Genomic DNA, 72089 nt, shown 5'->3' with positions numbered 1-72089 from the left:
ACCTTTTTAACTATTTCACATCCTGTCATTTTTTCTAAGTCTTCCCTTTGATTAATGTTCATATTTTTAACTAGCAACTTTGTTTTTTCTAGGTTTATTTTAAACCCAGATACTTGGCCATATTGATTAATCATATTCATTAAGACCTTTATAGATTTCTCTGGTTGGATTAATGTTATAACCAAGTCATCGCAAATGCACGTAGTCTATATTTTTGATGCCTAATCTTGAATCCCTGTAAATCATCTGACCCCCGTATTTTATTCAACAATAATTCCAGGTTTATAATAAACAATAATGGCGATAGGGGGCAACCCTGTCTTATACCTTTCTCGATTTTAAATGGTTCTGTTAAGCTTCCATTGACTATAATTTGTGCTGTTTGTTCTTGATATATTGCTTTGATTGATTGTAAAAAATACTCTCCTATTTGCATCTTTTGCATTGTTTTCATTAAAAATTGCCAATTCACTCGATCAAAGGCTTTCTCGGCATCTAAAAATATAAGCGCTGCGGGGACTTGGTTATTCTTTCCCAAATATTCCAGTATATTAACAATTTGTCTTACATTACTTCTCATTTGTCTCCCTTGTATAAAACCGGTTTGATCATTATGAATCAGTTGGTGAATAACCAACATTAACCTATTCGCTAATATTTTTGTGAAAATTTTATAATCTATATTAAGTAATGATATAGGTCTATCATTTTTTGGTTGACTAAGATCCTGATCTTCTTTAGGTATCAGGGATATGAAAGCTGTCTTCCAAGATGGAGGTGCCTTCCCTTCCACTTGGATTTTATTGAATAATTCCTTAAGGGGTTCTACTGATATATATTCTTGATTACTTCTCACAGAGCCATCACATTGTAATGTCTGCATAAAGATTGGAATTAAATATGAAACTGGACATGTGACAACTTTTTGTAAAAATATTTTATAAAGATGGAATAAAACTATTTTTCTCTTGATTTTTCATTTTTCATTTTCATTTTTTCATTTATTTGACATTTATAGGCCGCCCTTTTCCCTGAGGGGACTCAGGGCAGCTTACAATTTGTAGGAAGGGAGTGCAAGACAAAACACAAAAAGAAAATGTGAAATATAATAAAATAAAACAATAAAACACAACATTCATTCAGCATTCGGGTGGGGCGAGATTAGGGTCTTATCCCCAGGCCTGACGGGATAGCCAGATCTTAAGGGCTGTGCGGAAGGTCTGGACGGTGGTGAGGGTGCGAATCTCCACGGGGAGATCGTTCCAAAGCGTCGGAGCTGCTACTGAGAAGGCTCTCCTCCGCGTAGTCGCCAGTCGGCACTGACTGGCGGATGGAATTTGGAGGAGGCCTACTCTATGCGATCTGATGGGACGAAGGGAGGTAATCGGCAGAAGGCGGTCTCTCAAATAATCAGATCCACTACCATGGAGGGCTTTATGAATGGTGAGTAGCACCTTGAAGCGCACCCGGAGATCAACAGGTAGCCAGCGCAGCTCACGGAGGATCGGTGTTATGTGGGCGAACCGTGGTGCGCCCACGATCACTCACGCGGCCGCATTCTGGACTAGCTGAAGTCGCCGGATGCTCTTCAAGGGCAGCCCCATGTAGAGCACATTGCAGTATTTTAGCGTACAATAAATGATTTTCAATAACTTTTTGGTTGACAGTAAAGAAGAATAATTGTGGCATCTGTGAAATTTTCTTTCAAATGTTTCATTTTCAATATACAATAAAGCTGTAGTTTGTAGAATGTGAATCCATCAGAATAACTCATTTCATTAATATTACTAACTTCAAGAGGTACTGTGCTATATAGTTAAGACGTTTGGTTAGGAAAATTCAGATTCTAATTCACCCTTACCAATGGTAGCTCTCTGCATGATTTCTCTTCATTCTTTCTCTCTTTGCTTTATTTATTTTGCAGGATTATTGTAGGCAACAATAGGAGGATGGAGAATCACTTGTGCCCCTTGAGTTCTTCAATGAACCCAACAATTGACAATTACCTACAGTTGCTTTTCAGTCATTCTATGGACATAAATGCACCATATTTTGCATCTTGGAGCGAAGGGAAGGGGACGCGACAAGCGGGTATGCAACAGCAACCTTTATTGAGAACAGAGTGACTACGATTCAACGTGGCGTGGTTCGCGCCAAACATTTATACCCCCGGGTTTGAACGAGGAGCCAATGGGGCGTCGAATAGCTCGACCAATCGGGGCGAGGATTGAACCGGCTCCGCCCGGGAACCAATCAGAAGGGGAGTCCTTTATCCCCGCGCTTGTATTTCCCGCGCTAGTATTCAACACCCCTCCCCCCCTAGTCAAAGAGTTCCCTTAGGAAGGGCAAACATAGTCTTGTAGATAGGTGGGACGGCGACGTTCTCGTCCCGACCTTCGTAGCTCCCCGGCGGTTGTCGTCGGGGGGGGGGGCGCCGGCGGAGGTGTGTCTGTGGCGGGGCGGTGAATCTGCGATGCGGTCTCGTGAGATGGCGCTGGCCCCGGGCCCCGTGCCCAATGTCCATTTATCCGGGGTGGCGTCTCCGTGGCGACAGGAGTGTCCGGCAGCAGCCCCGCGCAGTCTGGTTGGGGTGTAGGTTCAAAGTCTCGATAAGGGCTTCGAGGAAGGGAGTAGCCGGGTGAGGCGCGTCTGTCCGAAAGGTTCGTATCGGCTGGTCCCCCGTTCCCCGGGTGGAGGCGGTCCGTTGGGGGGGGGTCATCGAGGGTGGCTCGTGCTGAGAGTGGGTGTCTGAGAGGCTCGGGCCGTCTGTTTCCGTGGGGAGGCGTCGCCTTAATTGGTCCACGTGGCGCCTCCATTGTGTTCCGTCGGCCAGACCGACCCTGAAGGAACAGGGGCCGGTCAGAGCTGTGATGGTTGCGGGAACCCACCGAGGATCCCCAGAAAAGGAGCGGGCCCATACAGGATCCCCTAACTTAAACGCGTGGGAAGGGAGGGCCCCCAGGTTGCTCGGCAGATCCCCTGCGTAAAGTGGATGGAGCCTGTCTAGGGAGGTACGCAGTCTCCTACCCATCAAGAGCTCCGCGGGACTTTTATTAGTCGTTGGGCAGGGTATGGAGTGCTGGCTCAAGAGGTAAGCTGCCACTCTTTCTTGCCAGTCGCCCTGGTCCATGCGGCCCAAAGCTTCTTTGGCTGAGCGAACTGCGCGCTCCGCCCGGCCGTTACTAGCTGGGTGATAAGGGGCTGTGGCTGCGTGTCTGATTCCTTGTTCGGCCAGGAATTCTTGGAACGTGTTGGAGGTAAACTGGGGCCCATTATCTGAGACTATCACATCCGGTAACCCATGGGTGGCGAACATCTTACGAAGGGCCCTCACTGTACTCTCTGCTGTGGTGGAGGTCATGATTACCAGCTCCACCCACTTGGAGTAAGCATCGACTACTATCATGAAGTTTCGGCCGTGGAAGGGGCCGGCGAAGTCAATGTGTAAACGGGACCATGGGCCTCTAGGGATTTCCCACTCCCGGGGGGCGGCTGTGGGGGGATTCGGCCTAGAGTTTTGGCAGATCCTGCAGCGGCCTACGTAGTCTGCAATTTCTGAATCTAGCAAGGGCCACCACACATAGCTACGGGCTAAGGCTTTCATTTGCGCTATGCCTGGGTGGTTTTTGTGGAGTGCGGGCAGGATTCGTGCCCGCAGGGCTGTGGGGATCACTACCCTGTCCCCCCAGACAAGACAACCCCCGTGTAGGGCGAGTTCTGCTTGTCGTGCTTTAAATGGTCGGAATCCTTCCGCTACCTTTTCCGTGGGCCAACCCCTCAAGACCCATGAAGCTACTTGGGATAGGATGGGGTCGGCCTTTGTGCAAGCTGCGACGTCCGCGGCAGAGACGGGGAGGTCGGATTCGGCGATGGACAAAATAGAGAGAGCGGGCACGTGGGCTGTGTCCGTCTCTGGCAAGGGGCAACGGCTCAGGGCGTCTGCGTGCCCTAGCTGCTTACCCGGACGGTATAACAGCGTATACGAATACGCCGTTAGGAACTCCGTCCAGCGTGTCATGCGGGGAGACAAAATGGGGGGGGTTGGCTTGTCGCCTGCCAGTAGCCCCAGGAGTGGCTTGTGATCCGTGACAAGGGTGAAATTCCTACCATAGAGGTAGTCATGGAACCGTTTAATGCCGGACACTGCAGCCAGGGCTTCTTTATCGATTTGGCTGTAGTTCCGCTCCGTGGAGGAGAGTGTCCGGGAATAGAAGGCTATGGGGGCCTCTGAGCCGTTCGGGAGGGCATGGCTCAGGACCGCCCCTATGCCATAGGGAGAGGCGTCGCAAGTCAGAACTAGGGGCATCCTGTCGCTATATTGAATTAGAACTGCCGACGAGGTCAAAATGTCTTTTATAGCCGCGAACGCGTGCGCTTCACGGCTACCCCATTGCCAGGCCGCTGACCGGTGAAGCAGTCGGTGTAGAGGCTCAGCTAGCGACGCCTTGTGGGGAATAAACGGGGCGTAGAAATTTAAAAGCCCCAGGAACGCCTGCAATTCCGCCCTAGAGGTGGGTGCAGGTGCGTTTTTGATGGCGGCAACTTTGGAAGGAGTGGGGTGGATGCCTTGGGCATCAATGAGGAAACCCAAAAATTCTACTTTGGGAACAGCAATTTCGCATTTGCTGCGCTTTAGTTTCAGTCCTGCCTCCCTAAAACGTGTGAGGACCTCCCGCAGTATTTTCAGGAGTTCCGAGTGGCTGGGGGCTGCGACCAGGACGTCGTCGAAGTAGGGAACGACGCCTGGGAGCCCGTGGAGCAACCGCTCCATGAGGCTCTGAAAAATCCCCGGGGCAACCGAAACGCCGAATTGGAGGCGGCGGCAACGGAAGGCCCCGCGGTGGGTGACGATGGTCTGGGCTGTAGCCGCATCGTCGTCTACGGGAAGCTGCTGGTAGGCCTGTGCCATATCTAGCTTGGCGAAAATGCGGCCTTGCCCTAAGGAGTGGAGTAGGTGTTGCACTACGGGGACCGGATATGGATTTGCCTGCAGGGCCAAATTGATGGTCGACTTATAGTCGGCACATATTCTCACCGATCCGTCGGGTTTGACCGGGAGGACTATGGGGGTTTCCCAACGGGCGTGATCTACGGGCTCGATTACCCCCTGCTCTATAAGCTTATCAAGTTCAGCGTCTACCTTTGCTCTCAATGCGAAGGGGACCCTGCGTGCCTTCAGCCTAATGGGAGCGACCTGGGGATCGAGGCAGAGGGAAATGGGGGTGCCCTTATAACAGCCCAATTTCCCATCGAACACATCTGCGAACTCGTCTAGAACGCTATCTACGGTGAGGGGAACTACTCTGTGCACCCCCTCTATGGTGAGGCCCAAGGCGGGAAACCAATCCAACCCAAGGAGAGCGGGCAGATCGTTCCTGACGATTAGAACGGGGAGTTTCCCCTTAAAGTCTCCGTATTCCACTCGGATGTGGAATATTCCTGCCGTGGGAATCCCCTTTCCCTGGTAGTCTAGGAGGGAGACCCCGACGGGGCGCAATTTGCTCTGGGGAACCCCGGGACAAAGGCGGGAAAACAGGGCCCAAGATAGGAGAGAACGGGAAGACCCGGAGTCCACCTCCATTCGACAAAGCTGACCTTCGAGACGGACGGCGGTGCTGATTTTGCGATCGCCGGCGGGAACGTGGGAAGCCTGGTAGACCACGCAGTCGGCGCTGGAGGGCTGGTAGGTTGAGTGGCAGTCCTCAGCTCGCCTCGCGGGACGTGGCTGTTGGCGGCGTTGCGGTGCCTGGCGCTGGTCGCTGGGCTGCATGAACGATGGGGCTGGCACGAGAGCCCGGCAGACCCTGGCGAGGTGTCCTTCTCCTCGGCAGCGGCGGCAGACGGCAGAACGGAACGGGCAGGATGTGCGGCTGTGGCGGCCGCCGCATCCGCGGCAAGGTGCGTTTGAGGCTGGCTGAGCTGGCGTCGGTGGTTGCTGGTGTGGCCTCCGCTTCGGCTGCGTCCTCATTTGTCCGACGGTTTCCTCCTCCTCGTCTTCAGCAGGAGAGAGGTCGTCGACGAGGTTCGTCTGGGTGGAAGGCCCCGCGGCGGGTTGCGCGGGGGTTTTCAGCTGGAGGCGTTCGATGTCGGCCGTGGATTGTTCGGAGAGCTCCGCTGCTCGCGCGGTCTCCACGGCTTGCACCAAGGTGATTTTGTGGTTCCGGAGCATTCGGCTGCGCAGATGCGCGTCGCGGACCCCGCATACAAACTGCTCTACGAGGTTCTCCTCCAGGTCTGCAAAATCGCACTGGGCGGCCACGGTGCGCAAAGCCTCTAGAAACTGGCTGATGGATTCGTTGGGCTTCTGCACTCGGCGGCGGAAGGTGAAGCGGCGTGCGATCAGAGAGGGTGAGGGAGCGTAATGGTTCCTCAGCCTGGACATCAGCTCGTCCCACCCGAGTTTGTAGGCTGGCCTCGGGGCGGCCAGGGCTCTCGCAGAGGCAAACATGGAGGGCTCACAGCAAGACAAGAAGAAACTGCATTTCTCCTCGTCGGTCTGTGCCTGGTTCCTCGATGCGATTAAGTAGCACTCGAAACGCTCCATGAAGCCGTCCCATGATTCTCCGGCGGATCCGAATGGCGCGAAAGGAGGAAGCGCCGATGCCATCGTGGTGTGGAGCCAGAGAGGGGGAGGAAGAGGGCGGAGAAAATTTTGCGTTCGCTGCCGGAGTTCTCAGCCTGAGGTAACGTTCGTGCTGATTCAGACGCGGTGGCAGCTGGCTTGTTCTACTCCGTGGTCGCGGGAATCGGGATCCCACCTTCGTCGCCAGTTTTGCATCTTGGAGCGAAGGGAAGGGGACGCGACAAGCGGGTATGCAACAGCAACCTTTATTGAGAACAGAGTGACTACGATTCAACGTGGCGTGGTTCGCGCCAAACATTTATACCCCCGGGTTTGAACGAGGAGCCAATGGGGCGTCGAATAGCTCGACCAATCGGGGCGAGGATTGAACCGGCTCCGCCCGGGAACCAATCAGAAGGGGAGTCCTTTATCCCCGCGCTTGTATTTCCCGCGCTAGTATTCAACAGAATATTAAACAATTTAAAATGTTAAAAGGTGGAACAGTAAAAGCAGCTAAATAGAATGCAAACTAGCTTAAGCAATCTTTTGAAAAACTTAAATGAAGGAATTTTGTGTCAAAAATGATGCTAGTTATCAGGTGTGCATTTAGGAAGATGATGAATCTCCAAAATGCTGTCCCAATCAACAAGCCCATCACTTCTCACTTCTGTCATTCATCTTCATTATATACAATGATATGTTATGAAAAAGTAGAAGTGCAGGATTCAGAAGAGAGCAGGTAATGAGAAAGGCAAGAAAGTTCTGATTTTTTTATATTTTTTTTGCTTTATTGATATAGTAAGGCTTTTAACAATGTCAACTACAATAAATTCTAGATATCCTTTAAAAATAGGGGCTTACCTCATCACCACAATTGCTTATTGAAGGATGCATATGATAACGAGGTTGCAACAGTTAGAACAGAAGAGAAAATTAGATAGCATAGTCATGTTTATTTAACTTATATGATGAATATATGATAAAAATGCTGGAGCCAAGAAGTAAAACTGGAATGAAAAATGGAGAAAAACATCAAGAACTTTATATACACTGATCATACCAGTTTATAGCTGGAGGGGCAACCCAGTGCAAAGAAGAGAAGGAAGAGCACAAGGAGGGTGAGGGCACTAAAGAATATTTGTATTTATAGATTCACTCCACCATGGTGGCACAGTGGTTAGAGTGCAGTACTGCAGGCTATTTTTGCTGGTCACCACAGTGATGCCTTTGAATTGCAGTGGGGGAGGAATTTGCTGACAATAACCTGGACTGCAAGAAGAACAAATAATTCAGTACTAGATGAATTACTCACTGGGAACACTAATAATGAAGTTAAAGTTTAAATATTTTAGTCATATAATGTGAAGGTAAGAGTCACTGGAGACATCAAAGGCAACCAAACTAGAGTTAAAGAGAAAACAAGGTGGTTAATTCTGTCATTGATGACACAAGCAGGCAGTTACAAGAATTCAGAGAAACAATTACTGAATCATACATGGTGAAATGATGTTGACTCAGAAGTGATTGAACAATAACCAGAAAGCAGATATTTAAAATTTAACACTTCATATAAATATTTTAAAACAGTATTATACTTAAAAGTTATTTGTAATATTATTTAATTTTAACACTAATTACACTAATTATAACAATCATTTTCAGTTCCAAAACATTTCTATTTCCTTGAAACATGCTTTATATAATAAAATGACTGCATTTTAAAATATTAAAATTTTACCTACAATAATAAAAATTACAAACTAAAGAGAAAAAAATAAAAAGAATAAAAGGTGCAAGAAAGCAAAAAAGAAATATTAGAAAGACAAAACAAAAAAACCCTCCTAAAATAGCAATATCCCATCCTCCTCATGATTGTATAAATAGTTTCAGTATCTCTTCATCTCCTTTTATTCTCATTCATAATTCAATTCTTATAGGCAAGTTTGATACACAGATGTTGATCTTTTCCAATCCAGGTGTCAGTAAAAAGTCCAAAGTTCACTTCCATTTAGATATTTGTTTTTTCCCCTTACCTAATATCCCAATTTCATTCACATGGAGATAGTATATGTATAAAACCAAAACAAAATTCTTCATTACTTTGTATATCTGTATTGCAAATGTTTAATTTTTGAAGAAGGGCTCAAAACATCAAGTTTCCTCAGTTTAGGAGACAGCGCAGTGACCAGCAGCTTATTAACTATGCAGAATCATCCAGGGCATGCACACACACACACACACAAGCATATATAAACACAGAGATATAATTGGGAGGAAACGTTGCTTGACATTGATTGATGGCTATAATAAACTTGAATTCTCTGAATATTGCCTGAAAAAAGAAGAGAAGGACTTAATAAAAATAGCAGGATTTTCATTTCAACAGCTGCAACAGGTATTTTGTAAACCTAATGGATCTTAATTACCTATTTAAACTCAAATTACATCAAAATATTTCTATTATCCACAGAAACAAGTTCCAAAAATATAGTGCTGTCTAGCTATCGTAATGTTTGCATCTATGTCTTACATTGTGAACAGTAACACAGAGGATACTACTACCCCTGCTAATAAAGAAGTGTTGTGGTTTCACCCCCATGAACATTAACAGTGCTACTATGTTTTTTATACAATTCTGGCAACACAAAGGCTACCCTTGAACACTCTTCAAAAATCTATTTAGATGGATGCCCCCACAAATGGGAAAAATTTGCTGGAAGGGAAGGTTGCTGTCCATGGGGCCTTTCTCTGACCACAATTGCTGAAAATTAGTGACAAAATTTTCTCTTATTCTGAATTATGAACACTTGACAGAGTTGGCCTTTAAACAGGGACAGTATAATCTGATCTCCACAAAAGATACAACGAATTATCACCATCTTAGCCAATTACACTTTCCAGCCATTCAAGAAATGCAATTGGCTAATATGCATGAGATTATGGGAATTGTAGTCCTGTAAATTTGAAAGGTACCAAGCAGTGGTGGGTTGCCAATTATTTTACTACCAGTTTGGGCTTGCTTATGCACATGCAAGTGCACCGCTTCTATGCATGCACAGAAGCATCCGGGCAGGTGGGGGGAGCCTCCCACCACCGCTACTACTGATTTACCCGATGTGGGCCAACCGGGAGCAACCTATCTCCGGTACCAGGTCAGGGTAGGCTTTCCAATATTATATGGGAGTAATAATAATTCTGTTACATAAGCATATGGAAAGGTTTTTCAGCAAACTTTTTTTGTTTTACAATTTCCTGCAAAGGCAATTGGGTTATTGCATTGTAAGAGACTGAATATAAAACCATTATTGTTTTGTTTTTCTTATCAATAAAGTAACACTATATCTATCTATCTATCTATCTATCTATCTATCTATCTATCTATCTATCTATCTATCTATCTATCTATCTATCTATTATCTATCTATCATCTATCATGTCTGTCTCTTATTTCTATCTATATGTCTGTCTGTCTGTTCATTCATTCAAATGAAAAACAAAAACAAAATAATAATGTTAGTTATAAAAAGGACTTAATTGTAAAGTGTGTCACAATATGAACTCCTTCAGCAGTGAGGGGAACTGCATTGTAAGGTCAGAAGTGCAGAGTAAAATGAAGACTGAAAGACCCAAGAGGTGCGTTTTGTAGCAATGAAGCTTTTGTTCACTACAAAGATGGGCAGATGCATGTGTCTGAAGGCTTATGGTAAATTATAGTGTAAATTCACTGGCACTCATTTATAATAAAATATTAAAGTATAAAATATTTCCCTGTACATGGTTTGGCCCTGTTCCACTTTAATGCATGCATTTGGGGTAGCAGGGTATGAAGAACACAGAAGAAAAACAGAATAAGACTATATTGCACTAGCTCAGCTCTGGCAGACACGTTTTGTTCTAACACGTCTATCATTCTCATAATGATACAAAATAATTGATCAAGTTAGTAGGCGTTGCTAGGAGCCTGAAGACTTGGACATTGTGCTGGAGAGTGTCAGGGATCATCTGGGTCAAAGGGACTAAGCTTTGGTGACTGAGAAGCAATGCTGTTTCTTTGGATTTTCCCAAAAGCCAATGAAATTCTGGCAAGAGTGGGAGCCTATGGGGCAGAGGTGGTCAAGGAATTCAAGGAAATGGCTGCATCATCAGGTCAGTAGCCCCACAACATAGATAAATGGTGTAGGACTTTAAATGTCTTGGAGCCCATCTCAATATTAGACCCCTTGTAGATTTTCCTGGTATAGGTCACAGCAGAAACACAGAGAGTTGATACAGAGAGTTGAGTAAGTATTTTGTAAGAGGAGACATGTGAGAATTTTGAATGACAGTTGAATTCAATTTTTTTCTTGTAAAAGAAACTACCTTTAGATAGGCCTTGGGACTAAACACAAATTATTCACATTCTTTGCTTCTTTATAAATCAAAATGTTACATATTGTAATTTACATCTTGAAAACTCAGTTGGCAGTTTGATAGCATGTACCCATTCCCCATTATCACATTACTATAATCAAATGATAGCTAAACAACTTAATAGCATTAGGATTTTGATTCACCAAATCAATGATATTGATAAAAGAATATCAAAGAGAAAGGGGGAGAGGGTGATTAAAGGTTTATGGGTTTTTTTTAAAGTTTAGATTTATTCAGGAACCAAAATAAAATAGAAGTTATTTAGCTGGCTGTTCTGTCCCCCCTTCTCCGCTCGTTAAACAGATGACAGGCAAACAACTTAAAAGGAACTCTCTTTATCAGTTCTCGGGTCAGACTGGCTGTGAGCCCAAAAATAACATAAATAAAGTCTCTGACCAGATAACAGAATACCAAACAAAAACTCTTACAATGCAATGCACTTCTCCAAGTGTATCCTTGAATCAGGGTTACAGAAAACAAAGCACTTCTCCAAGTGTATCTTACATAAACCACAACTGCTGATCAATCAATGTTGAACGAACCAAGGAACGTTGACTCCTGCAACTAGGGCGTGGCACCATCCGTCCTTTTATCCCCAGAATATGCCCCTAATGAGCCCCAGCTGTATAATTAATCTTGCATCCCGAAAAGACTCACAGAAGACTGCTGCTGAGTCACAACAGCTGGCCATCCAGCCAATTGTCCCAAGTCATAAATATTCTTGAAAATAGTTTAGGGTACAAAATAGATCTATTTCACTGAAACATTTTGTTAAAGGGATTGTACATTATCTGTACCAATTCTTTAGTTTTATGAGTGCCTTGGACACTTTTGTAAATATTCACACTAAATATCACCTGCTGCTTAATTGCTTTTTAATCAAACAAATCTGTCAATTGACTTTTTGATTCACCGTCTACAGCCCCTTTTGGTACCTCACTTAGAAGAAGAAAGAAGAAATAGTATTACAGGTTGTGGTTCAAACATGGACTATGATATAACTTGATCCCAAAAGGACAAGGTACTTACTTAGACTACATCTAAAGGCTTGGATATTATTTCTTGAGCTTATAATGGGAATCACCAAATAGGAGCAACTTTTCTGGGAGCAAATAGTTGAAAGTTTTGTTTCATTTTTCTTTCTTTCTGCTAAACATTTGTACAATGTGAATCTTTTTTAAAAAATGGCAAAAATCAGATATTACCTATAATTGTTTTGCTTTTTGATATCTTTAACAAAGAAAATGTTTACATAAAAAAAGATTGCATTCTGAAATTTATTACAAAAGTCTAGCAATGATTGGTACTTTGTATTAACTTATCATTGAGTTCAATCTGCCAAAATAAATTAATTTTATAAAGTTTACCTTCTGGAAAAAAACACCCTAGAACAGTACTATTGACTTGATCATCACTTTGGTGTTTGGTTTGTCAGAGTGTTGCTATTCAGGACCATCTTTAAAAAAGTCAATCAGGGGCAGCTGTAGCTACTATATTCAGATAATGTGCCACAGCTGACATAACATCTAAAACGAATGAGTTATAACTAGATTCATTTAGTGTGATGAATGAAATGCTTGAGATGATGGCTCACAATTCTTTACATACATTACTTAGAAAGACTTAGAAAGAGGCAGCAGTTTCCAATGCTATATAGTAATTGTTTATGAGGCTGCAAATATCAGCATGGTGCAAGTTACATATTTATGGAGGAATGCTTGTCTTGCTTTCTGTTTTTTTGACAAAAGACCAAAATTTTTATTTGCTATTTTGAAATTATCCTTTGTCACTTTATCATTCCTCCCAAAAGTGCTCTGGCTAGTGGATTGATGGAGCATTTACTGTTGTTAGCTTCTGAATTGATTACAGACTCTTATGAGGAAATCCTGGCATCTTCAGGTAGTTATCCATCGGACTTGGGGAAAAAATAGATATCTGCATCACACTGTTTCACATTTGCATAATGCTACATGTAATCAAGGGGAATAATGTAAAAGTCAACTCTTCTGTATGTAGTTGGTCTTCTAAGCAAGGAAAAAAGAATCTACTTATGACATTTTCTACCAAAATTGATAAACCTGAGAAAAATAGCCACGAGCATTCCTCTAATTGTCAAATTAATGCTCCTGAATATAAGTACTGAAGCAAAGAGAAAACCCATGCATTGAAGCTACCTATAATATTGTGAAGATTACTATGCATTATGAAGCTTATATAGATCTTAGATCTGTAATGAATAGGTGAACTTATCTTTCTGCAGGCATGCAAGTTGTCACTCCAGCTCAGCTCCAGCATGCATGCGCACATGCCTCCCACCAGCCAGCTGATTTTTGTGTCTCTGTGGGAGACATGTGCACATGCATGTAGGGGCGCGGGGTTTCATGTGCATGCGTGGAGGGTGGGGGGAACATGGGGGGTGCGGTGTGCTCCTTCATGCCCCCTTTTTGGTCCCAAGAGGCTTCAGGAGGCCTACTAGGCCCAAAACAGACTGCGGGGGTGGGTGTATGGCACATATGCGTGGGGGGTAATGTGTGCGCATGTGTAGCCCCCCCTGAATGCATTGCATTATGGGTGTGGGCACGTGCTTGCACACTGTCACAGGCTCTCCCACACTGTCGCGCGGACGCACATGGTGACAAAAAGGTTAGTCATTACTGTCTTAGACATTATCAGAAAGATCATTCTTCTGATTTCATAGAGTTAAATTGCATCAGGCCACATCCAAACATATGACTTTTCTACAAGGACATAAGCAAGTCTTGTGGGAAATTAATCTCCCTATTGTAGACAAAACATTTATCTAGAGAATACCAATTCAACAGACCATATTCAGTATGATTAAGACACTCTCTCTTTCATTTAGCTAATCATTAAAATGATTAAAATTCCTCCTCTGTTATTTTGTGTTTTACTTGCTCTATGAATTTGGCTATCTAATAGCCGACCCTTTTATCTTGAACAAATCGTCAGCTAATGCTCATGCATAGAATTATTGAAGCAAAGAAGAACCCTATGTGTTGAAGCTATACTACTAATATTGACAAGATATCCCTATACAATGGACACTCTTATTCATATAGATCTATCTGAATAGTGTGCACTTCCACATTCCAAGGTGGAGTTAACCTTGGAACATATGCATTGGAATGGAGAGAAATATAAAACCCTTTCCCTTTCCACAACTAAGTTACTAGTCCATTCTTGCATCTTGAAAATATATAGAGGTGGGAAGACCTGCAGGTAAAATGACAAGCAGTTTTAATTTGATACAAGTGAGGAAGCAAAGTAAGCAACACATCTGTATTTCTTCCAGGGCTCACATTGAAGAAAAAAAGATTGCTTGGTTATATTTAAAACAGAGCTATGCAAACAGAATGCAAAGCTCTGTTTTTGTTACACAAATGCAAATGTGCAGCTTCCAACCCTCAAGTTTCTTAAGTTATTATATTCACTCACAAATCCTTCTGCATACAGTACTGTCTTATAAAGCAGTGCTTAAAGGACGCTGTTTCTTAAAAAGATATATGAGTCTTTCTACTATAAATACATTATTGCAACCCAGCCCAGGTTGGCTTGCTGAGAAATAGAGAATGATATATAAGGGCTGAGGCATCTGGCAGCAACAATTTGATTTTACTTTAATTTTCAGCTATAATGGAAGACAAAAAATTACATGCATACTAAGTTAATACTTGTTTTTCTGAATAGGTGAAATTAGGTGAGGTAGGTGAAAAGAAAGCTGCACTTGGCTAACAAATCGCTTTTGCATTAGCCAGACCAAACTTTTCTAAGCAAATATATGTAAATCACTAACTTTCAGGGCACCCAAGGGAAACTGCTTTATGCTATAACTTAAATACTAATGAAATCAACTGAAAATGATCTTCATTAGTCAGCTGCGCCTTGATAAGCTCCCTGTGGACTGATATAAATTCACCATGAGAAATGGATTCTCTCCTAGTCCACAGTGAGCATTTAATCCTTCTGCAAAGCAAATTCAAATATAATGTTTAATGTGTGCACCTTCCCCACTCCCACTGGCTCTATTTCAGGCATTTTATATTCTATTTTGCACTGCTTCCCCCACCTCTTTTTAGAATGGCTGCGTTTTTCCTTTCTTCCATCTCCTGTTTATTTACTTTCTTGTGCGTATTTGCTCATCCATGTGTGACATAAAAATCCAAACTTAGGGATAACAATTTAAAGGCTGCTGATTTGCATATAGGATCTCAAAGTAATACCTTCACTGGCAAGACTATTGGGAGGGGCAGGTATGACGGGAACTTCAGGGCTAGCCATTACCAGGGAAGGAGGGTCCGCTACATCACAGCGATCCCCCCTTCTGGCCCTGTTAGTTCCACTCCAGGGCTAGATGGTGAGAATTGCCAGGGCCCTGGACTCAGGCTGTTGTTTACTGAGGAACTCCGGGAGATGAAGCGCCAAAAGAGACGCCTAGAGCGCTGCTGGAGGGCCAGTAAATCTGAGTCAGACCGAGCACTGATGAGAGCCTATATCAGAGCCTATCTCGTGGCAATACAGGCGGCGAAATGTTTCGCTATGTTAGTTCCACTCCAGGGCTAGATGGTGAGAATTGCCAGGGCCCTGGACTCAGGCTGTTGTTGCTAAATGCCAGGTCTGTGGTTCATAAAGCTCCCCTCGTCCGGGACCTAATATTAGACAAGGGGGCAGACCTGGCATTACTGAAACTTGGCTGGGCCCGGAGGGAGGAGTCGCCCTCACTGAAATGTGCCCAGTGGGATTTCAGGTGCTCCACCAGCCACGACCCCAGTGAAGGGGTGGGGGAGTGGCCGTCATCGTCTGAAGGTCATTAGTTCCTCGTAGGATCCCTGCTCCAGAGCTTGTCAGGTGTGAGTCCTTGTTGTTGAAGTTGGACCTTGGGGGTCAAATGGGCTTGCTGTTAACGTACCTGCCTCCCAACAGCATTGCAGCAGCCCTCCCCTCGCTCCTCGAGTTGGTTGCCGAGCTGGCGGTAGAGTTCCCCAGGCTTATGGTGCTGGGGGATTTCAACCTGCCTACGCTCGGCGAACGCTCTGATGGGGCTCAGGAGTTCATGGCTTCATGACAGCCATGGACTTGACCCAATTAATCCGGGGTCTGACTCATTCAGTGGGTCACACACTTGACTTCGTATTCCTCTCGGAGCAGTGGAGGCGTGATCTAGAGTTGAGGGGTATTAAGATCTTGCCCTTGTCATGGTCTGATCACTTCCTACTGAGGCTTGACTTTCGGAAACCAATCCCTCACTGTAGGGAGGAGGAACCGATTAGGTGGTTCCACCCCAGACACCTGATGGACCCCATGGGTTTTCAGACGGCGCTTGGGGTGATACCTGACACTCTTGTCCACAGTCCGATTGAGTCCTGGAATACAGCAGTGACGGAGGCTCTAAACTGGATTGCGCCTTTGTGGCCTCTCAGAGGTAGTGGATCCAGGAGAGCTCCTTGGTTTACTGAGGAATTCCGGGAGATGAAGCGCCAAAAGAGACGCCTAGAGCGCTGCTGGAGGGCCAGTAAATCTGAGTCAGACCGAGCACTGATGAGAGCCTATATCAGAGCCTATCTCGTGGCAATACAGGCGGCGAAATGTTCGCATTTTGCCGCTCTTATTGCATCCGCTAAATCGCACCCAGCTGCCTTGTTTAGGATAACCCGCTCCCTCCTGAAAGGGAGGGATGCGGATGAATCTTTACAAGGTAGAGCTGAGGAATATGTTCAGTATTTAACGGATAAAGTCACTCGGATTCGGACAGAGCTGGACTCCAATTGCACGGTACCAGCCGAGGTACCGGGTGAAGGTCTTCAGCGGAGTTTATGGACTGAGTTTCAACTTGTCGCACCTGAGGAAGTGGACAAGGCCATGGGAGCGGTGAGTGCCTCCACTTGTATACTGGACCCGTGCCCCTCCTGGCTAGTTTCGACCAGCAGGGAGGTGACACGTGGCTGGATCCAAATGATAATTAATACCTCTCTCCGGGAGGGATCCCTCCTGCTCCTCCTAAAGGAGCAGGTGGTAAGACTCCTCCTGAAGAAACCGTCTTTGGACCCAGCCATCTTGAGCAACTATCATCCAGTCTCCAACCTTCCCTTTGTAGGGAAGGTTGTTGAGAAAGTGGTGGCCTCTCAATTCTGACGGTCCTTGGATGAAACCGATTATCTGGATCCCTTTCAGTCCGGTTTCAGGCCTGGTTACAGCATGGAAACTGCTTTCGTCGCGCTGATCAATAATCTCTGGCGAGCAAGGGATAGGGTTCAGTCCTCTATCCTGGTGCTCCTTGACCTCTCAGCGGCCTTCAATACCATCGACCATGGTATCCTTCTGTGACGGTTGTGGGAGGTGGGAGTGGGAGGCACCATTCTTCGATGGTTCTCCTCCTACTTCTCGGACAGGTCGCAGTCGGTGTTGGTTGGGGGGCAGAGGTCGACCCCAAGGCCCCTAAATTATGGGGTGCCACAGGGCTCGGTCCTGTCCCCCCTCCTATTTAACATCTACATGAAGCCGCTGGGTGAGATCATACGGCAGCACGGGATTAACTACCATCAATACGCGGACGATACACAATTGTATCTGTCCGCCCCATGCCAACTCAGTGAAGCGGTAGAAGTGATGTGCTAGTGCCTGGAGGCTGTTAGGGTCTGGATGGGAATGAACAAGCTTGCGCTCAATCCCAACAAGACTGAATTGCTATTGATGTTCCCTCCCAAAGATTGGCAAACTATTCCATCTCTCAGGCTGGGGGGTGAAATTATACGCCCCTCAGAGGGGGTTCACAATTTGGGAGTCCTCCTGGACCCACAGCTGACTTTAGATCACCATTTGTCGGCTGTGACCAGGTGGGTCTTTGCCCAGGTTCGCCTGTGCACCAATTGCAACCCTACCTGGACCGGGAGGCACTTCAGATAGTCACTCATGCCCTCGTCACCTCAAGACTGGATTACTGTAACACCCTCTACAAGGGGCTGCCCTTGAAAAGTGTTCGAAGACTTCAGCTAGTCCAGAACGCAGCCGCGCGAGCGATTGTGGGTGCACCCAGGTACACCCACGTTACACCTATCCTCCATGAGCTGCACTGGCTGCCCATTGGTCTCCAGACATGCTTCAAGGTACTAGTTGTTACTTATAAAGCCCTGCATGGCATCGGACCTGGGTACCTGAAAGACCGCCTCCTGCCAATTACCTCCCAAAGTCCGATTCAATCTCACAGGCTTGGCCTTCTCCGGGTTCCATCGGCCAGCCAATGTCCCCCGGGGGAGAGCCTTCTCTGTTGCTGCGCCAGCCCTCTGGAATGAGCTCCCCGTGGAGATCCGGACCCTTACTACCCTCCCGGCCTTCCGTAAAGCTACCAAGTCCTGGCTGTTCCGACAGGCAGGCCTCAATTGTGAATGTTGTGCATTTTTAAATTCTTTGTATTGTTTTATTTATTTCCCTTTCCCTGTTTATTGTGAGCCGCCCGGAGTCCTTCGGGAGTGGGCGACATACAAAACTAATAAACAACAACAACAAACAAGACAAAGACACTGATTATTGATAAAAACTGAAAGGCCCAGAGCATCCAAATGAGGCAAGAAATCCTCTTACCTTTGCTACTGGTTCAGAACCAGGAGTACATGCATACGCAGAGTGACTGTGATGACATCTGGGTGGGCGGAGCTTCCCACTGTCACCACTACCAGTTCACCTGAACTGGTGTAAACAAGCAGAATACCACTTCTGATCCAAACATCAAAGGGATGTTGCAAGGTTAACCAGGTATAGCTCCAGTTTTAATGTCAATATTTGCTGATCGGAGGAGGGAAGAAGGAGAGAAAAACTCACCAATCAATTTCCCAATAATGTGGTTATTGCCACATATGGAATTCAATTTTGAGAACTACCAGTTCCATAATCTCTTATCATTGCCATACTATTAAAATCTGGATAAGCCAATGCTTCCCGTGCATTCGTCTATGAAGATTTTCAGTCATACATGTGATGGTTTTCTCAAAAGTACTTTTTCAAAAGGCAACTGAACTTTCAGTGGGTTTTCTCTTGAAGAAATTTTGCTTCTCATCCAAGAAGCATCTTCAAAACAAGAAGATCTTTTAACTTCTTCAAAATATATATATAGGAAGAAGCATCTTTGGGATTCCCATCTGTTTGTTAAGCCTAGAATACCCCATTCATGGTTTGGATCTAATGTCACACAGGCAAAGAAATGTGGGTAGCCTGACAAGAAACTTTTTTCTGGTAAGAAACTTTTTCTTGCTTCAGTGCATTCACATTAGACCTTTGTGCCAACATTTATTAACCTCCTGTATCTTGCACAATATCTTAAGCTGAGTGCATTAATGAATGAGAATGCTTGTCATCAAGTTGTAAAATGTCAAATAAAAAAAAATCAGCTGCAAAATCCAATCTACCAAGCCTTCCTATCCATCCTTTTGCCTCTTTAAAGCTCTACCCTTCCTATTTCTTTGTGTATCGGAGGAGGGGAACAATATCTTTTCACCTCGGTCTCCACTCAGAAGAGCAATTCTTTCTCCTGGTTCAATAGAAAATGGAGAATGTCTGTTTCTAGCTTTTGTTTGCATGAGATAATGAAAGCTGAACAATTGTGCTTTAAGACAGGGGAGGACTTCTCACAAGTCTAACTCTTGGTGTAGATCACGTTTTGATTTTGTGGAAGTAGAAGGTATAGCTCAGAAAACTTATACATTGCATTAAAAGCCAGTTACAGTTTAATTCTGTTTAATTCTTGAATTACTTTTGGATTTATTTTGAAATGATCAAGAAAATTCAACAGACTACTTGAAAGATACATCAAAAGAAAATAATGGTAAATATATAAAAAAGTTATTAAAAGGGCTTCAGGAAAAAGGCCTTTTTAATAGGAAAGGGTTTCGCTATGGGGTTCATTGCTTGGGAGAAGGTCTGTTATCTTTATAAGCTATTTTTTCACAGCTCCTCATCTATAACTATATTAAATATTGAACTTGAGTCAAATCTTAAAATGAGAAAGAAGGGAAAGAGGATTTCTTTTTTCATTATTTCCCTATCAAAGCATTATTGGAAATGCCAACATATGTAGATAAGTTACGTTCGGGAACAAAAATCTTATTTTGTTTCCTCATTTGAACATCAAACAGTAGCTCCTTCATCAATGTTTTCTTGCTCTCCCTCACCTACCACACACAAATATCAATGCAAAATCTACTAGCATAGTTTTAATTAGAATTAGGAAACTGCTGAACAGAACAGTTTGTTCTTAGTCTAGGACAATGATGGCTAACCTTTTTGTCCTCATGTGCCGAAAGCATGTGTGTGTGCCTACACCCCAGTGGTGGGTTGCAGGCGATACGCCCCGGTACGGGCGTACCAGAGCCTGCCTGGAGCACCGGGTACTATTCCGGTATGGTGCTCCGGAGAGTCCACCTGCCCGCCCAAGCTCCTTACCATGTTTTAAAGCTTTTGGCGCTTTATAGCCCCTGTGCAAACAGCTGGAGCATCACGGAGGCTTGCATAAGTGTTGATTGTAGCTACAACGCATGCGCGCACCCATGTGAGTGACACCAGGGCCGTTCCAACTATACAGATTGGAACAGAATCCGGAACCCACCACTGATACACCCATAATGTAATGCATGTGCAACACTCCCTTGTGTGCCCCGCCCTCCCCTGCACATGTGTGTTTGACACCCCCCTGTTCCCCCTACTCCCTGTGTATGCGCACATGACCCCCCACATTCCCCCTGTGCATTTGCTTGCAACCCCAGCACCTCCATGTTTTGGGCCAAACAGGCCTCCCTGATGCCTCCTGAAACCAAAAGCAGGGCATGGGGAGCCGCACCATACCACCTGTGCTTCCCCTGCCCTATGCACATGTGCATGCAACCCACCCACTCATGCGCATGTATCTCCTGTATGCGCATCAGAGACCTGAAAATCAGCTGGCTGGTGGAAGGTACAAGCGCAGGTGCAGTGGACCTTAGCTTGGCGATGGCTCACATGCCCGCAGAGAGGGCTCCGCATGCCACGCCATCACACGTGCATTGGTTCACCATCACAGGTCTAGGAAAAGACTACTTATTTATTTAAAGATGATACATAACTTCATAGGCAACCATTCCTAATAACGCTGATGTTAAAATTGCAAACTATGCTTCAGGATATTATAACACAAGGTCTTTCCTTTTGTAGATGTGCCACCACATTCCAAACAGGATGCATAATGTCTGAAATGTCAGTTACCAGCATTATTTGTTTATTTTCTTATATCAAACAGCATCTTTCTCTGTGACTTCCTGAAATGCACTTTTTGATTCAAAGTCCAGTCCAATTAATTATCTTTAATCAAAGACAGAATGCCAGAACAGAACATGTTCACAGATAAAATAACAATTGTGCTATCACTCTTTTCAGAAATAATATGATCAATAGGCCAATCACCTCTGGTGATTGGACTGTAGTTTTCTGATGAGACAATCCTATGCCAACCTATCTGACATAAGTGAAATAAGATCTCTTGAACATAATAATATAATTATTATGTTTTATTATACAGTATACAATTGTATACAACTGTATAGAATTATTATACAGTAAACCTTAATCACTTGATAATATCTGAAGAACTTTGTGAAATTAGCTTTCCTAGAAATAATCCATATAGACATTTTTGACATTTTAGGCAATCACTGTAACTATATGTTCTTGCAATTATCTGACTTTTTTCAAAGTAAAAATGGAAAGCACAAACATATTCTTGCTATCATATATATTGTATTAATTGTGTATTTATTTGGATTCTGCATAAACTGTCCATTCTACTTTGAGATATTATCTGCATTTTTCTGTAAACAGCTCATCTTGCTCCAACAGGTATAATTCCCACCTTGACATTCCCACTCTTTAGAAACCCACTATTGTAGGTTATGCACTTCTTCCAGCCTGGGCTTACAATGTGGCAAAATTCCTTTTTTCTTTTCATCCCTGGTCATCTGGAATAATTCAATGGAAACTCAACAGTAGATCGCTAAATTAGGACTATAGTTTGATGAGGATTGTATTGGGTGTATTGCCGGCATACCTAGATAAATGGGGAGAGCTTTGAAACAGTCCTCACAGCAGCCTTCCAAAGAGCAGCTATGATAATGTCTCAAGGCAAGCATGAAAGCATATCTTTCAAATGCTTTGCATAATCCTACTGTATGCATGTGCTGTATATTCTGCTAGTATCTTACTGCATGACTGTGTGGGACCTATTTAAAGTCAGTAGGGAGACTGATGAACAGGTGTCCATGGATATTTTCAGTCATCCAGGTCAGGGCTATCCCAGAGGTGCTTTTTCAAGAGGCAACTGGACTTTCTTGTTTTTATTTGAAAACATTTTGCTTCTCATCCAAGCAACACCTTCAAAGAAAAATCAGAAAGTCCAGTTGCCTCTTGAAAAAGCACCTTTGGGACACTGATGAGCAGGGTACCATTTGTGCAGAGCCAGGAACAGGTTGATGTTTAAATGTTTAAAATCTATTAAATGTAAACCTTGGTAATATGCTAAGATTATTGAGATGAAAATGACTCCTGTTTCTCAGCAACCAGAACCCTATCCTTAAGTCTGGCATAGTTCAGTGTTGTGACTCAGCAGACGTCTTCTGTGAGTATTTTCAGGATGTAAGATTACCAATGCAGCTGGGGCTTGTTAGTGGCGTATTCTGGTGATAAAAGGATGGATGGTGCCACGCCCTGGTTGCAGGGGTCAACATTCATTCGTTCGTTCACCATTCATTGATCATCAGTCGTGGTTTATTTGAGAGCACTTGGAGAAGTGATTTGCTTTCTGTAACCCTGATTCAAGGAGACACTTGGAGAAGTGCATTGCTTTGTAAGAGTTTTTGTTTGGTATTCTGTTATCTAATCAGAGACTTTATTTATGTTTATTTTTGGGCTCACAGCCAGTCTGAGCCGAGAACTGATAAAGTGAGTTCCTTTTAAGTTTGTCTGCCTGTCGTCTGTTAACGAGCAGAGAAGGGGGGACAGAACAGTTTGACTCCTGCCTGACAAGCCTCCATTTCATTAATTATGGAACAATTAATGGCTGAAAATAGGCAAATGGCACAACAAATCGCGATGTTGTCGGACCAAATTACGCAGTTGCAGAGAGCTGCAAAAAAAAACCAGCCAAGGAAGAAGTGCCCAGTAGCCATGCCAGATAAATATTTATTTATTTATTTATTTATTTATTTATTTATTTATTTATTTATTTATTTATTTATTTATTTATTTATCTCGTATGCCGCCCACTCCCGGAGGACTCCGGGCGGCTCACAAAAGACAAGGGAAAGGGGGGAACGAGACAAAGACAACATATTAAAAACAAAACCAACATTCATAATTTCTGTGGAGGTAGATACTTCTCAGCTCCCCCCAGCCTGCTGGAACAGCCAGGACTTGGTGGCTTTGTGGAAGGCCGGGAGGGTAGTAAGGATCTGGATCTCAACAGGGAGCTCGTTCCAGAGGGCCAGAGCTGCAACAGAGAAGGCTCTCCCCCGGGGAGTCGCCAGACGACATTGGCTGGCAGATGGAATCTGGAGGAGACCCAACCTGTGCGATCTAATTGGTCTGAGAGAGGTAATCGGCAGGAGGCGGTCTCTCAGGTACCCAGGTCCGATGCCATGTAGGGCTTTATAGGTAGTGACCAGCACCTTGAAGCGGATTCAGAGACTAATAGGTAGCCAGTGCAGCTCGCGGAGGATAGGTGTAACGTGGGTGTACCTTGGTGCACCCACAATCACTCGCGCGGCTGCATTCTGGACTAATTGGAGTCTTTGAACACTCTTCAAGGGCAGCCCCATGTAGAGTGCATTACAATAATCCAGTCTTGAGGTCACAAGGGTGTGAGTGACTGTCTGAAGGGCCTCCCGATCCAGGTAGGGTCGCAATTGGTGCACCAGGTGAACCTGGGCAAAGGTCCCCCTGGTCACAGCCGACAGATGGTGTTCTAGAGTCAGCTGTGGGTCCAGGAGGACTCCCAAATTGCGAACCCTCTCTGAGGGGCGTATAATTTCGCCCCCCAGCCTGAGAGATGGAACAGTTGGACAATCTTTGGGAGGGAACATCAGAAGCCACTCGGTCTTGTCTGGATTGAGTGCCAACTTGTTTGCTCCCATCCAGACTCTAACAGCCTCCAGGCACTGCCAAATCACTTCTACTGCTTCGCTGAGTTGGCATGGGGCAGACAGATACAGCTGCGTATCGTCTGCATATTGGTGATACTTAATCCCGTGCCGGTGTATGATCTCACCCAGCGGCTTCATGTAGATGTTAAATAGGAGGGGGGACAGGACCAAACCCTGCGGCACCCCATACTTGAGGGGCCTTGGGGTTGATCTCTGCCCTCCGACCAACACCGACTGTGACCTGTCTGAGAGGTAGGAGGAGAATCACCGCAAAACGGTGCTTCCCACCCCCACCTCTCGCAACCGTCGCAGAAGGGTACCATGGTCGATGGTATCGAAGGCCGCTGAGAGGTCAAGAAGCACAAGGATAGAGGGATGACCCCTATCCCTGGCCTGCCAGAGATCATTGATCAGCGCGACCAAAGCAGTTTCCATGCTGTAACCAGGCCTGAAACCCGACTGAAAAGAGTCTAGATAATCGGCTTCATCCAAGGACCGTCGGAGTTGCGAGGTCACCACTTTCTCAACAACCTTCCCTACAAAGGGAAGGTTGGAGACTGGTTGATAGTTGCTCAAAATGGCTGGGTCCAAAGACGATTTCTTCAGGAGGGGTCTCACCACCGCATCCTTTAGGAGGGGTGGGAAGATTCCCTCCTGGAGAGAGGTGTTCACAATCGTCTGGATCCAGCCGCGTGTCACCTCCCTGCTGGTTGAGACCAGCCAGGAGGGACACAGGTCCAGTATACAAGTGGAGGCACTCACTGCTCCCATGGCCTTGTCCACTTCATCAGGAGAAGCCCGTTGAAACTCAATCCATAAAGCATGCTCAAGACCCTCCCCCGGTACCTCGGCTGGTATCGTGCAATTGGAGTCCAGCTCTGTCCGAATCCGAGCGACTTTATCCGTCAAATACTGAACAAATTCCTCAGCTCTACCCTGTAGAGGGTCACCCGCATCCCTCCCTTTCAGGAGGGAGCGGGTTATTCTAAACAAGGCGGCTGGGTGCGATTCGGCGGATGCCGTTCATTCGTTCGTTCAACATTCATTGATAATCGGTCGTGGTTTATTTGAGAGCACTTGGAGAAGTGATTTGCTTTCTGTAACCCTGATTCAAGGAGACACTTGGAGAAGTGCATTGCTTTGTAAGAGTTTTTGTTTGGTATTCTGTTATCTAGTCAGAGACTTTATTTATGTTTATTTTTTGGGCTCGCAGCCAGTCTGAGCCGAGAACTGATAAAGTGAGTTCCTTTTAAGTTTGTCTGCCTGTCGTCTGTTAACGAGCGGAGAAGGGGGGACAGAACAGTTCAGTAATACATAGTTTTTTAAAAAACTTTTTGTCTTTTGTACCATAGCTGTGATTTATTTTAGAGAATTTCCAAAGCTTCAAGTCAGCTCTTGAGACACTTCTTACCACCTGTCACTCCTCCACTACAAAATGACCAGAGGGTCCTGTTGCCATAATCTCATCATCTGTTGAAAAGATGGCAATTGGAGTGGCCAGTAATATATAATCCTTTTATAGATTATAAAAGGTCATTGCAAGTTTAGGAAAGTTCTTTAAATCTACTGTAATGGGCTTCCTTCTGCTTTCTCCCATATTTGGTCCTTTAACTGTTTGCTGAATAATGGAGCTTTGAAACAACTAACAAGGGGCAGATATTTTATAGATGTTTTTGAATTACGATAGAAATTGAACCATCTTGAGTGAATAAAATGTTTTCCAGTTCCCTCAGGTTGCCATTATAGCACTTCATTTCTCAAGAACTTTAATTCTGTCCTTCCTGCCATTACAAATATGTTTCCTTCATATAGAAGTAGCACACAAGAAAAGCTTGTTCGTCTTTTGTGCAGAAGTTACCAGTAATAATCTACTATTCAGGAATGGAAAGCAATTTCAGGAATCCATAACTTGAAACTAATAAAAGATACTCTTCCTGACAACCATTAGAAAAAGAATGTAGTATGTTTCACAGTAAATGTAAGTGTAGTTTGAAGTCAATAAGAGTCTTGGAGTGTGAGAGGAGGGGAGGGTATCTAAAATAAAGCAATGTGATTCATTTCATATTGCAGAGTGAAGAATAAGAGATATCCATTTGAATTTTTGCTAGACTCATATATTTTGTTCCTTATAGAATGCCAGCCAGCCCTGCAAATACAGGAATTTATAAAATTAGACTCTTCTCCCCAACTTATTTTGCTACAAATTGGTTCTCCCTTCATGAACTAGTGACATGGAGGGTTTTCTGGATTTTATCTGGGCAAGATTGCTTAAACTTGACAGTTCGTTTGCTAATCATAACTCTTCATCATTCCACTATCTGCATGTCTACTGGTTTCTCTTTTTTATCTGGTCAAGAAAACTGGGTTCCCAACCTGCACATGCTCTAGATTGCCTCCAGCTCATCAGCACAACAAAATAATTCAGATGCACCACGTATGTTATATTTACGACTTATGTCTTTTTCAAATCTACCTGCTTACCCATGTATCTGGCTCAGTTTTACTAAAACATCATCTTTTTTGTCAGTAAGTAAACTATTTCTGTAATGTGGATCACCATGTTGTGTCCCAAGTGCCAACAGATGTTTAGTGTCTGCCAAAAACATATCTGTGAATGTTAGCAAATTTACAGCCATTGTTAAAGAGAGAGCAAGGCAGACAGACTCAACAAATATAATATACTTGGACCTCTCTCAGCAATGACAATACCTCAAAGTATTCAAATTTTGTACAACGCTTTATATTGCCAGATACCATTAAATGTGTCATTATATTATAATTAGTAGTTAATCACCCACTGGCATCTAGTGAAGACATTTTTCATTTTAATGGTAATTCAAAATATGACTACCATGTAATTTGTTTGGAAGACACAACTGCACAATTACTCTGTTATCAACACAATAATTATTAAATCTGTGCAGAGTTTTTTATGGTCATATTACAAAATATGATAATCATCCCTACAAGCTTCGTGATAGTGAGGTAGCCGCTCACACCATGGCATGCAATGGCAAGTGCTAAAGCAAAATATGAGTTGCCATATATTTAGAACAGCCAAAAACAAAAGGTATGCTTGAAACAAATATTTTATTTTATAAAAAGAAGAAAAATTGTGTGTGTGTGTGTGTGTGTGTGTTTTCATAGATTTTCACAGGTGTAGGTATGCTAGTCTTGTTGTATTTGGGTCTTTTCCTGTGTAAGATTGAGATTGTCTTGGCAACGTTTCAGCGAGGTCTCACTTGCCATCTTCAGGCTGGGTTTCGAGCTTAAAGTGTGATCGGAGCTGCCGTCTTTCTATAAATCTTGGCAGGTGTGTGTGGAGTACTGGCTTTGTTTCAGTAAGTGGAATGATTGGATGTGTGGTTGTATCATGATTGGTAGATTGGTGCTGGCTGTGTGTCTATTGTTGTTTCATCCCCACCCACTACCCAGGCCGTTACAACACACACACACACACACACACACATGTATATGTATATGTATATGCCAGTGACGTGCAGTGAGGTTTATGGCTGGTGAGGCACTGACACAGGGGTTTAAAATTTTTTTAGACTTGTGGACTTCAACTCCCAGAATTCTACACCCAGGCATGCTCAGTCCCGATTTAAAGCGACAGCATTTGTTTTTCTCCTTTGCAAAAAAGTTTTCCATCATTCTTTTTCTTCTCCCTCCCCCTCCTTCCTCCCTCTCTCCCTCCCTCCACCCTCTCTCAAATAGACACATGCACACAGAGAGGTTTGATTCCTCTCTCACTCACTCAATCTCAAACAAACTCAAACACAGAAGTTGGATTGGATATATTTTCCAATGGCTTGAAAGCAGCCCCTCTGCCATACCGCCCTCCAATTCCCCTACTGCCTTCCGATCCAAGCCTTTGATTGCAGGTGGAGCCACATTGCCTTTTCAAACTTGTAATCAGTGAAGCTGGGCTTATATACTTTTATCCAGGTGTGTGTGTGTGTGTGTGTGTGTGTGTGTGTGTGTGTGTGTGTGAGAGAGAGAGAGAGAGAGAGAGAGAGAGAGAGAGAGCGCAACATAGCTCTGCATGCAATCACATACCTTTCCAGCTGTTTCGGAGAGGATTTCAACTCTGTTCTTGCCTGCCATCATGAAAAGGAAAAAAATGTAAAAGGAAAAAGACTCTTGTCTTTTTGAAGGCTGAGCTAGTTGCTGACAGAGTCACCATGTGTATGACTCTGCCTAACTGTTTAAAAAAGCCTCTAAAAAACACCCTCTACAGGAGGCAGGAGAACAATGTGCCTCATAACGTCAGGAATTTTTCGGCTTTTAACCCTTGCTTAGCTCTGCTCGAGTGATCATAAAGTCAGACTAGATGAGGCACCTCATTCTCCCACCTCCTCCTGTAGTTTTTTAGAGGCTTTTTTAAACAGTTAAGCACTAAGCAGAGTCATCCACTGTGACTCTGGCAGCAACTAGCTCAGCCTTTTTCCTTTTACATTTTTTTTCTTTTCATGATGACAGTGGTGAGGCTCTGCCTCCCCTGACTGCACGTTCCTGATATATGCTGCCTACTTGCACATGCCAACTCAAGGTGGTTTACACAAAGATAAAACCATCATATAAAAATAATAGAATAATAATAAAATAATAATAAATAATAAAATAATAGCCTCCCCCCAACCACCCCCATACTGGCAACAACACATATTCATACAAGCCATTTAATAGGCTCCATCTCATTCTGGGTTCCCCAGGTCTGCTGGGTGAACCATGGCTTTAGAATCTTTCAAAAAAGTGTTATAGTGAGGGGCAGTCTAACATCTCAGAATGATGTTCCAGAGAGAGGGAGCCACCATGGAGAAAACCTTTCTCCTGGGTCCCGCCAGATGTATCTCCATAAAGGATGGAACCCACAACATTCCTTGCCTTCCTGGTCTAGTGGGTCGGGTAGATATGACCTGCAAGAGACGGGTCCTCAGATAACCTGGTCCCAACCAGCACCTTGAATTGCACTCAGAAGCAAATTGGCAACCATTGGCATTTCCCGCAGGAGAACATGTTCACACCAAGGTTTGCACAAAACAAGGTTTATTATTATTACATTTATATGACGCCCTATTCCCAGAGGGACTCAGGGCGGCTAACAAACCGGGGGGGGGGGGGGGGGGGTGTTACAAACAAGAGGCAAAACCAACAGACAAGATACAGAGAGAATTTAAAAACAATCAACAGTCACCCAATTCGAGCAGGGAAGGGAACTCGTCAACCCCAGGCCTGTCGGAACTGCCAGGTTTTAACGGCTTTACGGAAAGTCTGGAGGGTGGTGAGGTTCTGGATCTCTGTGGGGAGCTCGTTCCAAAGGGCCAGAGCAGCCACAGAGAAGGCCCTCCTCCAGGTGGTCGACATTGGAATTCGGAGGAGGCCTAGTGGTACTACTTATTTATATATTTATTTATTTGTAAAATTTACTAGCTGCCCATCTTATCGCATGATAACTCTAAGCAGTTTACAATATTAAAAGCTATGTTTATTCCAGTGGATCATCATTGTGCCGCAATTTATAATCAGTCTGCACGATTTTTTTACAGCAGCTGAGTATGTGATCAACAGTTTCATCAGCTTCTTTGCAAAGTCTGCATTTGGCATCATCAGAGGATTTTTCAATTTTGGCCTTAATGGCATTTGTGCGGATAGCTTGTTCTTGCGCAGCCAGGATTAGTGACTCTGTTTCTTTCTTTAATGTACCTGTTTTTAACCATAACCAAGTTTGTTCACTGTCCACTTTATCTTTTATTTTTTCCAGAAATTGACCATGCAGTGCTTTGTTCTGCCAACTCTCCATTCTTGATTTTATCACATCTTTTCTGTATTTTTGTTTCGTCTGTTGGGCCTTCAGTAGATTTTTGTTCTTTACTTCGATTAATAGATGTTCTTGACTTTCTTTTAAATAATCAGCCAGTGCATGCTTTTCTTCTTCAACTGTTTGCTTCACTTGTAATAATCCTCTGCCACCTGATTTTCGGGGCAGATACAGTCTATCAGTATCACCACGTGGATGTAAACTGTAGTGTATTGTCATTAGTTTCCTGGTTTTTCGGTCCAAAAGGTCCAAATCAGCTTGTGTCCAGTTAACTATGCCAGCTGTGTATCTTATAACTGGTATTGCCCAGGTATTTATGGCCTTGATTGTATTTCCACCATTCAATTTAGATTTCAAAATTTTCCTAATTCTGTTGGTGTACTCTCGCCTGACAATAGTTTTTACTTCTCCATGCTTGATGTTATCCAACTGCAGAATGCCTAAGTATTTGTAGGCTTCATTTTCTTTGCATTTAATTAGTTGGCCATTGGGCATTTCAATTCCCTCACATGCAGTGATTTTGCCCCTTTTTATGGATACAGTGGCGCATTTTTCCATGCCAAACTGCATTGAAATATCGGTGCTGAATACTCGGACTGTATTTGTCAGATTGGATTTCTATTTCTGACTTTCCATAGAGTTTCAAATCATCCATATATAGTAAATGCGAAATTTTTTCAGCTTTTTTGGCTGTTTGGTAGCCTAATTTCATTTTTTTTAAGATTACTGATAGTGGGATCATTGCGATGATGAAGAGAAAAGGTGAAAGTGAATCACCCTGGAAAATTCCTCGCTTGATATTAACCATTCTGTAGCTCTCATTCCCTATTGCCAACTCAGTTCTCCATTGTTTCATTGCCTTTTCAGTAAAGAACTGAGTTTATTATTATTATTATTATTATTATTATTATTATTATTATTATTATTATTATTATTATTATTATTATTATTATTATATAGCAACAACTTGCCTTGTCCTCTTGTCTCCTGTACAATTCTGTGTCTCTTATCGTAGTTACTGTGGTTTCATTTTTATTTAGGTATAGAAATATGATAAATTAACAAATAAGTAGATATTTCAAGTTATGGTTTTATTCCATGGTTTTAAGGATTGCAACTTGGCCTGAGATCTTAGGATCAAAAGTATATGGCATCCTTGGGCCACACTGATTGAAGGCACCACCTACTGGCAATTGTAGTTTGAGAAGGATTCAGAAGAAAGGGTGGTTTGGCATCTTTATCCTTTGACAATCTAGGCCAATGCTACTAGAGCACCCTGAGAAAGCCATGCCTGAGTGAAAGCTGGCACAGTCATATTTTTTTTCAGTTATAATGCCTTGGTGGGGGTGATTGTAGTTAATAATTCTACTTGCTGTCTTCCAGGACTTTGTCTTCTTTTACTTTCCAAGTTAGTTTAATTCTTCCTGGTACTCGTTTATCCAAATATTAACAAGCCAACCTATTTACATTCTAAGTCCAAGCAAAGTCAGTTAGGAACTGTCATTACTAGGCTACTATTGATTAATGGAGACATGGCCATTGTCTGTATGCATTTGGGGGCTTTGTGTTTTTAATGGTGAAGTGCAGACCCATAAATATTTTAATCAAGATAATAAAATTTTCCACATCTTTGACCTAATCAAAATATGACAAATGTGCTGAAACAGTAACTCCATGAAGGTAGGTCTAACAGTCAGGAAGAACAAGATGCATATATAATTAGAAGGCATGCATAATAATTGGTGTAGGTGTAATCATGCTCCCAGCTGAAAGAAAGAGAGAAATATAGCTGTGTCCTTCTAGAAGACCTGCTATGGTATGATGATGTATGAAACATGTAATACAGTCCTCTGTAGATTTCCATACTTCTGCAGCTCAGGACATGAATTTCCAGCTTTCTGTAAAAAAAGATATGAAACATTCTAAATGGAGATGCACAGCAGGTGCTTTTTAAAGTTAAAGGCCTTGGCATTTGGGCCAAAAAAAATTGCTTTAAAAATATCAGAGATGTCTGCCTTGCATAAAGAGCAAGTGATACAATCTAGATAAAATGAAAAAGGTCATTGTTAAAAGGGAAAACTTTTGTAGCTCAAGAAACAGACAGAGGGGGATGCAGAAAGAAATCACAATCAAAGAGACTGCCACCTTGATAGTAAAGAGTTCACTTTAATTACTTTGCAGTTAGACTTCCATTACTGCCACCCTATGCTGGACCAAAGCAAGGAAAGGTCAATCTAATCCCCAAATACCATCACCTGGTTTTATGCTTCAATTAACTTGCTACATTGCAATGCAACATGTGTTTATTTAGAAGTAAATCACCCTGAGTTGATCTACCGATGCTCATTGGATTACAGCCTCCATTTTGCATTCTGAAGATGGGCTTCTTTTGCCCATCATCAATCTACTATCATTTATTTTTCCAGGTCAGCCTCTCTTAGTTCTATGGGAAAAAGAGAAATTTCTGCACAATGCATAATTTTCTATTATATCCTGGCATTAACTTTTGAAGTTATTCTAAGGGCATCCTTAGCTTTGGTGGATGCATAGTTTTATTAGAATCCAATGAAGTTTATTTGTGAGAGATGCACAGTTGATGGAGGTTAGTGTCAATTAATTTTCAGGTAGAATTAAAAGGATGGTCAATTCCTGGAAGATTATTTTCACTACCCGCAATAATGGGTGCATGTATCTTTTCTCTCCTGTCTATTTTTTCCATATTCCATAGATTCACATCTATGGAAGAAAACAATGTTCAGTCATTACCAGTAACCTCAGTAATGAGACCATGACACACACAAAAACCCCATACATTGAACAAGTTAATTCTGGAAAGGAACATCCAAGGATTATCTAACGTGAAATTTCAGCAGAAAAAAATCATGAGTAACCAGTCTAACGGATTCCTTAAGGATCAAACTTCAACTGACTAAGGCTGAATCCTATATAAAGAAACATAAAGCGATAAAACATTATATACATTTGGAGAACAGCTGCATCAAAGATGTGATTCAAAGAAATCACTCATTGCGCTGGCTTTTTTCTTCTCTTGTCTTGTTTCCTGTTCGTTAATTTTTTTCAGCCTTAAAGCTTATCTTCTAGATATTATCAGGACAGCGGGAAGCTATGACTGTGCAGAATGTAAAGCAGAGTTTATTGGTATATTGAGGTATATTGAGTCCACTTACATTTTTACCTTTCTCTTAAGCTGCACAGAACCTCACAGAACAGCTTATGTATCTATAAAAAAAACAAAGTTAATTATGTTTTCATAGAGATATAATGCCATTCATGAGGAAGAAAAAGTTCTTGCCATAGATTGTATAAATATAGATGATTTTGTTCTTGAATTGGACATTCACACAGTTGCAAGAAAGGAACTAGTTAGCTCATGTTTGTGAATTAAATGTAGCCATTCCCTTAATACCTAAATCTATATACTACTACAACTCACATTGTCACTACCTTTAACTGACCAAAATGGTGCATCATAAGGCAATACTTTTTGAACCAAGGGACTTCAGATAAGCTAATTTACAGAATGTGTGCAAAATCCGGATTCTGTGAGTCTCAAGGGAATGAAATTTGGGGGGAAAGTTTCAGTGCTACTGGCTGCTGCTACAGTGATGTGATTCTCATTTTTAATAGTTGTGATAGTTTGCCAGGCAGTCTTGCAATCCTTTGTTCCTTCCCCCCCCCCCCACCAGCAACCACTTAACTGCTTGCTAGAAAAGGAAGGGAAGGGAAAAGGGAAAAGAAAGATGTTCAATGCTCAGAAACTCAAAAGGTAAGCCAGCAGAAAATCAGAACTCACTCCAGCTTCTGCTTGTTTTCGTGTCTGTTTCTCTATGACTGTGTTTAGAATAAATATCTCTAAAATTAGAAGCCAATGGAGCATAGGTTGTCTGGTATGTTTCTAAAGAACTACATAACCTCTAGGATGGCTATCTTGCTTCCAATTTCAATGCTACAACTGTTTGTTGAATTAAGTTGAAATAGTTTTCTCTGGAATGACCTCTCACACAACAGTTTCTCTCAAAAATCTCAGATTTGGCTCTTAGTAGGAAATCTTCAAAGCTACAACTAAGGACTCCAATCACTTAGGAACTCAGCTACATCTGCTATCTCAAAAGAATTTTAAAAGTAAGAACCTCAAAATGAGGCAAAAAACAGATGTTTGAATGTGTGTGAGTAGGGGGGGGTGTTCACAAGGAAAAAGAAAGCAGCCAGGAAAGATTTTAGCAATTGTACAGAAGAACCAACATGCAACACTGATACCCTGCACAAAAGTAATGTTGTAATAATTATATACAATTCCCTCGTGATTTTCACCCTTGGACATTGGTTGCACAGGTTGTGCCTGAGCTTATGCAACTAAATCAAAAGAATGAAAAGTAGCAGCATTCTATATAGGCTCCTAAATCAGAATAATTTTAGAAATTGTCCTCGAGTGCAAGGCAGAATAAATTCAAAGAACATCCTTCCCAGACATATTCCCTTAAAATAAATTGGAGTTCAAAGTCTGTAATCTTTGGATAATTAAAAGTTGGAAGCCTAACACATGCAGAAGTCAGTAAGAAAGAAACAGAAAGGGGGAAATGGCTCATTATATCTGTATTAGTATTTAGTATTTAATAAATTTATAGGCCGCCCAATCCCGAAGGACTCCGGGCGGCTTACAGAAAATACATTTTAAAAATAAAGAATTAAAAAAACCCAGAGAAAAACAGATTAAAAACCACATCATGCACTCAATCTGGTCGGGGCTGGACCTCAGTCATGAGATCAACAGCCCCAGGCCTGATGGAATAGCCAGGTTTTGATAGCCTTTCGGAAGGCCATGAGAGTGGGCAGGGTTCGGATCTCTGGGGGTAGTTCATTCCATAGGGCTGGAGCGGCTACAGAGAAGACCCTCCCCCGGGGAGTCACCAGCCGACATTGTCTGGTTGACGGCACCTGGAGAAGGCCCACCATGTGCAATCTTATTGGCCATTGGTATGTGGCAGAAGACGGTCTCGCAGATATCTAGGTCCAAGGCCATGTAGGGCTTTAAAGGTAATAACCAGCACCTTGAATCGCATTCGGAGACCGATAGGAAGCCAGTGCAGCTTGCGGAGGATAGGTGTAACATGGGTGTATCTTGCTACACCCAGTATTGCTCGCGCAGCTGCATTCTGGACCAGTTGTAGTCTCTGAAAACTTTTCAGGGGCAGCCCCATGTAGAGCGCATTACAGTAGTCAAGTCTTGAGGTGACGAGGGCGTGAGTGACCGTTCGAAGTGCCTCCCGATCCAAATAGGGCCGCAACTGGTGCACCAGGCAAACCTGGGCAAAGGCCCCCCTGGTCACAGCTGACAAGTGATGTTCTAATGTCAGCTGCAGATCCAGGAGGACCCCCAAGTTGCGGATTCTCTCTGAGGGGTGTAAATTTTCACCCCCCAGGCTTAGGGATGGACTCTCTGGGCTGTCCTTGGGAGGCAACATCCACAGCCACTCGGTCCTTGTCAGGATTGAGTGCAAGTTTGTTCACTCCCATCCAGACCCTGACAGCTTCCAGGCACTGGCACATCACTTCCACCGTTACGCTGAGTTGGCACGGGACAGAGAGATACAACTGTGTATCATCCGCATATTGATGGTATTTAATCCCATGCCGACGAATGATCTCACCCAGTGGCTTCATGTAGATATTGAATAGGAGGGGGGACAAGACTGAGCCCTGCGGCACCCCATATTTAAGGGGCCTAGGACTCGACCTTTGCCCTCTGACCAACACCGACTGCGACCTGCCGGAGAGGTAAGAGGAGAACCACCGTAAAACGGTGCCTCCCACTCCCGCCTCTTCCAGCTGTCGCAGAAGGATACCATGGTCGATGGTATTGAAGGCTGCTGAGAAGTCAAGGAGCACCAGGATAGAGGAATGTCCTCTATCCCTGGCCCGCCAGAGTTCATCGGTCAGCACGACCAAGGCAGTTTTGATGCAGTATCCAGGCCTGAAACTAGACTGAAAGGAGTCTAGATAATCTGCTTCATCCAAGGTCCATCGGAGTTGAAGGGCCACAACCTTCTCAACAACCTTCCCCAAAAAAGGGAGGTTGGAGACCGGACAATAGTTTTTAAGAATAGCTGGGTCCAGAGAAGGCTTCTTGAGGAGTGATCCTTGTCTTTCAGATGCAGATGAACTACTAAATACTATCCTGATCTTTTATGTTTTGGTTTGGGTTTGATTTTGGAAGTAGGTTGCTGTTACTGCCCTTCTAATAGTTAAGAATGAAAGTGATTGACCCAAGGTCACCCAGGTGACTTTGTGTCTAGAACTCATAGTTTCTTCATTTCTAGTCTAATATTTTACCACTATACCATATTGGGTCTCTGGAGTTATTGGGATCAATTATTGCTGTGTGCAACATGTTATTTATTCAAGTATATTCAAGATAGTTGAAATTCCTGAAAGTATGGCCATCTGGATCATTGATCATATGCTATATGAGATGGGTGTGTGCAAGTGAGTGAGTAAAAAATAAGGAGCAGCGGAAAGAGAAAGTAGAATTTTGGAGGCAGAGAAGGATAATCAATGGAATATAGTCTGAATTTTATTAATATTGACTGAGTTTACAGTTCTGTTTTGTTCTCTCAACTTAAAGTTCAGATAAACATTAGGGCAGTGATCTTTTCTAATCCGTTTTAATTGGAAAGATGAAATAGAAGTGGGACAAGCATTTATTGAAAGGTCTATTTTTGTTTTCTAAAATTAAAAAAGAAATAAAACCAAATTCTAGGACAGACAGGATTTGTCAATAAATATACAAGTACAATATTTTTGAAAGACAGCTAGTTTGAGTAATGGTTAATAGTCTACAAACCAGAAGACCATGAGTTCTAGTCCTATCTTAGGCATGAAGCCAGTTTGGTGACTTTGGTCGACCACTCTCTCTCAGTCCTAAGAAGAAAGCAACAAGAAGACACTTCTGAAATCTTATCAAGAAAACTCCAAGTATTAACCAGTCCACAAAATCATCAGGAGTCAAAACTAACTTGAAGACACCAAAACAAAGCAAAGCAAAACACCTTAGATCTCTACGAGTAATGCATGATCATTAATTTATAGAATTTGGTAGCCCAAGATATGTTAATAATTATATTTATCTTTATGGTATATAATGTTATATATCATAATGAAGATTTAGGTAGGATTGTATGCTTAATCATCATGATAGTTGATTGATTGATTGATTGATTTGATTGATTTAATAAATTTATAGGCCGCCCAATCCCGAAGGACTCCGGGCAGCTTACAGAAAATAAAATTTAAAAAAGTGAAGAGTTAAAAAACAAAGGAAACAATTTAAAAGAAAAACCACATCATGCACTCAATCTAATCGAGGCTGGACCTCGGTCATGAGGTCAACAGCCCCAGGCCTGCCGGAATAGCCAGGTTTTGATAGCCTTTCGGAGGGCCATGAGATTGGGTAGGCTTAACATAGATAATTAGATTGAAGAGATTCTGACATAGCCATTTGAAAACTACCGTATTTTTCAGAGTATAAAACGAACCGGAGTATGAGACGCACCAAGATTTTGAAGAAGCAAATTAAAAAAAGGTTTTGCACTCTGCAGACCTCCCAAAAATGGCCCATTTTTTTGCAAAAACAGGCCCATTTTTTTCAAAACAAGGGGCATGAATAGCCTTTAGGAGGCTTGTAGAGTGCTCCTGGGGACAGGGAGGAAATTGAGCAAAAAACAGCCAATTTTTTGCTCATTTCTGCCCTCCCCAGCCCCCAGGAGCCTCCTAAAGGCTATGCACAGCCATTTTGGTGAAGGAAGGGGGTTTCAGGAGGCAAAAAATGCTGTATTCCGTTTATAAGACACACCCAGATTTTCAGCCTCTTTTTTGAGGGAAAAAGGTGCTTCTTATAGTCTGAAAAATACAGTATCCAAAATAACATCGTCAGAAGATGATGAGAATAAAGAATTGATAAATACAATTTGTCCAGAAGATTGGTTGTAGCAGAAAACCAAATGTGTTGTCCGTCAAACAACACATTTGGTTTTCTGTTACAAACAAGTCAAACAAGTAAATAGTCCATTTAAACTATTTCCATTTTGTTTCCATTACAGCTGTCAAAGAGAAGACATGAAGCATTTGATCATCAGGCACACCAAAATAAGAAAGTTACTTCAGTGATATATTCTTCACTATGGTAAGCCAGATCCCTTCCAACTCTGTTACTGTTAAGTAGGACTGGCATCAGAATTAGATCTTAAACTGGAGGGAGAACTAGAATAGAAATATGTGACATGGTCAAAAAATTAAAGTACACTAAATTACACTTTTGAAGAGTTGCTGTCAATTTAATAACATTGTTATTATGTTAACAATGTTGGCTAGTAAAACTAAACTAAATTCCCCTGAAGAGAGATGTTGTTCCTTAGAAGATATGTTTGCTGAGATCTGCAGGAAGATTTGCTGAAAACCTGAAAAAAATATGTACTGTGAGATCTAATGATGTACCATGAAGATCCAAGATGTTGGAATGTGACAGGTTTTACCCATTGGAAATAGGCCAGCTTTGTTATATTAACAGAGGAAAATTGATACCAACATTTTTAAGCCGTTTCTCAATTCTAAATAGTAGCCATAGTAGTAATTAGAATATTTAGAAAGACAGAGTAATAAAGACATTGTTAAAAGTTTGCTTTTCTTGCAATAATGTCTTGTAAATAACCTGAAGCTTAGGGCCAACAGCTGGGGATATGATCTTTCCTTTTTAGAAATATTTATGTTACCACTTTGGTAAGTGCTACTAGACATAGAGAAAAACAGGTGGAGGGAGGCCAGAAATATGTTATAAGATAGCATGGATACACAGCTGTCTGCTTGAAGGGAGAACTGGTGATAGAAATAAAAGGGAACAATCTGACAACAGGATCTTAGATAAAAAGCTGACATTGATGTGCCATCACAGTAGGCAGATGAGAGTTGGGGTTGAGGGACAGAGCTGCTGAGTCTTTTCATATAATGTTTTCACAGAAGACTAAAACTGACAAAGGCAAAACAAAAACTGCATGTTTTACCTCTCCCATAGCTAATAATTAATCTGGTTGAACATATGATCAAAGGTGCTTTGAAATCACCATCACTGTCTCCATTATTTAGGTAGTGCTGTCTGTGTGAACTGAAGGAGTAAAAAGAACAATGACAAATAGGCAGGTCCATCTCTTAAGAGTTTATGCTCTGAAATAGGAGAGTGAATATTTTAGGACCCTATTCCAAAATGTCCAACTGTCGGTTAAAAAAAACATATTGATCCTAATGATTAATTCTTGCAAAATTATTTTCGGCCTCTGAGCCAAAATCATTGTAAACAACTTAAAAGTCATTTGTAAAAAAAACTTAGAGTCAAGATGGAAATAATGTATTTTTTCTCTTTTCATTTTAGTTTTCTCTTTTATTTCTTCCTTTTTTTCTTTTTTTTCTTTTTACTCTATTTTAGTTTATATTAATTTTTACTGTTGTGTTTAAAACTTTCAATTAATTTATATTTTTTATAAATGATACAGGAAAGGTAAAAACAAAAATAGGGGAAAAAATGAAGATTAGAATACTATACATTTCGGTTACTCGAAGTTTGTTTCAGTACATGAAGACTAACAGGGCTGTCATAATTTAATAAACTAGAATAACTGAGAGATAGCCATGGAAAGTAAAATGGAAATAAGGGAGGTCACACTCCATTTTCATGGATAGGAGTCTGATATTTCTTTTGACCTCTTGGTATACTGCCTCAGGAATCATGTAAAATCCCCTTTCAGCCATGCTTGATTCCTATTGACCACAACACAGAAGAGACTTGCCATGGCATTAAGTGTGTGCATGAGAGAGAGAAAGAGAGAGGGGGAGGGAGGGGGAGGGAGGGAAGGAGGGGAGAGAAAAAGAGTGAGTGGGGGAGGGGGAGGGAAGGAGAGGGAGAGAAAAAAAGAGAGAGAGATAGTTCAATTTAAGGGGTTCCCATCCAAGTACTTACATGACCGCCATCTTAGTTTTTCAACATCAACCAAGGGTAAGGTGACCAAATTTTCAGATTGGTAAAGACACCTTTGACCGGGGGGGGGGGGGGTTGATTAAAAATGTTATACGGAGCAACAAAAAATTTCATATAACGCAAAAATAGTATTGTAATGTTTTTTTTATTTCAACATAACTACAATTTACAAATATAAATTGTAACTGTTGCCAAACATCCAAAATTTGATCACGTGACCATGAGGATGCTGCAACAGTCGCTAAGTGTGAAAATGGTCGCTAAGTGTGAAAAATGGTCATCAGTCACTTTTTTCAATGCCATTGTAACTTTGGTCACTATATCACCTTTCTTGCCACAGTTTTTAAGTGAATGAATGCAGCTGATAAGTTATTAACATAAGTGAATCTGGTTTCCCCATTTGACTTTGTCAAAAGGCAATTACATGACCCCAGGACACTGAAACCATCATAAATACGAATCTGTTGCCAAACATCAAAATTTTCATCGTGTGACCATGAGGATGCTGCAACGGTCGCTAAGTATGAAAATGGTTGTTAAGTGTGAAACATGGTAATCAGTCACTTTTTTCAATGCCATTGTAACTTTGGTCACTAAATGTTTTCCCCCTCCTCGAGACACCTCACTTCTTCCTTCATTCCCCTTGCTTATCTACCTTCACCTTATCCGTCTTCTGCTCTTTTCTTCTCTTCCTTCCTTTCTCCTTCCATCCTCTCTTCTTTCCTCATTCACTCCCTTCCTCCTTCCATTCTTTCAACTTCCTTTCTTTTGCCTATCTACCTTCTCTGTCTTTCTGCTCTTTCCATTTCTCTCTTCCTCTTCACTTCTGTTCCTTCCTCCTTCCATCCTTTCACCTTCCCTCCTTCCTATTTCTTCCTTCCTTCTGCCTATCTACCTTCACCTTCTGTCTTTCTGCTCTTTCCCTGTCTTCCTCTTTCCTCCCTCCCTTCTTTCCTTTCTAGTTCCATCTTTTCTTCTTTCCTCTCTCCCTCCCTTTTTCTTTCTTCCTTCCTCCTGCCTATCAACTTCATCCTCCTCGTCTTTCTGCTCTTTCCCTCTCTTCCCCTTTTCTTCCCACCTCCTTCCCTCTTTTCTCCCTCCCTTCTTCTTTTTCTTCCTTTCTTCTTCCATCTTCCTCCTTCTTTCTCCTTCCTTCCATCTTTTCTCCTTCCATCTTCTCCCCCCTCCCTTCTTCTTTTCCTTCCCCCTCCCTCCTTCCTTCCTCTCCTTCCCACTCTCTCCTTGGGAGGGGTTGGGGGTGGGGGTGGCAGCAGAGACCAAATAAAGTCAGAAAATCTTATTAAAACTTTCCTATTTGTTGGATTGCCTTGCTGCGAACTTATAAACCAAATCAGGGGAACATTTTGCAACCGAGCGTGCTGCAAGGAGAGGCAGTCCTGCCCCAGTTTTGCAAGGAATGAGAAACGGTGCTTTAAACCGAAGCAACTGCAATCGGAACCGCAGACAGGGAAAGAAAGAAAGAAAGATCCTTGTAGCACAAAACCCACCTTTGCATGGTTGTGAGAACATAAACAAAACAAAAAAAAGCACAGCGTCCCTCTGCCCTCTGAATGGGACTCAGCGTGACTCCGAGCCGGGCGGGGAGATAAGCACCTTCATTTGCATTCTCTGCGACCATGATGCTTTGCAAGGAACATTTCCCCGGGCTTTTTGCAGATTTTTCCTTTCGTGCTTAAATAAAAAGAACAGGACTTTGTTAAAACGCCACAGCTCTTTCAGCCTAACAAAATGCAACCTCTTCCTTCATCCTTCTCCTCCTCCGTCACTAACAGCTGAGGGCTCAGAAATCAGAGTGAAAAGCCAGTCCTCCATCTCTTCCCTCTTCCCGGATTCACTCCGAAGTTTTAAATCTCCCTTCTGTGCATAAACACTCCCTCCCTCTCCCTCTCCCTCTCTCTCTGTATCTGTTTGTCTCTCACTCTCTGTGTGGCTCTTTAGCTCTATCTCCCTCCCTCCCTCTCTCTGTCTCTGTCATTCTCTGTGTGTGTCTGTCTCTCTCTCTGTCTCACCTCCCTCCCTGTGTGTGTGTGTATGTGTGTGTGTGGGGGATCCCTGCCACCGTGGATGGGCTCCGGACTAGTGGAGCCTCCTCTTCCTCCTTTTTAACCAGGCGATCTTCGGCTGCTGCACAATCCCAAGGTTTGCTAAATCCAGCGCGGCTTCAGAGAAAGAAGGCATGCGAGAAAGCCCCCCCCCCCCATCCCCGCTGCCTGAACATTTGAATGAAGGAGGCTGCAGGCTCCTTTGTCCTTGGCTATGCAATTTTCTTTCGTTCTCTGCTGCCCGAACGAGTGAATGAGGCAGAGGGAGAATGAAAGGAGATTGTGTCCCTTCTGTCTCCCCGTTGCTCAGAAAAGCAACTGTGGGAAGGTCCTTTGGTGGCGGCAGGCGTCGTGGAACCTGCCTGCTAGCAAAGGACCTTCCCAGAGTTGCTTTTTTGAGCAACGGGGAGACAGAAGGGACAAAATACCGGCCGGCTGGGATGGGTATACACAATGATGCCAGACCAAGATTCCTCCATGATCCCCAGGAAGAGGCAGAGAAGCGAAAAGCAGCCACAGCATCGGCGGGTGGAGAGAGGAAAGGAAGCTGCAGCCGAAGGGGGAGATGCTCGCTACGGTTCCCTGCTAGAAGCCGCCAAGGGCTGTGTCCACCGCTCATGACTTCCAGGTGCCATTTGGCAACGGGAGGCCAGCAACCACCGCAGCAGCAACATATTCCCTTGGCAAAGGCAGATGCAACTCCCCGGCGGCTTGCCTGCGCGCGTGCACACACACACGGCCCTGCACACTCCCTTCCCTTCCACGGCTGGCTCCCTTCCCTAAATCCCTAAAGGCTCCACTTCGCGGGAGCCAGTACTGTCGCCCGCTTTCCTTCTCTCTCCGTTGTGCTCCGAGCTCCGCCTACCACACAACACTGTGACCTTTCCTCTGACAGAAATGTAAATTTTTAGGAAAGGAAGCACGGAGTGATAATCTCGGCCGATCAGACCTTCCTGGCCGCCTTTGCCATTTCCAGCCTCGGTGCAGGGGTAAATGCGGTGCCCTTGCAGTGGCTCCTCCACCCCTGCCCTTCTCCCACCTGCAGCCCCCCCGGCGTGGGGGTGGGTGTCTCCCAGGGAGCCCGGCTCGTTTCTCCCACGCAGGAGTTATTGGCGGGCACGGATGTGATTTGTTTGCGGCGGGCATGCGGCGCTCTTGCTCCACTGGGCTCCTGGTTCCCTCCCTTCAGCCCCGTTGAGAGAAGCTCTTTGGCTGCACCCACGTTTGCTTTGATAGAAATCACTGCAGCCCAAGTGCGCCGATCTCGGCATTTTTCACATCGGGGCATGCTGCAAGAAGAGGGAGTGAGTGAAGACCTTTTCTAGCTGGTGCAAAGGACTTCCCAAGACTTGCTTTGCAGCAATCCAGACTCCCTCCTTCCCTCTTGCAGCCCGCCCCATGCGAATTCCCCCCCTCCCCGCATCTTCTCCCAGGTTTCTCTCTCAGGGTAGGGAGGCTGCGGGCTGGTAGTAGCCGCCGCGGTCTGGCTTTCCCGCCCCCCGCCCCGCCTCCTCCACTAGCCTTTGTCCCTCCACAGTAGGGTGGCTGGGGGGAGAAGACAGCCCGCCAGCCCAACTCCGCAAAGGGGGAAAAGGAGAGGAGGGCCATCTCCTTCCCCCAGCTGCCCTACTGTGGAGGGACAAAGGCTAGTGGAGGAGGCGGGGGGAAGCCAGACTCCCTAGGGAAGGCCTTCCTTTGCTAAAGGCCACCGCCGCCCACCCGAAGCGGCGAAGCCTCCCGATTCCCACCGGTTACTCACCAGTGAAGCAGCAAAAGCAAACGGCGAAGGCGAAATGAAATGGAGACTCGCGCGGCATGCTTAAGCGGACTCCAGCCAATCAGTGAGCTGTCTGGGATGCCGCGTGCTTAAAGTTTTCCATCCTAGCCAGCTCACTGATTGGCTGGAGTCCAGGCCAATCAGTGAGCGGCAGGCTGGGCTGGCTTAGATTTTTAGTGTAGAATAGAATAGATGGGGGAAAGGAACGAGTGAGCTAGCGGCAGCTGATGGGCGGGGGAGCCAGCGAGCGCCAAAATAAAGTGGGGTTTTTTGAGAACCGGGCGGGACGCGGAAAAATGATGAAAACGCGTGCCTGTCCCGCCAGATGCGGGACGTCTGGTCACCCTAACCAAGGGTCTGCTAGAATCTAGATTCATCCTTAACTAAATATGTTTAAACAAACAACAATTTTAATAATGAAAAGTGAATGAAGCAAAAATGGACTTTTGTACATATAGTGGTACCTCGGTACTCATCATTAATTGGTTACAAAAGGTGCAATGAATACCAAAAATGATGAGTACCAAACAATTTTTTCCTGCCAACACTGACAAATTCTAACTTGTGTGTTACAAATAATTAAAAATTTGCATCAAAATATGTTGCATTCCAAATTCAATGAGTTTGAAAGCAGTTGACTACGAGGTACCACTGTATTAACTTTATCTACAACACATACATTTAATGCCATATGTGCATTTGATAGAATATGTCTGCAAAGAATTGCCAGATTCCATCCAAGTCTAATTTGGTGCTGACTTAGCCAATCATAAGTGCTTTTTTTATTTCCCACTTTTCTCTCGGATTTTTCACTATCTTATCTGATGTAAAGTGACTAGAAACGTAAAACCTTCAACTATTTTATATAACTTTAATTGAGTTTTTAAATCATGCCGCCTGGTACTATTTACATTTACTCAGAGCCAGATTCTCCAGGGGAATGGACATAGATCTCAGTTATTTCCACTTTGATAGAGACATTCAGAAAGCATAGCAAAGCATTTTTGAATCTTGTTACAATAAATTCTGCAGCAATATAATAGATGTATAAGCTTTCCACATTGACGAATAAACACACCAACAGCATCTTTACTGCAATCAGGGAGGGAAAAAATATTACTTGTCTACTAACTTGCTTTACTATCTTTTCCAATCATTCAGAACTAATAAAACCTTATCCTATTAAACTCCCTGACTTTGGCCTTTATGTTTTATCAGTGACTGCTAGATGAATTATATAATTGTTCTATAAAATACCCCAAAACCGCCAGTCATGCTATAAAAGAAAAATCCATTTATATTATGACAAATCTCATAGCCACTGAATTATTTGTGTGCATTAAATGGACTAAGCGAAAAAACTTTTAATGATGGTTAAGGGCTCAGTCTGGAAGTGTATAATCATTGCAGCAGATGACATGTGCACATCCAACTCATCCAATAATTTTTCAGATCATTATTGTAATATTTGCCAGTTGGGAAGCCTGAAACTAGGGGTGGGTTGCTGCCAGCATCACTGCCATTTCACAATCCGTGTGCAATGTGCGCGTGCACAGTTCAATGTAAATTGTTTTGTACACATGCGCACAACAATTTACAGTGAACTGTGCATGTGCAGTCACTAAAATCCAAAATGGTGGTGGTCAAGCGCAGTGAGGGAAATGGTTTGGGGGCGTGGCAGGCCTGGGTCTCTGCTGGTTCTGTGACCCATGCCTAAATTCCACTACCGGTTTGGGCAAACTGGGCCAAACCAGAAGCAACCAAACTCTGCCTGAAATAAAATATCATTTTCTTCTTTCCTTTTTATCAAGGATAGAACATGAATTGTAAGTAACCCATATAAATTTTAAAAAGTGACAAATGTAGTGGCTGATGTGGGTTGATGGGGTAAATCACCAGATATGGACTGAAAATATCTGGATGAAGACTAGATAGCAGAAAACTCTACTTCGTTGTTGCCATCTAGTGATTGTTTTCATCTTTGCAAACCAGAGTGGAAACCCTAGTCAATACACATGGAATAACAAGAGCCTCTGATGGGCATTCACACAAAATAATAGCCACACTGGGCATGCCCAGTCACAAAATACCCATTTAACTAAAAGAACTGCATAAACATCTTTATTTGGAAATATGCCAAAGTTTGTGTGTTCCTGTCTTAAGCTCTGCCTTTGATTGACATCTTCAACTCTGTCTATAGTCCGATGTATAAAATTATTTATTTAAATCTATAAATCCACATATTGTGTAGGTGTGTTATTTGTATATACAGTATGTGTGATATGTAGCTATAGCACTAAAACTATGAAGGTGGATTGCAAATAAATTCAAGAAAGGTAGCAATGATTTCCTCAGGCCTTCTCTGGTAGGTAAACATTCTGGCTGCCTTGAAACATTCAAGGTATCAAAGGAATAAAAACAAAGTATGATTAGCTTTATTTAATATATCCTTTCCTGTTTCCTGTGCTATTGTCCTCCTCTTACAAATGGCAGCTCTTGGTTTGAATTATTACCTCACTAAATTCATCAAGTTAATCTCATCACCATAAATCCAGTCCAAGCTACCTCGCTGGAAACGTCCAAATGTAAATGTATGTTGTTTCCTGACCTCTCGTAGCAAACCTTATAATTTATACCAGTTTCATTCATTGGACTGTATTGTTTATTTTATTAAGTTATTTCATTACCTTTATTACCTTAAATTAAGTTATTATGTTTATTACCTTACACTGTGGTGTATAATCCACCAAGAGAAATTGATTTTTTCCCATACATACTACTGCAAAATATAATCTCTTGCCATATTGTCTATAGTTTTTCCTACCAAGGCATATTAGCCCTTTCATTCATAATTAAAACTACACCTTCCTTTCCTCTTTGCATGTATGCATGATCTCCATTATATAACATGAGCTCATCATTCAAATCTGTAACAGCATTCCATTTTTCCTTAGTTTCACAGTAATATACTACAGCTATTCTTTTTTCATTTTATTTGTTAATTCATGCTTTTTACCATATGTCTTTCTCTCTCTCTCTCTCTCTCTCACACACACACACACACACACACACACACACACACACTGCACTTTTATTATTTTTACAATCAACTCAACATAGCAAACATATCTTAAAGAACTTTCTCCTCAACCCTGTGAGGTGGGCTGGAAAAGAGAGTGATTGGTCTAAGTTTACCCAGCTGGCTTTCATGGCTAAGCAGGACTAGAACTCTTCATCTACCAGTTTATAGCCTGGTACCACAACTATACTATAGACTAGATAATCCTTACATTATAATCTTCCATATCTTGCAGATGTTATCAGATGGGCCCAGAAATGCTAATGTTTGATGCCTACATGAGTGATAAATCAAGGCTTTCACATCATGTTTTCTCCATCTTTTAACAATACAGCTAAACTGCAGAGTGGGTTTCAAGTGTAGTTGGCACGTGCAGGATTACTTGTCAGGGGTGAAATTCAGCCAGTTCTAGCTGGTTTGAGTGAACCAGTAGCAGTGGTGGGAGACACCACCCACCAGGATGTCATCACAGTCTGTTTTTTATGCTTTGCACATGCACGGAAGTTCCGATGCATGCGCGGAGGTTGTACTTGGGAGCTCTCGCATTTGCGAACCTGTAGCGAAGATAAGTTGATTTCACCCCTGCTGCCACTGGTAAAGGTACCGGTAGTATAATTCAGTTTTGGCACATTTTTAATTCAAGCAGGTTCACATTATTCCATACTAGCTAGAATTTCTAATTTAAAGATTGCCTTACAAGATAATCTACATCCCAATATTTCTACTGATAGCCACTCAAAATGTGTTTATTTAATACTAACTATTTTGAAAATAAGTTTGTATTTTATATCATCTCTTTATTTTGACTGGAGATAAACAGCTTTGAATTTTCTTAATTTATTTATACTTGATGTCTTCCTGGACTGTACACGGTATTGTATTACCCAGCTCAGAACAACCACTGTACCTTCATAGCATTAATGAGCCAAAGAATGTTAATATACAGCTTGGGGAAAATATACATTGCTTTGCTGTCATGCTATCAGCGAGGCTTTATTTTTTAAAAACATTAATGTTTTTGCTTTAACCTGTAATGCCAATTATAAATTAAGTCAAAAGATGATGTTGCTTCTCAAGGATGATAGCTCCTGTTTGGATCAAGGTGGATGGCTAATTTAACTGAAAGGCTGCCAGCTTGTGGAGTTGGGGAATACAAAGCAAATACTCATTTGCATAGAAAGGGTTATGTTCTTGCTACTTACACAGATTCACAAAAATGAGGAAACAATTGTTTCACAGCAGAAGCTAAATAAAATCCTCTTAAATGTACGCAACAGATGAAGTCTAAATATGTGCACCCTGCTATTGCTAGACACAGCTTCGAAGTGTCTGTGTGTACACGCGCACGCATGTGCGTAATCAGAATATCTACCCTAGTAATTAAATATTTTTTTTGTAACCTCAGGTCATAACATAGGAATGCCATAAAATACAATAAAATAACATAAAATAGAGTAATAGATATGTGTTGTGGCCCAGCAGGAGCCGTTGGAGCTGCCGATGGGCTTCGATAGCGAGGACCCCTATGAGTCTGCTATGGAAAATGTTGAGGACCCTGGGCAGGGTTCAGACTCAGAGCAGAGACCAGAGAGGCTGGTTGGCCACCAGGAGGCGCCTGAGGCATGGAGCAGTGGGGAAGATCAAAGGGAGTTTGTCCCTGATACCAGGCAACAGAGGACAGAGAAACGGGGGCAGCAGTTACGGAGACAGACTCATAAGAGATAATCAAGCCCAGGTGGTTGTGGCTTGGCCCCTGACGAGAGAATATAAGAAGAGACTTTGGGAGGAGTCCTTTTGCAGGACGCAACCATTCGTAATAATCTGGAGAACTCCTTGTCTGGTCTGCCTTGTGTTCCTGTGTCTGTTGGAGTCTGGGTTGCTGCCAAAGTCTTGCCAGTGAGTTGTATCTGGGCTTTCAGCCAACAGGATTATAATTGCTGTGAATAAAGAGTGGCAAACAGCTAAGCCTGTGTCTGCGTTCATTACCGGACGGAGGGGGGGCAGAACAGATATGAAAAGGTTACAACAAAATAAGGCAATGGGAACGATTCAGTATTCCTTTCTAAGTTTAAATGACAGTAGAGCAAAACTAGCAAATTGGTTGTTGACAGTTCGAAACACATCTGCAAGGAGATAATTCAATGTTTTAAGGTTGGAGCTCTTTTTTTAGTAATTGTTTTTCATTTTTTTTCATTTTCATAACATATAATCAAATGTATACTATTACATAGGCAGCATCATTTTGTATTATTAAATGTTTACATCAATTCATCTTACCATCAACTCCCAAAAGACAATTATTAGCTCTTCTGCTAATACACCATATTTGTCCTTATCCCTCACTTTTTTCTCCCTTTCTTCTCTGCCTCCCTACCTCCTTTCTTCCCTCTGTCATCCTTCCTAAAGTTGGAGCTCTTGAAGTTATCTGCCATTAATAATTTGGCCTTGATCTCATTGTAAATGGGCCTATGAAGGACATAATGAATAGCATCCTCTACTTGGCAACATCACAAGCAGACATACTGATCCTGGGAAGGGCTTCAATTTTTTTTATGATGCTGATACAAGATGAAAATTTGACAATTGTCCTACAATGGAATCTTTATCAACATACCTTTATTAAAAAATCTCCAGTATATTATCTGTACCAAGAGCTAAGTTCCCCCAAAGTTGGCAGAGAACAGTTGTAGGATATGTCAACTGATTCCTAGCTATATAAAGTAATAAAGAAAGCAGAATTTGGCAAGATTGAATTTTTGAATTCTTTCTAGTTTCCTATGGTACCTCAACTATGAAAGATGTATTCTAACAACAGTGTAAGGTAGCCCTACCGCCTTTGCATAATAAATAGTGGGGAGGCTCTGAAGGACCCCCCCAAGAACTTCCTTATGAAGTTGTTTTGTAATGACCTTCTCATCCAACTCCTATATTTCAGCCCCGTACAGTATCTGCTATCACCTTAAATGCAGGGGTTACCAAGTCCCTCCTTTAGAATAAAATAAATGTCAAAATAACACCCATGGGACAGTTCCAAAGGCAGTAGATATCTGCTTTTCATAAAAGGGACTATTTAAAGTCAGATATATATGTCCATTAATTGTCCATCTTTTTTATTATTAATTTTTTTTTGTTACATAAACAACACATGCCCACACCAGTGGGAAAAGAAAAAATCAAAACACACACACACAAAAAAAAACAAGGCAGGGAAAAAAAGAAAAAAAAAGAAAAAAAAGAACACAGGTATATATTATAAAAAAGTATATCAGCTGGTTACAACATGTTTTGGTGCATCTCTTCCATTAATTCATATTAATTCAAATATCTTAACTCAAATGTTTACCATATTGACATCATTATACCTCCACTTTTAGTTGACTACAGTTATTTAAACATCTTTCATCCTTAATTATGCCAAAGATTTAATCCATAACCACATGCTAGCATTTCATTTACTTGTTTGTAAAATCCTCTATTAACATCAAATCCTCATATCCTGTTTTAGCTAAACATCCATAATATTTAATCTCAAAAATTCCATCTTCCATGTATATAGTTTCTTATCATTCTCCTTTCTTTATGTAATTATATCATATATCATAACATTTTCCCCATATTAGTTAACATTTAACTGTATATAGTTTTATTTTATTTTTTAATAGTGATAATTATTGTGATTAGTTACCTTTGTATATGGTCCAAAAATATTTCTAACCTTCCCTTCTCATAACCAATTATTATTTATCATATCAACTCCACATTATATACGTTACTATCATTATCAATTATTATTCAACTATGTCTATTACAAATAAAAATAATTAGGTTTAGCTAATTTTGAATTGTATTCTTCCATCTATCAGCCTGTGTCTCTCCAATAACAAAACCTCCTTAATCCTATTGCCATTCGAGGATCAAGTTCTCCAAACGTCTTTATAAGCAAGTCCAAACAAGAAGATCTTCGCACCTTTTTGCTTAAGATGTCTCTCATATAATGTCGTTGTCCTACGCTTGTTGCACTTTTCAACTTGTCTTTAATTCTCAGTGGTGGTATCGAAAGATTTGCAAATGATGTTTCATAAAGTATAAATTCTTTAATGCTTCTCATTCCTCCTGCGCTCTGTCTTTTGAAATATATCTTCTGTATGGCTGCCCCCCCTTCAAACGTTGCATCTCTTTCTCCCTCCGAAGTAAACCAGATGCCCGGAGTGTCAGCAAATTGAGAATCTTTAAACCAGATGCCCGGAATGTCAGCAAATTGAGAATCTTCATTTCTGACATCCTCCGTTTGTATTTCAGGAACATTCAAACATTCAACATTCTCACTTTTTTCTTCATATTTTGATGTTAAAAACAGCAAATAGTCCAGTTTTTTTTCAAATCTGTCATACATGTCAGACAGCTTTTGTAATGCGGAAAAAATCATTTGAAATGAATCATTTGAAACTTGCACAGACGCCATGTTTGTGATGCAGTTAATATTTTTCCTTTAGAGGCTTTAAGGTATTTGCAAGTAAAAACAAGCTGGGAGCTGTACAATCTTATCTGATCTTAGACCAACCCAGCCAAGCAATAAAAGTGTCAAGTTGTAGTGAGCCAAATTATAGTAAATTGGTTTACAGCCCACTTACAGAGAGTCAGAGGAGATGTTGAAGTAATCTTTCCTTTGTCCATGTAAGTAGCATTTAAAACATTTAAGAAATAGGGTAACCACCGTCCATGAACCCATAAAAAGATCCAATTCGCCGCTAGATTCTTCTGTTCTTTGGTTTCAATTAGCTTAAATTTTTATGCGGACTGTGTCTCTCTGAGTAATAAAATCATCTTACCAGCTGGAAACACTCACGCCATTCTTAGGGGCAACCTGCAGTTTCGGTTAGCTTACAGCTAATCCAGAAGTCACTGGCAAAGGAGGTTAAATTCCAGCCCCCCATGGACTTTGCGAACGTCTCTGGGGTCACTGGGTCTCCTCCTACCTTTCACTGTCTCTCCGGGACAGCTTGGGTCCGAAAAGGACCATCCAATTTCCTTCGGAATAGAGGAATTTCAGGAATAGCCTGAAAATCTGTCTTCTCACTGCTAAGCCTCGCCTTCTTCCCTATTGTCCATCTTTTTTAATATTACTTTTGCCAGAAACTACTACTTTTATTTTATTATATGTTATCCTCAGTTTTTCATCACAGAGAAAATGGCCAATCTGACAAGTAATCTTTAAAGGTCTATTTTGGTATATGAAAAAGAGTAATCTTCAAAGAACTATTTCAGTATATGAAAAAGAGCCATATCATCAGCATACATTAATACTGGAATTGTCTGTCCATTGAGTGAGGGAGAGGAAAAATGTTGCTATTTCATGACCACTGCTGTATTATTAATATCAAAGTTAAATAAGAAGGGAGCAAGTAAACAGCCATTATGGTCCATTCTTACTCTAGCTGCAATGTCAGTATGCAGTCAAAAATGTTGTTTATACAGGTGCCTTTTGATATCTTCTTCCATAATCAAGGCATGTCAATTGAATCAAAGGCAGAGATGAAGTCAGTAAAAGTGACATACACTTGTTTTGTATGCACATTGGCATATTTTTGAATGAGGGTCTTCAGAACAGCACAGTTATCCTTAACTTAACCTTAACTTTGCTGCCATAGGAACTCTGCCATCTATCAATGTTAAAGTCCCAGGCAATCATGAGAAGGTACTGTTTTCCTGGACTACCTTCGGTCATTTGAAGCATGTAAACTGGAACGACCACTAATAGATGCAACTCCCTGAATTGTTTGGTTTACCTCTGTAAGGAGAAAATCTGCATATTATAATATAATAATAATGGGTACTTATCCGCCTGAATAAAATAAATCATATTAATAGTATGCATGACTAAATGTAACAAGATAGGGAATCAATTTCTATATTCATAGTATTGTTTAATTTACACTGTTATTGTAGGCTTTTACTTAAAGCTGCAAATTATAGCTTGCTAGTTGCTATTATTTTGTTGTCTAGAGTTGAGTTACTTTCACTCTGCAAAACCAAATGTATAATGAACCATAAAGATGGGAAAATAATAAGTGGGGGGAAGTTTTGTGTAAAGAAAGACTTTTGGTTTTAAAGTTAATTTGGACCATGTTTGTTTAATCTAAATTGCAAACCTGAGCTGCCAAGATTCAGCTGATCAGTAGTTGACAGCACAGAAACTCTTTGCTAGAAACTGGAAGAGTGTGAATTCTACTCCTGCCTTAGGCATGATGACAGCTGGTTGACCTGGGACTGGTCACTTACCCTCAGCCCTAGGAAGGAGGCAATGGCAAACAATATCTGAAAAACCTTCAAGGATTAGTGCAAGCAATCACCAGGTCTCAAAGATGACTCCAAGGCACGATATTTTTAAAAAAACAAGTCAGGGAGTAGCAAAATAATTAGCAAAAAGTAGGAAAGCAAAGCAGAGCTGCTCCACTTTTTTTGACTGTCTTACAAAATGTTGGCCTCCTTTTAGTGGATGAACAGGCTATTTATGATATAATAGTTGAAAATCTAGCAGAACTCCTCAAAATGACAGTTGGTCCTGTTTAGATATCAACATAGCCTGCCAATTCAAACATAGCATTTGAATTTTGGAGCTCCTGGGTTTGCAAGCTCTGTGTGACAGAATGTAAGCCCTCCTGTATGTCTGATATATATTTGAAATGACTGTTGTCCTTTTATATTTAATAAGTTTAACAATATGATTAATTTTATGTAATAAATATTATTATATAGATTTTTTCTGTATACTAGATGTTTTTGCTATTTTTGTTTATTTTATCATATAATATTGCATAATCATTATTTATATTTTTTCTTGGCGATGTAGACTGTTTTCTTTCATATTTGTTATTTTAACAAGTAAATTAAGAAAACAATTATTTTTAATAAAACTTATTTCCTTATTGTGGGGTGACATCCAGGATAACTATGGGGAGACATTGACAAAATCCAGGTCATGGATGTGACTATCAATCCTGCCCCTTTTTACATGCCTGATGCACCTTTAAAAGAAGTGAGACTTTCATGTGTTCACAATCATCATCCTGACTTTTTAACTCCCCTGCTCCACAACCTTTACAGATGACTTTAGACAACTAACATAATTGGTGCTTATTATTTCATATCTATTTTTGTTATCTCTCTAGTAGCTCTCCTTCTTGATTCGAGAAAATTTCATGAGAGGGTGTCCTTCAAGTACAAGCTGAAATTTTGGATTTTATGGAAAGTTAAGAGTATTGAAACATTGGTTATGCAATTAAGCTTACTGTCAGACACTTTCACTGACATCAGATACTCTTCAACTAAGAGAAGTGTTGGAAGATGTCTGTGTGTGTAAGTATGTATTCCTTTAGAAACAAAAATCCAAAACAATTGTATAGTATAGAGGAGTAATTTCTTCACAATATTAGCTTTAACATGGGTAATAAAGAAAGTCAGTCAGTACCAATATCATAGTCAAAATAAGTATCCAGTTGTTTAGTGAGTCCATTGCTCATTTCATAATAAGATATATGTTGTACATATGCAAGAAAAAACAAGAAAAAATCCACATCAATCAGCAGAACTTTTTTCCCAAATATTTCTTTGAAGGAAGCTGCCAATTCTTCTTTTTATTGGATCTGTTTGACAAATTCAGAATCCATGAATCACAGTCTGCAAAAGAAACTGATTTTAATTTATAAAACATTTAGCAACAGCTGTAGTGATAACACCCTTTCAGAATAGAGATTTATGTGCAGGAACATTCCAAAGATTTGTGGGTATCTCCCATGTGTGGCAAAGCAGAAATTGTCTTTTGGTTAATGACTGATTACAGTAGACACTTTTTAATCATATTTTTACAGTGGGAGTTTTTAAAGGGCACATGGGAGTCAGGTATGCAGTTTTCATTTAAGCTGAATTGTGAGCTTTTGTTTCTGTTTAATCATTTTCCAAGCTCACAGCTGCAATATATATATAATTGGGGCATACCAGGGGTTGTACTATATATATATATTTATTTATTTATCAGCATAAATATTACAAACACACACACACACACACACACACACACACACACACACACACACACACACACACACACATATATATATATATATATATATATATATATATATATATATATATATATATATATATTAGTGTCACAACCCCTGGTAAGCCCCAATTATGGGAGGAAGCTAACTGCTTGCATCATCTGTCATTCGGCTCGTCACAAGAGTCCATCACGACAGAAACCCAATATTTTTACTGTTGCCTTTGTTATATTTGTGTTTTTTTATTTGTGCTGATAAATAAATAAAGGGAGACTAGTATAGATCTATTTCAAGCTATTTAGCTCTCATCAGCTAGCCATACCCTTATTTATCAGCACAAATAAACACACACACACACACACACACACACACACACACACACACACACACACACACATATATATATATATATATATATATATATATATATATATATATATATTATATATATTCACTTTTTAATAAACCTGTACCAAATGAATTCTAGAAAATTCTTCTAGAAACTAGAAGAAAAGACTTTGAGGCTACCTGCAGTCCTAGAGCTACAGGTTATCCAAACTTGCCATGAACTATAAATTAATACATTATGAAGAACAGCATTCATCAGAAATGAATGAAATCATCTCCTAAAAGCAAGCTAACCAGCCAGCGGTCAAATAATCTATTAGTTGCTCTTTCTGTGTTTCTGAGAGCAGAAGAATGAAATACATTTAGATAGTATTGGCTGTATGTTGAACAGAGCTCATCCATCATTTCCGTCTGATCTTGGCATCTCTATTCTTCAGACAGAACAACCCAAGTTGGAAAGCAACATGTAGGTCAGTTAAAACCCAATCTGTGCTAGTGTCACAATATGTTACATTTATTTTGGAAACATATTTAGTTTTTAAGAATATTAAGGTTATTTGATTTACATAAGAAGCAGAGATATGTGTTGTGAGAGATCTATTTTTCCATCATAGCATTCTAAGACATGTAAATCTGCAAAACAAACAAAGAGACTCCATCTTTCTCTATAAACCCATTGGAATCCTTCCTTTTAAACATGCACTTATAGAGAAATATTAGTGCATTATCATAGGTTATAAAATGTGAATATATATGTATATTTAAAAAGAATTGCATAATATTTGGTAAAACAAATCAAATGCTATTGGACAAACATTTTTCATTTGATTGCTTATTAGTACAATTTGATTGCTTATTAGTAACCTGTGACTTACTATAGTATGACATAATATAATATGACATAATATAATATGTCATAACACGACATGACATGACATAACATAACACATAATGATAATATATAATATAATACTTACAATGATTTATGTACTTATTAGTATGATTTGATTGCTTATTAGTAACCTATGAATATCACTAAGTGTTGTATCTTATGATTCTTGATGAATGTATTTAATTTTTCCTTTTGTACACTGAGAGCATTCTATTCTATTCTATTTAACCATCCTGTTTTAGAGCTTTCAACAGATCTACCACATCTCATGAATTATTTAAAGTTATTTCTTTCCTCTACATAGTACTGATTAAACCAGGAATTTGTTTTCCTTGTGAGTGAGAGAAAGTATACTTTCAATCATATTTATAAAGGGAAACCAATTTCAAAATATCCCATCTGGAACATAGAAGGTCTCTCTCTTAGGATGTACAGTATTTGCTGATGAAAATATGTTTCCCAAAAAGAGCAAGCAAGATTTTGCATTTAAAAACATTCTTGTTCAAAGACTTGGTATTAATTGAACCAAGACTTGGCAAACACACACACACACACACACACACACACACATATACACACATACATACATACATACATACATACGCATACATACATAATTTTAAAATAATGATTGTACCTCATAAATCTGAAAAGTAGATTAGTTTAAATTAAATTTTAAACAAAATTTGTTAAAGTAAAATAATTACAAACTGATGCTCATTTCACATTATTCTACAAATGAAGGCAAATATATGTGTCCCAGGATAATTTGCAAGATCCAATCCATAGGTTGAGTCTTCCGAATTTTCAAAATCATGCTGGAGCCCATCCTTGGGGAACTTCTCTCTACCAGAATATGGGCTTTGGGCTATTCTATGCTTCATATTTAGGTGGTGCCTTCCTGTTTTAACTCCTAGAAATTCACTTCACATAGAAATATGAAGAAATAATTTTTTTATTATTTTTTATTTTTTTATTTTATTAAAGGTTGTAAAAAAGACAAAGTTTACAAAATACAAAAAAAGAAATAGAACTCATTATATGTTTTACAACGCAAATGGCAAAAATTCATACATATATATACATAGTTCATCTCACCTTGCCTATCTGCATATCTACCTAAGGTAAGTAGGTAAAGGAAAAGGAAAAGAGGGAAGAAAAAAAAGAAAAAAAAGAGAAACAGTATGAAGCTAGATTACTAATTCTATGCAGGTATTCATAACATATATATTTTATATATAATTATTTGAACAAATCAGCAAGTATTTATTTATCATATTTTTAAATCAGCCATCTCCCTCACAGAGGGAGTCCGGCCAGTGTACAATAAATATTAAGATATGAAAGCAACATACAAAAGTTAAAAATTTAAATAGGCAATGATAATTATAACATTGTTTAAACATTAATTAAAAGGGGAAAGGAGGGCTTTCAGAATGCAAACCAGCCCAATATGCTCTTCTAGGCTTCATATGCAAGATCGCAGAGCCATGTTTTCACTCCTTTCCAGAAGATCGGGAGAATGAGTGCTTGTCTTGCCTCCAGATACAGAATATTCCACAGTCCAAGGAAACAACAGAGAAGGTTCTCTTTCTGGGCCCCTACCAGTTGGAATTTGTTTACTTATGAAGTTCCATTAGAATTCATTGGATATCATTCTGAAGGTATATGATGGCTCTGCAGAACTTCAGGTTAATTTTCCAATTGGTATTTCAGAACCATGATGTGGTGAGGGAAGATGGCATAGGTTTAGCCCATTAACCCCATCTTTTCCTTGGATCATGTTATGCAGAAAGCAGTTTCCACTCCCAGAAACACTGCTGCTTTAAAGAGGTGCATAAGGTGCTATTTTCATACCTCCACACCAGGGGTGAAATGCTGCTGGTTCAGACCAGTTCAGTAAAAAATGCTACTGGTTCGGGCAAACTGATATTTCTGACCATCAGCTGGGTGAGGATCAGCTGTGACGGGCGATTTATATTGGCTAGAATCATCAGATTTCCTGCTTTCTAGCTAATCTAAATTGCATGGCAAAGGAGATTCTCCCATCCTCGCTGTTCTACTTACTTTTGCAGACTCAGAAGGCTTCAAAATGTCCCTTTTTAGCGCTGCGCGGGCATGCCTAACACATGCATGCACATGCAAAGCGCACGCTCAGTAGCAGACTCACCAAACCAGTAGCAGACTTCAGAGGATTACACCACTGCTCTACACACATATCAAAACACATTTCTGAGCCCAAATATGCCCAGTTAAATACATATAGCATTGCGTATGTCATTCTCCTTTATTTGAAATAGTACATTCAATTAAAATTAAAAAGTGGCAAGGAATGTATTTTATAACTGGTGCTTTTAAGTAAACTCCCCTGGGAACCTTTTATGTATTATTTATTTTTGTGAGGCTTTTTGTCATTAAAAAAAATCCAGGTAAAACTATAATTTTATTTTTTTAGGTTTCAATAGCTTTACATTTTTATCAAGCCTGCTTCGGTCACAGCCATTCCTTGGTTATTTACTATTGTATTTCTGAAAGAACAAAGTTGCTGTTGAAACAATCTACCTATTTCAAAATGTGTTCATTCCTCCATATATATTCAAGTGTTATCCTACTATACCATAATAGGGGTGGGCAAGTTGGACACTAGCCATGGCCTCTAAAAGAAAGAAATCATTTAATGGAGCTCAATGTTCTTCCAGCTGAATTTGGTTTTTATTAATTGTACTGCCTACAATAAGGTAGAGTAAGAATAAAGCCAGCACATTTACAGTCCTATCATCTTGGTCCAGTGGAATTAGTTAATTCCATCCTTTGAAATGAGAGCCAAAATTTTGATCTTGCAAAGGGTAATCAAACATCCAATTGCCTCTCCTCTCCAAGCTTTATGGTTCAAAAACTGCATATTGTCAGCCCTTCTTCATTCAAAAATCAGGAAAGAAAATCACAGGATTCCATTTGTTGAAATCAAGTGTACTTTTACTAATTATAAATGAATAGAAGCTAAGCTAAGCTAAGTCTGGTTATTTAGGCGTGAAAGCGAATAATATATTGTATAATTCATCCCCCTCCCCTTGGCATCCCGTGTACAGTCCAATCATAATTCTCCCAAATGTCAGGTGTGAGATAACGTCGAAAGGCATCACCAGGATAGAATGCTGGATCGTTGGCCTTGGCGGGAAACACTCCTCCTCCACATGCACAGTAAGGTGGTCAGTCCAAAATCTAGAATCTTCCTCCAGCATAACAATGAGTCCCCTCCCAAATACCATGCCCCCCTCCCTGTTTCAATGGCAGCCGAAGCAGTAGCAAAGTGGAGGCAAAGCAGAGGCTGACATCCGGCCCTCCTCCAGAAAAAGGCGGTTAGATCTGCAGAACGACAAAACACAAACAGACAAACAACAAAACACGAAAAGGGGAGGAAGAGAGAGAAAAGAGAGAAAAATTTGTCAGGAAACCGGCCAAATCAGGGCTTGTCGGGATAAGTGGAATAGGCAGTGGTGGAACAGGCAGATGTAAAGACGAAGTGCGAGCAGCTTTATGAGGTTAACATGAAAAACAGGGTAAACCCGGTTGAGGTGTTTAGGCAGTTGCAGCTGAGCAGAAACAGGATTGATGATCTTGATAATAGGAAACGGGCCAACATATTTAGGCCCCAACGTCTTTGACTTCTGTGGAGTCTGAAGAAATCTGGTGGACAAACCTGATCACCAACCTTGTAATCATACGGCTTAGTCCGTTTCTTATCAGCCTGTTTCTTATGCGTGCTATGCGCAGCATCCAAAGTTTGGAGTGCTAAAGGCGAAACGCGCTGAAGGTGATCACTCCACTCAGACAGAGATGACACGGGGCTGCTCACGAGGAGCCTCAGGAATGGGCACAAAATCCTGGCCATACACCACCCGGAAAGGGATGAAGCCAGTGCTGCTATGCGGCAACAAGTCCACCCAATCATCTTGCTGGTAGTTGATGAAACAACGTAAATACTGTTCCAGAACAGAATTAGTCCTCTCACAAGCTCCATTAGTCTGCGGGTGGTGGGCGGAGCTTAAGCCCTGGGCGGAGCCAACTCGCTTCAGAAACTCCCTCCACAACACGGAGGTGAACTGTACACCCCTATCTGAAATGATGCCGTCGGGCACCCCATGTAAGTGGTAAATGTGGGAGATGAACATCTTAGTCGATACCTTTAACTTTGAATCTAATGGGGCACTAAATTTTAAACTTAAAGTGCTTTGAAGATCTGGTTTTTTGTTTGTTTGTTTTTCTTCGTTGCCTTTTAGCCCTTTTGATGTTTTTTTTAAACAATTAGTAATTAACAAACGCCACGGAACGGACTAAAACAAGCTGTAAACTACAAATTACAAGCCAACACTGCCATCTTGTGGACTCGAACTTTGTTATTAAAATCCCCCCTGTAATGCATTTGATTTACGTGTTTACGCAGCTGGGAACCTGTGAGATAAAACAGCAAAGCTGAGAGTGACCTTGGAGAGACTCTTATCTTAGGGGGGGGAAAAAAGAGTCCGGAAAAAATCATTTGTTTTAGCTTGTTGGCATCCTTTCATCTCCCAACACCATTCTCATATTACCGGCTGCGGAGACATCGACATTGAGTTTTTCTTTTTTGATCATCACCATCGACCTTTTGATCTTTTACATTTTTTTTCTTTTCTGTTTTGATTATTCTTTTTAACCTTTGGATCACCTCTTGACTATTTACATTTTTTCTGCTTTTTTCTTTTCTCACTTGTAACTGAAGCACCCCTTCTCCCCTTTTTGGAGGGGGGGTGTCTTCCTTTTCTTTTTTACTATTTCATATTCTCTTATTTATATATATATATTTATTGTACTCTTACTGCATTCCTTTCATCTTTGAAACAAAAAAAAGTTTCCTTTTCTTTCCTTCCTTTTCTCTCCCTTCTCTCTTTTCCTTCCCTTTCTCTTTTCCCCCCTTTTCTTATCTCCCCCCCTCTCCTCTGTGTACTTTACGTACTTAATCCACCATATTTATAACCCTCCACCCTCTAATACTAATTGGCTATGAGTAGAAAAGCAGCTGCCTCTGGCTTTACATCATCCCCTGCTCCCTCACCTGCGGGAGGCCAGAGGACAACACAGACGATGTCCCATCAGGAAAAAGAGAAGGAAGCCAACTTTGAAACACTTATACAAATGATGCAGAAAATGCAAGCAGGAAACGATACCCTTGTAAAAAAAATGGAGGCAATGGAACAACAAAACCAAAGCATAGTGCAAAAAGTTGATAATATGGAAGGAAAAGTAGAAAGTATACACAACTGGATGCTGAAATACGAAAATAGGATTCAAAAAATTGAAAATAAGATTCAAGAAGGAGAGAAGAAAACTGAAAAGCTAGAGATCAGACTAAGTGATGTAGAAAGAGAGAGCAGTGGAATATTAAGATGGGAGATGGACAGGTCTGAATTTTTTTTAAGATTTCAAAACATAGAAGAAGAAAAAGGAGAGGACTTAGTTCAGATAATTTCAAATATATTGATAGATGTTCTGGGGATGTCCCAGGACCAAATAAAAGAAACAATTGATGAGACTTTTAGAGTATACACAAGATATGCAATGAGAAATGCTCTTCCAAGGGAAGTGCATGTAAGATTTATTAAGAAAACAATTAAATCACAAATCTTACAGAAAATGAGAGATAGAAAATTAGAATATAAAGGTAAGGAGATTGTAGTACTCAAACAAATTCCAGGAGAGGTGAGAGAGAGGAGAAGAGAATATCAATTTCTGACTAAAGTATTGATAAAAAAAGGTGTTAACTACAGATGGCTCATACCGGAAGGTTTATTATGTACTTGGCAAGGACAAAGACACAGGATAGATACAACTGAGAAGGCAGAAGCTTTCTACGAAGAATACTTTAGAGAAACGGCGGAGAAAGCTGGGAAAGACGATGCAGTGATACAAATACTGGAACCACCTGTAACCGCGACTGAAAAAATAGAAGGAGCAGTAGTGGAAGTGAGAAAGAAGGGGAGACAGGGAATGGGAGCCGCAAAGAAAAACGAGAACCTAGATCTACTAGAGCGATAAACCCTGTATATAAAGTATAAACATGGAAGAAAGAAAAATGATTACAATTAACATTAATGGACTCAATTTGGTAACTAAAAGGAAGAAAGTATTCCATAAATTAGAGAAATTACAACTTGACATAATCTGTCTGCAAGAAGTACATATTCAAAAGAAATATGAACATTTACTAACTCAACCAAAGCTTGGGAAAATGTTTTCATCATTGGCAAATTGCAAGAAAAGAGGAGTGGTCTTCTATATTAAAGGCAACATCCCAACAAAAGTAGTATACGCAGAGGAAGAGGGAAGAATTTTGATGGTGGAAATTATGGATACCAAAAAGACACTCCTAATTGGAATCTACGCCCCCAATGAAAAACAAGATGAATTCTACAAAAAACTACACAAAAAAGTTTTGGAACTAGACTATGCTGATATTTGTATGATGGGAGACTTTAATGGCATTGTGAATCAAAATATGGACTATAAAACACATAAAACAAAAAAATTAAATAGGAAGCCTCTGCCGAAATCTTTTTTTAGGATGACAGATGAACTAAATTTAAAAGATATATGGAGAGAAAGAAACGCTAAAAAAGAACAATATACCTTCTACTCAAATAGACATTCTTCATTCTCTAGAATAGATATTATATGGGTTTCAGCGGAGTTGAGCTCCAACATAAAAGAATTTGAGATTGAAGCAAGTACCTAGGTGGACCACAATCCAATTTTAACTAAATGGAAAGGCCAAAGGGCAAGATCTAGCTGGACACTAAATAACACTATATTGAAAGAAAAAGAGTTTGTACAAAAAATGGAAAAAGAGCTAGTCCTTTTCCTTAAAGAAAATAGGAAAGAAGATACGTCGTTGCAGAATCTCTGGGACACAATGAAGGCTGTTATCAGAGGTTTGACAATAGATTACACAAGGAAGAGAAACTCAAAAAAAAGACAAATGCATAAAGCTCTAGACAATGACTATAAAATACTTGAAAGAGATCTACAGAGAGCGCCACAAAAAAAAAGATGTTAAAATAAAAATGGACATAATTAAAGACAAAATGGACCTATTAGAAAAGGAAGAACTGGCACAAAAAATTAGAGGTGCCAAACAGAATTATTTTGAAAATGCGAACAAACCAGGCAGGTGGTTAGCATATAAGATGAAAAAAGAGAGAGAAACAAAGAAAATACTTCAACTAAGAGATAAACAAGGAGAAATTCAATATGGAAATACCGAAAAAAAATATTATACATGACTACTATACATTATACATGGTCTCAAAATTATAAAATGACAATGTCTACTGCATATAGAGAAAACTTGTATAAGATGTTTTACAGGTGGCATCTACCCCCAACCAGAATTGCAAGAATGTTCAAGAATAAATCAGAAAAGTGTTGAAAATGTCACCAGATACCTGGTTCATACTACCACATGTGGTGGACTTGCATTGAAGCTAAAAGATACTGGACTAAAATCCACATGTGGTTGGAGAAAATGACACACAAACAAATAGAATTTAAACCAGAGGTCTTTTTATTGGGGATCATACCAGAAATCTACAACAAAGACTTAAAATATTTGATTGTAAATGTGTTAACAGCAGCCAGAATTGTATTTGCAAAAAACTGGAAAAATGAAACAATACCAGAACAGGAAAAAGTTATCCGAAAACTAATGGACTGTGCCGAAATGAGTAAATTGACATTTGAAATTAGAGAACAAGAGGATGAGCAATTTTATAAGATATGGGACTTGTTTTATCAATGGCTAAGGGAAAAAAAACAAAATTTTGGAAATGAAAAATGATACACTTATGCCTTAATTGGAAAAAGTAAATGATGATATAATTATGCTGTGAAATAATTCAACAATGATATAAGGAAGTACTAATATAAGGTCTGGTGATATAATGTATAAGGTTAAGAACTTACTATAATGATATTTCGCTGCTGATAAGGCAATTCTAATAGGGGAACAAATGAAAACTGGTATATATAGGCAGCGATGCCTTGTTGAACAATGAAGGAATAAGATCTCTGTTTGAAGGTATGAAATGCAAGATTAACAATGAATAGAGGTATATTCTCTGGGGGAAAACAATGCTAATGTTAACTGAATATATATTGTAGAAGGAAAATGAGACCTTTAGTTACATTAGAGGAAATATCTGAGATGGTAAATATTATTTGAAGATGTAGATGTTAAAACAACCGTAACCAAACGACATGCTGCATGTGATGATGTTTTTTTTTTCTTTTTTTTTTCTTTCCTTTTTGGACCTTTTTTTGTCCTTTTTGGCCTCCCCCCCTCCCCCTACCCTTTTTTTCCCCCTCTCTTGTTTTATTTTGTTGTTTTTTGTTTTTTAAACCCTAGCTTATTGTGGTGCTTATTAAATATACAACAGAGAGATACGGGATGTATAAACTTAGTAGGGATGCACCGGTGATTAAACGACATATTGTATGTGAAGATGGGTTTCCCCTCCCCCCCCTTTTTTCCCCATCCTCTCCCTTTCCCATTGTTGTCTGTGTAATAAAAAAAAAAAAACCCTTTCCAAATAGCAATAGCAATAGCAGTAGACTTATATACCGCTTCATAGGCCTTTCAGGCCTCTCTAAGCGGTTTACAGAGAGTCAGCATATTGCCCCCAACAATCTGGGTCCTCATTTTACCCACCTCGGAAGGATGGAAGGCTGAGTCAACCCTGAGCCGGTGAGATTTGAACCGCTGACCTGCTGATCTAGCAGTAGCCTGCAGTGCTACATTTAACCACTGCGCCACCTTGGCTCTTAATGTTTAATGTTTGTCAATGAATCTTCTCATCTCCTCCATTTCCCTAGGGGACATTGAATATATCTGGGGCTTGGGAAGCTTCACCCCGGGCAAAATATCAATGGTGCAATCAGTGGGTCTGTGGGGGGGGAGTTTAGTGAGAAGACTTCTCACTAAACACTCCCCTTAGATCCCAATATTCGTTCAGAATTTTCTCCTCCCCTTCGATCCTCTCCTGCCCCCTGGCTGCCAATGTGGGGCTAGAATAAGCAGGGTCTGGAGTCTCAACCTCCCTTCCAGGGGGTGCGCTAGTGCGAAGGCGTAACCACCCCTTCCTCCAGTTAATGCGAGGGTTCCATTTACAAAGCCAGGGGAGTCCCAAAATAAGGGGTCGGTCCATCCCAGGTTCCACAATAAAAGTGATTAATTCTTGATGGGTCCCCATTTTCATCTCTAAGGGCTCAGTAGAAAAATGAGCAGGGCCCCCTCCCGCAATAGCACCATCAATTTGGCAAAAAACAATAGGGGTTTTCAAAGTCCTCAATTTTAAGCCAAGTTTTTCCACCATTGCTGGACTTATCATACAGCGAGAACAACCCGAATCCAGTAGAGCTAAAAGTTTTTCAGTCGTGCCAGAAGGTGGCACTCTTACTTCAATTGGGATAAGCATGGGGCCCCTTTTTGGACTTACCCAGCAATGAGATTGTTCCTCATCTGATTCGTCAGACGAGCTGGAGCTAACGCCTCCCACCTCCTCTGGCTGGAAATGTTGGGGAACATTTTCAGTGGCGCACGCAGCCTCTGTCTTCTTGCCCGGGGCCTTACTTGCTCTTCCCTCTCTTCTGGGAGGGGGTGGAGCAGTTGGAGCCAATTTTACACGGCAATTCATGGCGCAATGGCCTTCCTTTCCGCAGTGGAAGCACGTGAAAGGCTTGGTTTTGCTGGAGAAACTCCCTTTTCCCTCACTTCTGGGGTAGAGGGGGGCTTTTGGAGCTGCTGGGTGGGATTTCTCCGCTTCTCCCTCTTTCATGCATTGAAGCCTGGCCAAATCCAACTCAACATCTGCTGCGTGTTCATACCAAGCAGTCACCCGGCAGGGAATGTGTCTGTTTATGGCACTGCTGGTATATTTCTTCATTCAATCCCTCAGCGAACTGATCCAGCAAAGGGTCTTCTGACCACCCCCTCATATAAGCTGACAACTGTTGAAATTCCTGGACATAATCTGCTACCGATCTATTTCCCTGTTTCAGGGCCATAAATTTCACCCGCCCACGTCTCTCGATCAGCGGGTCATCAAACCTCCTCTTCATGGCAGCAATAAAGTCATTAAAATTCCTCAGGAGAGGGGAATTGCATTTGTGTAAGCCCACCATCCATTCGGCCGCCTTTTTCTCTAAGGACATTAAGACCATTCTTACTTCATATCATCAGTCTCTAAATCAGGTCCATAAATTTCCATATAATTTCAGACCTGTATATTTCAGACCCCTCTTGGTAGGTTGTAGCTGCGGGTGGGGTGGAAATGACATTTAGCTTATTGTCAGCTTTTCTTCATTCAATAATCAGGAAAGAAAACCACAGGACTCCATTTGTTGATATCAAGTGTACTTTTACTAATTATAAATGAATAGATGTGAAGCTAAACTAAATCTGGTTAATTAGGCGCAAAAGCGAATAATATATTGTATAATCCATTCCCCTCCCCTTGGCATCCCATGCACAGTCCAATCATAATTCTCCCAAATGTCAGGTGTGAGATAACGTCGAAAGGCATCACCAGGAATGGAATGCTAGACCGTTGGCCTTGGCGGGAAACACTCCTCCTCCACATGCGCAGTAAGGTGGTCAGCTCAAAGTCTAGAATCTTCCTCCAGCACAACAATGATTCCCCTCCCAAATACCATGCCCCCCTCCCTGTTTCAATGACAGCCGAAGCAGAAGCAAAGTAGAGGCAAAGTGGAGGCTGACAGTTGATCTATATAGATCAGTATTCTGAGTAGTAATATTAATAGAATAAAAACATTTATTCATTTGTGATTAAATTTGTATGCTTAGTTTCTCTGTTTTTACTAATAATTCAAATAAATTTAGAAATTGAAAGGAGCTGCTAAGCTTTTCTGTCATAAAACTGCCCTCAGTTCAGGGAATCTTGCATCAAAAAAAGGATTATATGTTCATATTTTTACATATTTTTTAGTCTGGCAGCTAGTAATATGGCACTGATGAATTGGCATGCTATGTTCCCAAAAGGAAAGGAAAAAAATGTGAATATGCAGTATATATGTATCTCTTCAAAAGTGCAGCTATTAAAATAAAGTCATGTGATGTTTATTAAGAAGTAAGTCTATTGTGATAAGTTGAAATTTGCTCTCTGTTGTATATTTAGGATTGTAGCTATTATTATCAATTAAGGAAAAAAAAGACAGAAAATAGCTTAAGCCTGTGAAGAAAACAATAATGAGCTCAGCATGACACAACTTCTGAAAGGAAAAAAGAAAAGCTTAAATTGTTCCCCAGTATATGACATTATTGTTACACGCCTCTTTGCTGATGGATCAGATCAATTATAACATATTCGTAATAAAAAGCACTTTGTCCCAAAGGGAAATATTATTTATAGCTGAATATCATATATTCAGTAAAAGCTGAAAAGTATTCACCTTTCTTATCAATGTTAAAAGAATGGAAAGTTATTTTTTAAAAATTAATGTTATTATTTTCAGGATAGGGGGAAAACCTGGGAGGAAATTTTTGCACAATCAGGTTGTTCAGCAGAAGTACAGCCACTAACAATTTCTCAAGGAAGAAATGCACAATGTCATTCTTTCGTTCACCCTCAGCAAACTGCTACCGTGTTTCTCCAAAAATAAGACAAGGTCTTATTTTCTTTTGACCTCCGAAATAAGCATTTGGCTATTTTCGGGGAGGTCTTATTATTTTTGAGGTGCAGGAGGTGGCAAGCGTGGTCATGTCATTGCTGCTGCTGTGTTGCAACATTTTCAGCGAGGGCTTATTTTCAGGGTAGGCTTATTTTAGTTCATGCGCTCAAAAGCCTGATCGGGCTTATTATCTTGGGAGGTCTTGTTTTTGGGAAAACAAGGTAGATGTCAAACGTAGTATTTTGTAATTTAGGTCTGCTGGAGCTTATTCCGCAGTTGGCAAACCCTTCCAATCCACTTGAATCATGTAGCAGAAAGGTCTCCTGCCTTCTGGTCACTGCCATTGATGGTCATTTGTTTTTGGCTACAGGACTAGAGAAATAATGGAGCTTTTTGTAACACTTATAAGCTTGCTGATTGAACAATGAAATATTGAGCAGTGAAATGCTCAAAATGTTTAGCCCAGAGGTGTCAAACTCACGTTGTCACATTCTCGTTACGTATTGTGCCTTTCCCCTCTTTGCTAAACCAGGGGTGGGTGTGGCCAGCACATGACACATCTGGCCCACAGGCCATGGGTTTGACAACTCTATATTAGCCCATATGACAGGAATATCAGTGAAAGACTGATTGAGAGTCTCAAGTATGAGGGAGAGGATGGCTTATGTCTCTCAAAAGACCACACAGATGCTGCTTTTTTTCTCAGCACAGGCAGGACCAATAAAGGAACAGAGTAACTAATGAATCAGAGTAGTGATAAGTGCAATCCAGGTAGAACACCAGGCTACCATAGCCAAATAGTGAAGTAGTTGAAATTCGGAAAGGAGTTTCTTAAGTTAGATTCATGTCCCTATGGTTTATGCATGGGAGTCAAGTATCTTAAGATTGAAGTGCAAAAAAGGTCTTATATGGTCATAGTACTGTATAAACTAGTGAGAGTTATAGATCTTCATTTTCCCTAATTCTTTGAGGAGAAAAAGGATGGTGGTCAGGACAAGAGGAAATTTCACTAGGTATTTACATTTGTGTTTTTGCCATTTAGAGTTAGGCAAAGCTTCTTTACTGGGAAAGGAACTTACGACAGAAATAGCAAAAAATTTACACATTTGGAAACATAACTGTGCTGATAGGCAGAATTCTATGTAGGTTGCTTCAGCTTTTTCAAACCCAGTATGAGTTAAAATTATGACACAACAATAACAACAACAACAACAACAACAACAAAACAGAGGAATACCCCATATTAAGCAACATTTTTGTAATACTTCCAATGTAGCCTTTCTATGATATTTCAAACTATTCCATCTAAACAAATGTAGTTTATAAAATAGTGCCCATATACTGTATATAATTGTTTAGTTGCATTAAATTGGTACAATGTTCTTAATAAAATGAGATTTAATAGCTGAATATTTAATGACAACTTTAGAGAAAAATGTTATCATACTATTTTCTAAATGGTAGGAAATTATAACTAAACCTGTGGATAAAGGATAATCTTTACGTAGGAAATTATGACGCATGTTATTTGAATTTTTTTGTGTTTTATTTCAATTTTTCTCAGAAGAATCTATTCTAGGAAATGATGTCACTACAAGATCTCTCACCTATGTAGTGTTCCTAGCTGAATACAACTGCAGGTTTATTTAACATTCATAATTTTTATGGATAGTACATAGCTTGGAAGGATTTGTCCATGTAGAATATATGGCTTAATTCAATAGACTTCTTATGCACAATGAATTCCTCACCCCAAATTTCCTTGAATATCTTTCCAGATCTTCCAAGACAACAGACTTTGATCAGCAATATAGATACAATGAGTATTCAACTGTACATAATCAACTAGCTTGGATCCAAATTAGCTCAATATGTGTCAGCCTCCGCTTTGCTACTGCTTTGGCTGCCATTGAAACAGGGAGGGGGAATGGTATTTGGGAGGGGACTCATTGTTGTGCTGGAGGAAGATTCTAGATTTTGGACTGACCACCTTACTGTGCATGTGGAAGAGGAGTGTTTCCCACCAAGGCCAACGGTCCACATCAAAGAGTAGGGGGGGGGGGGCAGATGCCGCCGAATGGCAAAAGTCCCTCCCTTAACTGATGACCCTAAAACTTTAGGGCTTTTTATCATTCAGGTCTGGAATTATATGGAAATCTATGGACCTGATTTAGAAACTGATGATATGAAAGTAAAGATGGTCTTAATGTTCTTGGAGAAAAAAGCAGCCGAATGGATGGTGGGCCTACACAAATGCAATTCCCCTCTCCTGAGAAATTTCAATGACTTTATGGCTGCAATGAAGAGGAGGTTTGATGACCCGCTGATCGAGAGACGCGGGCGGGTGAAATTTATGGCCCTGAAACAGGGAAATAGATCGGTAGCAGATTATATCCAGGAATTTCAACAGTTGTCAGCCTATATGAGGGGGTGGTCAGAAGACGCTTTGTTGGATTAGTTCGCTGAGGGATTGAATGAAAAAATATACCAGCAGTGCATTAACAGACACATTCCCTTGCAGGGTGACTGCTTGGTATGAACATGCAGCAGAAGTTGAGTTGGATTTGGCCAGGCCTCAATGCATGAAAGAGGGAGAAGTGGAGAAATCCCCCCCAGCTGCTCCAAAAGCCCCCCTCCACCCCAGAAGTGAAGGAAAAGGAAGCTTCACCAGCAAAACCAAGTCTTTCACGTGTTTCCGCTGCAGAAAGGAAGGCCATTGTGCCATGAATTGCCACGTAAAAATGGCTCAGACCTCTCCACCCCCTCCCCGAAGAGAGGGAAGAGCAAGTAAGGCCCCGGGCAAGAAGACAGAGGCTGCGTGCGCCGCTGAAAATGTTCCCCAACATTTCCAGCCAGAGGAGGAGGGAGACCTTAGTTCCAGTTCGTCTGACGAATCAGATGAGGAACCGTCTCATAGTTGGGTAAGTTCAAACACAGGCCCCATGCTTATCCCAATTGAGCTAAGAGTGCCACCTTCTGGCACGACTGAAAAACTTTTAGCTCTACTGGATTCGGGTTGTTCTCGCTGTATGATAAGTCCTGCAATGGTGGAGAAACTTGGCTTAAAATTGAGGACTTTGAAAACCCCCATTTTTTTTTTGCCAAATTGATGGTTCTATTGCAGGAGGGGGCCCTGCTCATTTTTCTACTGAGCCCTTAGAGATGAAAATGGGGACCCATCAAGAATTAATCATTTTTATTGTGGAACCTGGGATGGACCGATCCCTTATTTTGGGACTCCCCTGGCTTCGTAAGTGGAACCCTCGCATTAACTGGGGAAAGGGGTGGCTACGTATTCACACCAGCACACCCCCTGAATGGGGTTTGGAGACTCCAGATCCTGCTGATTCTAGCCCCGCGTTGGCCGCCAGGGGGCAGGAGAGGATCGAAGGGGAGGAGAAAATTCTGAAAGAATATTGGGACCTAAGGGGAGTGTTTAGTGAGAAATCTTCTGATAAACTCCCCCCCCCCACAGGCCCACTGATTGCACCATTGATATTTTGCCTGGGGTTAAGCTTCCCAAGCCCCAGATATATTCAATGTCCCCTAGGGAGATGGAGGAAATGAGAAGATTCATTGATAAAAATCTGGAAAGGGGATTTATAGAACCGGCTAGACCCAAGGTGGCGGCTCCTGTGCTATTCAGAGAGAAGAAAGATGGCTCTCTTCGTCTGTGTGTGAATTTTAAGAACCTTAACAGGATATCGGCCCATAACCTCTATCCACTGCCACTGATGAAGGACATGCTGGCCCAATTGGGGAAGGGCCACATTTTCACTAAACTGGACTTGAGGGAAGCTTACTATAGGGTCCGTATAAAAGAGGGGACGAATGGAAAACAGCTTTCAATTGCCCCCTTGGCTGTTTCCAATTTCATGTGATGCCTTTTGACCTACAGGGGGCACCTGCGGTCTTCATGCAGTTGATTAATGAGGTGTTACATGACCATCTTTACAAAGGCATTATCGTATATTTAGATGATATCCTTATTTACACGGAAACACGTGAGGAACACATAAAACTGGTTCATAACGTTCTGAAGAAACTTTGGGCCGCGGAGCTTTACGCCAAATTGTCCAAATGTGAATTCCATCAGGAGAAGGTTGACTACCTGGGCTATCAAATCTCACACACAGGTGTTG

Source organism: Thamnophis elegans, chromosome 8 (assembly GCF_009769535.1).
Source record: "Thamnophis elegans isolate rThaEle1 chromosome 8, rThaEle1.pri, whole genome shotgun sequence".
Lineage (NCBI taxonomy): Eukaryota > Metazoa > Chordata > Lepidosauria > Squamata > Colubridae > Thamnophis > Thamnophis elegans.
This window is presented reverse-complemented; position numbering follows the sequence as displayed.